Source organism: Scyliorhinus torazame, chromosome 19 (assembly GCF_047496885.1).
Source record: "Scyliorhinus torazame isolate Kashiwa2021f chromosome 19, sScyTor2.1, whole genome shotgun sequence".
NCBI classification, from domain to species: domain Eukaryota; kingdom Metazoa; phylum Chordata; class Chondrichthyes; order Carcharhiniformes; family Scyliorhinidae; genus Scyliorhinus; species Scyliorhinus torazame.
Window position 1 is genome coordinate 88,546,531 of NC_092725.1, and position 65,729 is coordinate 88,612,259.

At 48.6% G+C, this 65,729-nt stretch overlaps 1 protein-coding gene across 1 annotated transcript; it reads right to left on the reverse strand.

Moving 5' to 3' along the window:
* Nucleotides 1–12,838: 12,838 nt before the first annotated feature.
* On the reverse strand, nucleotides 12,839–51,128 carry LOC140396293 (transcription factor E2F7-like). Its single transcript, XM_072484711.1, has 12 exons — nucleotides 50,848–51,128; nucleotides 47,025–47,193; nucleotides 45,761–46,060; nucleotides 44,786–44,947; nucleotides 41,618–41,755; nucleotides 38,084–38,230; nucleotides 36,265–36,349; nucleotides 33,922–34,507; nucleotides 25,141–25,350; nucleotides 23,964–24,066; nucleotides 20,182–20,570; nucleotides 12,839–17,284 (listed from the first exon to the last, which is right to left on the reverse strand). Exons 1-12 carry the CDS (start codon nucleotides 51,118–51,120, stop codon nucleotides 17,120–17,122), a joined length of 2,727 nt encoding a protein of 908 aa, XP_072340812.1. The 5' UTR covers nucleotides 51,121–51,128; the 3' UTR covers nucleotides 12,839–17,119.
* Nucleotides 51,129–65,729: the final 14,601 nt, after the last annotated feature.

Below are 65,729 nucleotides of genomic sequence, written 5' to 3' on the forward strand. Positions count from 1 at the left end.
TACGGCGCAGAATGGAACCATCCGGTAGACAAACCAGGAACGAGTGGGGAGCAACCTGATGAAGAACCACAGCAGTTGCAGACCAGCCACCATCCGGGAGATTGATGCGGGCGTTGTCATCTGGAGACAGAGCAGGGAGATCAGCTGCACGGGAGTCATGAGCCGTCTTGTGCTGTGCACGAGACAGTTGCATTCGTTGAAGGACCGGAACGTGGTTGAGGTCTGGGACGTGAATGGACGGCACCGTCGTCCTCCGGGTGCGACCCATGAGCAGCTGGGCTGGCGACAGGCCAGTGGACAGTCGGGCCAAGTGATAGGCCAGCAGGGCGAGGTAGAAGTCGGATCCCGCATCGGCAGCCTTGCAGAGGAGCCGTTTGACTATGTGGACGACCTTCTCCGCTTTGCCATTGGATTGGGGGTACAGGGGACTGGATGTCACATGCACAAAGTTGTACCTCCTGGCAAAGTTGGACCATTCCTGGCTGACGAAGCAGGGGCCATTGTCCGACATCACAGTGAGTGGGATGCCGTGACGAGCAAAGGTGTCCTTACAGGCACGGATGACTGCAAACGATGTGATGTCGTGCAAACGTACCACCTCCGGGTAGTTTGAAAAATAGTCTACAATCAGAACATAGTCCCTGCCCAGCGCGTGGAACAGGTCGATGCCGACCTTGGACCAAGGGGACGTGACCAACTCATGGGGCTGTAGGGTCTCACGTGGTTGGGCCGGCTGGAACCGCTGACAGGTGGGGCAGTTGAGCACTGTGTTGGCGATGTCGTCATTGATGCCGGGCCAGTACACTGCCTCTCGGGCCCATCGGCGGCACTTCTCCACACCAAGATGGCCCTCGTGTAGCTGTTCCAAGACAAGCTGGCGCATGCTGTGCGGGATAACAATGCGGTCCAGCTTCAGGAGGACACCATTGACTACCGCCAGATCGTCTCAGATGTTGTAGAACTGCAGGCATTGGCCCTTGAGCCACCAGTCTGTTAGGTGGCGCATGACACTCTGTAGCAGGGGGTCAGCCGCAGGCTTGCGGCAAATTTGGACGAGGCGTTCATCCGTGGCCGGTAGATTGGAGGCCACGAAGGCCACATGGGCGGCAACCTGGCAGGCGAATCCCGCTGGGTCACACAGGGTGTCGGCTATGATCAGGTCTTTGCCCGGGGTGTATAAAAGCTGGAAGTCGTATCGCTCGAGTTGGAGCAGAATGCGCTGGAGGCGAGGCGTCATGTCGTTCAAGTCTTTTTGAATTATATTGACCAGCGGGCAATGGTCGGTCTCGACGGTAAATTGGGGAAGGACGTACACATAATCATGAAATTTGACGACACCGGTCAACAGACCCAGGCACTCCTTTTCTATCTGCGCGTAGCGCTGTTCCGTGGGGGTCATGGCGCATGGCACATATGCAACGGGGGCCCATGATGAGGCCTCATCGTGTTGCAGGAGCACTGCCCCAATGCCAGATTGGCTGGCATCGGTCGAAATTTTTGTCTCTTTCGCTGGATCAAAAAAGGCCAATACCGGGGCCGTGGTAAGTTTGGTTTTAAGTTCTCTCCATTCGCGCTCGTGGACAGGAAGCCATTGGAAGTCTGTCGTCTTCCTGACCAGGTTCCTGAGAGCTGTGGTATGAGAGGCGAGGTTAGGGATGAACTTCCCTATGAAGTTGACCATGCCCAGAAATCGGAGGACCGCCTGCTTGTCCTCTGGGATTTTCATGGCTGTGATGGCAGCACACCCAACTGGGAGATGTGGTCCCCTAGGAACTTGAGTTCCGTCTGGCCGAAGGAGCATTTGGCTCTGTTGAGGCGTAGGCCCTGCTCCCATATGCGTTTGAACACGCGCTGGAGGCAAATGATATGCTCCTGCGGGGTGGTGGACCAAATGATTATGTTGTCAACATAGACGCGAACACCTTCAATGCCTTCCATCATTTGTTCCATGATCCTGTGGCATACTTCTGACGCCGATATGATCCCAAACGGCATTCTGTTGTAACAATATCTGCCAAAAGGGGTGTTAAAGGTACAGTTTCCTGCTGGATCTGTCTAGTTGAATTTGCCAGAATCCTTTTGAGGCATCAAGTTTGGTGAAGAGCTTGGCCCGAGCCACCTCGCATGTGATCTCTTCGCGCTTGGGGATTGGGTAATGCTCCCTCATTATGTTGTGATTCAGATCCTTTGGGTCAATGCAGATTCTGAGCTCACCGGAAGGCTTCTTTACGTACACCATGGAACTGACCCAGTCGGTTGGTTCCGTAACTCTGGAGATCACTCCTTGGTCTTGGAGGTCCTGCAGCTGCTGCTTGAGGCGGTCCTTGAGGGGTGCTGGGACTCTGCGAGGTGCATGCACCACAGGCGTGGCGTTCTGTTTTTGAGTATGATCTTGTACGTATATGGGAGCGTGCCCATGCCTTCGAAGACGTCGCGGTGCTGGTCGATGATGGTGTTGAGTTGCGCCCTGAAGTCAGCATCCTGGAAGGCAGACGTGTCAACAGGAGAGAGAGTGAACTCTTTGAACGAGGTTTAGCAATTTGCACGCCTGTGCGCCAAGCAGAGAGCCCTTCGAGGAGCCCACGATCTCGAAAGGAAGGATGGCTTTTTGTGACTTGTGGGTCACTTCGAGTTGCCATGAGCCGGTAGCAGGAATGATGTTGCCATTGTAGTCCAATAGCTGGCAGGCCGATGGGAGAATGGTTGGTTTGTCACAAAGGCTTTGGAAAGCAGACCATGCCATGAGATTGGCGGAGGCACCAGTGTCCAGGCAGAATCGTATTTGGGACCGGTTGACCGTCAGGGTGGCACACCACTCAATTTAATATTAAAATATCGTAAGTTAGATTCATTCCAGCCTTTGGATATTGTAGGGCTATTGGAATTTTGTTTACAGAAAGAAGGTTCCCTGGGGAATAGATAATAGAGACATTGGGCAAGATTCTCTGGTCCCCCAGCCACATGTTTCTCAGCGGCGCACCATTCGCTGTCAGTGGGATTCTATCTTCCCGCCGCTTGGCAATGGGATTTCCCATTGTAACCACCCCACGCCACCTAGAAACCTGCTGGTGGGGCTGCATTGCCAGCAGGAAAAGTGAGTCGCAATAAACGGAGAATTCCGGCCATTGTTTAGACTTAGTCAGATGGTCATGACTGACCCAGTTTTTTGAAAAATATTTTTATTGAAAATTTTGCTTAGAACAAACATGATAGTAACATCAAACAGCTCAGAAAATGAATGTCATATAGTACAATATCATACAGTAAAGAAAACACACAACTGAACATCCCTACGCAAAGAAAGACAAAAATAACCTGCCATCAATAATAATATGAAATGAAATAAAAATCACATTGTCACAAGTAGGCTTCAAATGAAGTTACTGTGAAAGGCCCTAGTCGCCACATTCCGGCACCTGTTCGGGGAGGCTGGTACGGAAATTGAACCCACGCTGTTGGCCTGCCTTGGTCTGCTTTAAAAACCAGCTATTTAGCCCAGTGTGCTAAACCAGCCCCCACCCTGCCTATTAACAGCTGTCTGTGATTAATTCTTTAAAGTAGTAAATGAAAGGCTGCCATCTCATGTAAAACCCCTCCACTGACCTCCTAACGGAGATAAGCACGGTAGCATAGTGGTTAGCAGTTGTTTCACAGTTCCAGGGTCCCATGTTCGATTCCCGGCTTGGGTCACTGTCTGTGTGGAGTCTGCACGTTTTCCCAGTGTTTGCATGGGTTTCCTCCGGGTGCTGCGGTTTCCTCCCACAGTCCAAAGATGTGTGGGTTAGGTGGATTGGCCATGCTAAATTGCCCTTAGTGTCCAAAAAAGGTTAATTGGGGTTACTGGGTTAAGGGGATGGAGTGGAGGAAGCATGTGCTTGAGTGAGGTGCTCTTTCCAAGGGCCGGTGCAGACCCGATGGGCCGAATGGCCTCTTTCTGTACTATAAATTCTATGATTCAATGATAACAATTCCATGAGGTTACCCAACCAAGCCAACAGAACTCGCCACCGGGCTATCAATGAGGCAAAGGCAAGAATATCCACTTTCACACCTGTCTGCAGCTCCAGCAAGTCCAACACCCCAAAAATGCCACCAAGGCTCCAGATCAATGTTAAGAAATCGCTGATATGGTACAAATGAAGGAGATCCAAAAGGTTACCATTCTTGGACATGACCAGAACATGTGGGTGTGATTAGCAGGGCGATCAGAGCACCGCTTCCACCTGCCCTCCACTCCCATGAAGAACTCACTCATCCTAGAACCCGAAGCACCATTTTTGTAGCCTCTCCGACATCAACTTCCATTGCTTGTCGATGTGTTGTCAAACTGCTTTGCCAGCACACCCACTGTTATTGGGGCGGCAGTTATTGACAATGCTGCTGCCGCCATTTTCTCTGCTGGTGAACTGCACAAAGCCTCTGAGTCCGCTGAAGAATTGCCATCTGTGGGTTACTTGTTTTCATTTTTTTTAAAAGGCATGTGTTCTGTGCGGGAACCCTGTATTACCGATCCTGAATGCTGTCCCTCAAAAACTTCCCCAAAAATCGGGCAAAAAGCAGATCCTGGTTGGAGCTGCCTAGTGAACGACCTCCCCTCACATGCCGCCACCGGATGTCCTTGGTCATAACCCAGTTAGTGGAATAGAGGCGATGTGGTTAAAGGGAGAAGCCAGGGGCTAAAGCAGTCAGGTACTGAGTTTAGTTTAGATGCGTCTGTGAACAGACTAGCAACTTCTGAATAACTGAGTTAAAGATTTGACTGTGAACAGACCAGGAGCTTTTTACCAAATGGTGGGAAGTTAAACAGTGGTTTCACCCACACAAGGGTCGGCAAGCTTTTTACCAAATGGTGGGAAGTTAAACAGTGGTTTCACCCACACAAGGGTCGGCAAGCTGGTTCCTGAAGGATTTCTCACTCTCTCAAAGCAGCTTATCCAAGACATCTCTATACAGAAAGTATTCCTCGGTTGGCTAACTGTATATAAAAGTGGGTTTTGACCTGTGATGGGTTTTTGCTTGATTGGAAATAAAAAGATAGCAGTTAGGTGCTTTAGGTGTTTCATTGTATTGTAAGCAGCATTTAACCGGTAATTGTAAGCTATATGAAAAATGAAATGAAAATCGCTTGTCACGAGTAGGCTTCAATGAAGTTACTGTGAAAAGCCCCTAGTCGCCACATTCCAGCGCCTATTCGGGAGGCTGGTACGGGAATCGAACCGTGCTGCTGGCCTGCATTAAAAGCCAGCGATTTAGCCCAATGTGCTAAACCAGCCCCTAATATAATAATTGCTTGTCACAAGTAAGCTTCAATTAAGTTACTCTGAAAAGCCCCTAGTCGCCACATTCCGGCGCCTGTTCGGGGAGGCCAGTACGGGAATTGAACCCGCGCTGCTGGCATTGTTCTGCATTACAAGCCAGCTATTTAGCCCACTGTGCTAAACCAGCAAGGGAGAATTAATATTAATAACAAAGCTTCTTTAATACACCATATCCATATTTGTGTGTGGGATCACTCCTGGAGCAAAGTAGCCGTTCCTCAGTCTTACAAATTAAAAATTGGGTTTTCTGTCCAGTATCCTACCAAATGTTGGGGTCTGGTCCTGGATCGTAATAATACCTTTCATTTTCAAGGGAATATGCATCGACACTGCCCGCAACGCTGTCTCTTTGAAGGTAGCCCATTGTTCAGCTACCGTCTTTGCTCTTTGCTGCCAACATTTCATTCTAACTCACCCGACTCAGAAGCATTCTTATCCTTTCCCCCAGTTAATTATTCCTGCTCTGGATTGTTCCGTATCCTTTTCCATCAGCAACCAAAACTTTTATTATACAATGATCCATTTAGGCCAACTAATTTCCCAGAATTCCTGCCCCCTCGAAGGACTGGAAACATACTGCTGCAGAACACATTCCAGGAGCTCTTGCCCGTCAAGGCCATTTCACCACCTTACTTATTAAGAATTTATCTAGCTCTGCCTTAAAAATATTCAAAGGCTCAGATTCCTCCACCTTGTCAAGCGTTCCAGACTTAAGACCTTCTGAGAGAAGAAAATACTAATTTTTCTCTTAAATGAGCAACCACTTATTTTTAAATAAGTGACCCCCTAGTTCTAGATCTTCCCACAGGAGGAAACACCTCCGCATCCACCCCATCAAGATCCTTTGGTGACTATCTTATATTGATAGCCTCAAGCTCTGCTCTTCCCTACAAAAGGAAATATTTTCTCTGTATCCAGTCCATCAAAACTTCTCAGAATTCTAAAGACCTCGATGAGTTCACCCTAGAGATCACAGGTCTAGAGAAGAGACCAAGTCTGTTAATCCTTCCTTGATATGTAAGCCCTCACATTTGCTGGTATCATTCTTATAAATTTGTACGGGCAGCACGGTGATAAGCACTGCTGGCTCACAGTGCCAGAAACCCGGGTTCGATTGTAACCTTGGGTGTTGAGTTTGCTCTTTCTCACCTTGCTTGCGTGGGTTTCCTCCAGATGCTCTGGTTTCCCCCCACAGCCCAAAGATGTGCAGGTTAGGTGGGATTACAGGGATATGGGGTCCACCATCTACAAGGAACAAGTCAGGAGTGTGATGGAATACTCTCCACTTCCCTAGATAAGTGCAGCTCCAGCAAAGGGGAGGCGGTGGCATTGTTACTGGACTAGGAAGTAAGACCTGGAGTAATTCTCTGGAGACCCAGGTTCAAATCCCACCACTGCAGATGGTGAAATTTGAATTCAATAAAAATTCTGGAATTAAATAATGAAGGAAATCTGCCATCCTTACCTGGTCTGGCCTACATGTGACTCCAGAATCACGGCAACGTAGTTGACTCTTAACTACCCCCTCAAGGGCAATTAAGGCACTAAATGCTAGCGATGCCCATGAACAAATAAAAAAAAGCATTCAAGAACCATCCAGGACAATGCAGCCTGTTTGACTGGCACACCATCATCCACCAACTTAAAACATTCACTCACTTATAAAGGCTCCTTCAACAGCACATTCCAAACCCATGATCACAACCACCTCAAAGGACAAGGGCAGCACATGCAGAAATTCCCCCTTCAAGGCATTCACCAACCTATCTTGGAAATATATCGTCATTCCTTCACTTTCACTGGGTCAAAATCCTGGAACTCTCTCCCTAACAGCACTGCGGGTGTATCCACAGCACAGGGATTGCAGTAGTTCAAGAAGGCAGCTCATCACAGAGAGGCTGTGGTTGTTCTCCTCAGAGCAGAGAAGGCCGAGGGGGGACCTGATTGAGGTGGCTAAAATTATGAGCGACAGTTAGGAAGAAACTTTCCCCCTTAGTTGAGGGGTCAATAATGTTGACTGTAAAATTCAGACACTTCGACCAGTTTATTATTCAAATGTTTTACCCAGGTGCCCTTGTTTAAGAGATTAACAAAATGCAGACACAAGTTAATTCAACCGAAGTTGGGGAGGAGGGCGGACACCCTTGCCTTCCTGATCGCCCGCTGTAGAATCCTGCTCGGTTGGTGATCAGCAGCACCACCTAAAGCTGCAGACTGGCTGTCCGACCTATCGGAATTTCTCCAAATGGAGAAAATCAAATTCACCATCCGTGGGTCGGAAGAGGGCTTTCACAAAACATGGGAGCCATTCACCCAACTGTTCCGAGACCCGTTTGTGGCCAACACATAAATGAATAAATAGCCAGGACGAAATAGCCAGGACAAGACAGAAAGAGGAAAGCGAGGGAGGATCTGGGGGAGGGGCAAGGTGAGGTAGCAAAAAACGGGGGGGGGGGGGGGGAGGGAAGTCAGGGAAAGGGGAGGGGGAGAAGGGAGGATTGTATGCTGAGCCAGACTGTCGAGAAACCCAATAAGAAACCTGATTGTACAATAAATGAAAACGAACGGCAACAAAGATAATTTTGAAAACGCGAATAAAAAGATTTTTAAAAAAAATTCAACCGGTTTATTTTCGAACATAATAAAAAGTTCGCCCTCAAATTACCCCAACTATAGAATTCCTTAGGATCTTTAATACTACCCGTGCCGATGAACTGGATTGTGCTGCGGGTCTAATCCTGAGTCTTGGTCACTTCAGGGCCTTCATCTGCAGAGATAGGTCTCGTACGCTGCTTCCTTCTGTCCTCTGGTTCGCTGTTGAGTCCTCTCCATGGAGTCTTTGTTGGGGAGGGTCGCTGGATGCCTCTTCCTTATATCCCTCTTCGCACCTTCCAAAAGATTCTCTGGCCCTCAGCCAATGAGGTGTCAGGGCAGGGGTCGCACCACCCAATGGAGTTGCCGATTGCAATTCTGCAGGACATCAGGAACCCATCCACAGGGATCCATCCTCAGGTGCATTGTCTGCACATGACCGTAACCCATATAAGGTGATCCAGGTGCCAGAAAGTCTGGCTTCATCTGTGCAATCACCAACAATGGATCCATTTGAATGGGGCCAATTATCTTCCAATGTCAGCCCAGACTTGCCGTGGCTGTCTGTCCCTGTCCAATATATTCAAGTTTGGCTTCCCATCAGGCTTAGCAGTGGTTCTTACTGGCTTTAATTTAAAGTGTCCAATTCTGTATCGGGCCTAAGATTCAGGCAGTTTGTTATGTTACCACAATAACCAGGGGACATAGATTTACGGTAATGGCCAGGAGATTTAAAGGGGAATTGAGGAAAAGCTTCTTCAGCCAGAGTGTGGTTGGAATCTGGAACTCGCTGCCTGAAGGGGTGACTGAGGTGGGTGCCCTCACAACATTTAAGAAGCATTTAGATGAGCACTTGAAATGCGATAGCATTTCAAGTGCTGGAAAATGAGATTAGAGGAGATAGGTGTTTTCTGGTCAACACAGCCATGATGGCAGATAGTGGAGGTAGATATGTAATGGTGAGTGGTAGGCTAGAGGGAATGGAGGTCGTGTTGGTTAATGTGTATGCCCCAAATTGGGACGATGCGGGGTTCATGAGACGGATGCTGGGGCGTATTCCGGACCTGGAGGCAGGAAATTTGATTTTAGGAGGGGACTTCAATACGGTGCTGGACCCGGGGCTAGATAGATCCAGCTCAAGGACTGGAAGACCGGCAGCGGCCAAGGTACTTAAGGGGTTTATGGACCAAATGGGGGGAGTGGATCCATGGCGATTTCTTAGACCCAGGGCTAGGGAGTATTCCTTCTTCTCCCACGTCCATAAAGTGTACTCCCGGATAGATTTTTTTGTTTTAGGAAGGTCGTTGATCTCTAGGGTGGAAGAAGCTGAATACTCAGCCATAGCGGTTTCGGATCATGCCCCACATTGGGTGGACCTGGAAGTAGGAGAGGACAGGGAGCAGAGAACACTCTGACGATTAGATGTGGGACTGATGGCGGATGAGGGAGTGTGTGCAAGAGCGAGGGAGTGTATCGAGAGATACCTGGAGGTCAATGACGACGGCGAGGTCCCTGTGGGAGTGGTCTGGGAAGCACTAAAAGCGGTGGTCAGAGGAGAGCTGATTTCTATTGGGGCCCACAAAAGGAAAACAGAGGCCAAGGAAAGGGATAGATTACTGGGGGAGATTTTAAGGGTGGACAGGGAATTTGCAGAGACCCCGGAGGAGGAGCTGTACAGGGAGAGGAGACGACTCCAGACCGAGTTTGACCTTCTGACCACCAGAAAGGCGGAGGTACTGTGGAGGAAGGCACAGGGGAGGAGGTATGAATATGGGGAAAAGGCTAGTCGCCTGTTGGCGCATCAACTGCGAAAGAGGGCAGCAGCGAGGGAGATAGGAGGAATTAGGGATGAAAGGGGAGACACCGTGCGAAGGGCAGGAAAGATAAATGAGGTGTTTAAGACCTTTTATGAAGAACTGTATAGGTCTCAGCCCCCAGAGGGAGAGGAGGGGATGCGGCAGTTCCTGGACCAGTTGAGGTTCCCGAAAGTGGAGGAGCAGGCGGTGGCAGGCCTGGGGGCGCCGATTGAGGTGGACGAGGTTATTAAGGGACTGGGAAGCATGCAAGCAGGGAAGTCCCCGGGGCCAGGCGGGTTCCCGGTCGAATTCTACAGAAAATATGTGGAGTTGTTGGCCCCGTTGTTGGCGAGGACGTTCAATGAGGCCAGGGAAGGGGGGACACTACCCCCGACAATGTCGGAGGCGACGATATCGCTAATTTTGAAGAGGGACAAAGATCCGATGCAGTGTGGGTCCTATAGACCTATTTCACTATTGAACGTGGACGCCAAACTGCTAGCAAAGGTGCTGGCATCGAGGATAGAGGACTGTGTCCCAGGGGTGGTGCACGAAGACCAGATAGGGTTCGTAAAAGGGAGACAATTGAATGTTAACGTGCGACGGCTATTAGGGGTGATAATGATGCCCTCAGTGGAGGGGGAGGCAGAGATAGTGGCGGCAATGGACGCAGAGAAGGCATTTGATAGGGTGGAGTGGGAGTATTTATGGGAAGTGTTAAGGAGGTTTGGGTTTGGGAACGGATTTATTCGCTGGGTTAGACTACTTTATGGGGCACCGACGGCAAGCGTAGTTACAGGTCGACATAGATCGGAGTATTTCCGATTATATAGGGGAACAAGACAGGGATGCCCGCTGTCTCCATTGTTGTTTGCGCTGGCAATTGAACCTCTGGCCATGGCGCTGAGAGACTCTAGGAAATGGAGAGGGGTGACTAGAGGGGGAGAAGAACACCGAGTTTCGTTATACGCGGATGACCTATTGCTATACGTGTCGGACCCAGCGGGGGGGATGATAGAGGTTATGCGAATCTTGAGGAGGTTCGGGGAATTTTCGGGGTATAGGTTAAACATGGGGAAGAGTGAATTATATGTGATACATCCAGGGGACCAGAGTAGAGAGATAGAAGGCTTACCGCTAAGGAAAGTGGAAAGAAACTTCCGATACTTGGGGATTCAGATCGCTAGGAGCTGGGGAACCTTGCACAGACTTAATCTGACACGGCTGGTAGAACAAATGGAGGAGGACTTTAAGAGGTGGGACATGCAGCCTTTATCGCTGGCGGGCAGGGTGCAAGCAATTAAGATGATGGTCCTCCCGAGGTTCTTATTTGTATTTCAATGTCTCCCTATTTTAATCACCAGGACCTTTTTTAATAAAATAGATAGGAGCATTACGAGCTTTGTGTGGGCAGGGAAAGTTCCGAGAGTAAGGAGGGGGTTCCTTCAGCGCAGTAGGGACAGAGGAGGACTGGCACTACCGAACTTGGGAGATTATTATTGGGCCGCCAATGTGGCAATGATACGTAGATGGATGATGGAGGGTGAGGGAGCGGCATGGAAAAGGCTGGAGAGAAGGTCCTGTAAAGGGACGAGTCTAGAGGCGCTGTACACCGAAAAAGTACACCACGAACCCGGTGGTGGCGGCAACACTGAACATATGGGGACAGTGGAGGCGACAGAGAGGGGTGCGGGGAGCCCTGATGGGGTCCCCTATCAGGAACAACCATAGGTTCGCCCCAGGAAGAATGGATGGAGGATTTCAGAGCTGGTACCAGTTGGGAATTAGGAAGGTGGGAGATTTATTCATAGATGGGACTTTTGCGAGCTTGGGAGCACTGGAGGAAAAGTATAAGTTACCCCGGGGGAATTTCTTGAGATATATGCAGGTGAGGGCGTTTACTAGACAACAGGTGAGGGAATTTCCGCGGCTCCCGACACAGGGGATACAGGACAGGGTGCTTTCAGGGGTGTGGGTCGGAGAGGGCAAGGTGTCAGAGATTTATAGAGAGATGAGGGAAGAGGAGGAGGAGTCGGTGGGCGAACTAAAAAGAAAGTGGGAAGAAGAATTAGGGGAGGAGATAGAAGAGGGTATGTGGGCTGATGCCCTAAGCAGGGTAAATTCCTCTTCCTCATGCGCCAGGCTTAGCCTGATTCAATTTAAGGTGCGACATAGAGCACACATAACGGGGGCAAGATTGAGCAGGTTCTTTGGAGTGGAGGACAAATGTGGGAGGTGTGGCGGGAGCCCGGCAAACCACGCACATATGTTTTGGGCGTGCCCGGCACTGGAAGGGAGTGACGGGAGTGATTTTGCAGGTGGTGAAGGCCCGGGTCAAACCAGGCTGGGGGTTAGCTCTATTTGGTGTTGCGGAAGAGCCGGGAGTGCAGGAGGCGAAAGAGGCCGATGTCGTGGCCTTTGCGTCCCTCGTAGCCCGGCGCAGGATCCTACTCATGTGGAAGGAGGCGAAACCCCCCCGGACTGGAGGCCTGGGTAAACGATATGGCGGGGTTTATTAAACTGGAGCAGATAAAGTTTGCCCTGAGAGGATCGGCTCAAGGGTTCACCAGGCGGTGGCAGCCATTTCTCGACTACCTAGGGGAACGTTAGAGGGAAGACGGATGACCAGCAGCAGCAACCCAGGGGGGAGGCAGTTGAGTATAGGTCAATAGAGTACGAGGTTTTGTTACTTGTATATTATTATTATTGTTAAAAAGTTAAAAAATTTCTGTTTTGTTACTGTTATCGTTTCGCTTGTTTTGTAAGCGGGAAAAATGTTGCTCAGGGAAAAAAATTTCAATAAAATATATTTTTTTAAAAACACAGCCATGATGGACTGAAGGGCTTCTTTCTATGCTGTAAAACTCTATGACCACCACCTTTTAGGGGCAGGTAGAGAGGACCAACAAAAGCTGGCCAAGCCAGCAACGCCCACATCCCACAAGATAAAAAGTGAAGAAAGTTCAAAGTATAAAGAGCATGGCCGCCCACTAAGAAGACAAAAGTTATCTCTTGCCTCGGGTTACGAGCTGGCAGCAGGAATATACATAAATAAACCGAATGAGGAAGATAGAGGTCATTTCTTTCCTGGAATACTGGGCTTGATGACATTTGCAGCAGAGACAAAATAAATTAACCAGAAAGTAACAGGACTTTATCGCATCATCCATCACAATCCATTCTAGAAGCACAAATATCCCTCCATATACAAGCCTCATCACTACAGCACATGGAAACAGTTTAAAGAAATAAGAAATACTAATTTAACAACTTAGCAGTGCACATACATCCATTTACATACGTTGCAGTGAGCATCAAAATTAAAATAATCCAGCATTTAAATACAACAACCAGCACCATATTTGTATCTATTACAATGTAAACACATTTTTAAAACAGTCAAGTATCATAATTTGATATTTTCACTTATGAATGGATAAACTCTATGGAACCGACTTCATTCCACTCCCCCAAAATACTACATAGGACCCACTTTAACCATGAAGATAGTGACCCCCAACATTCCTGGGGTAGGGAGGGGTTTCAGTGATACACAGACGGCTGTAATCTTCAGTTTCATTGGAATTCCCAGGGATTATGGTGGGTGGGGGGGGGGGATACTAATACGGACGTACCGTTGTTAGTGTGTGCAAGGAAATGCAGTAACAGAATAATACCCCTGCCAAAAATCCCTTCCCTCCATAACCATACCAACAGGAGTAGGGGCCACAGTGAAGCTCCCATTAGAACTAGAGCCAGACCCAGATTTCTAACTGGGATTGAGTACATCAGCAGCGAGTGGGCAGAAATGTAATTCTGCTCCCTCGTCTCTACGCAAAAAAAAGCTTAAGACCTGGGAAAGTGCAGGGAAGACAAAGCTGCAATTAGTTTGCTCTCTCCTACACAAGGCCGTGGATGTTGGTGGGGGGTGGAGGGCATCTGAATTGTATGGACTTTTGTTGGATAATCCCTGTAATCGAGGGATGAAGGCGCAAAGGTGGGGAAACTAGGCTCAAGTAAGATCAGCTACACTCGGATTGGCAGAGCAGGCTCAAGGGGCTGAATGACTTCCTCTCGTCCCGTTTGTTACATCATCAAAGCTGCAGGCGTGAAGGGTTTGCCACTGCAGATCACATTTGATTGTAAAATAGCTTGAGGTTCTTTTGAACAAGGAAAAAGCAAGGGAGAGTACCTAGGGAGTCATGAGTGGCTACACTTAGACATGAACCGATAGGCCCTGTTAAAGTAAAACACGTACCGTTTTTATCCATTCACCCACTGCACCATCTCACATTCAAGGACATGGGATCGTATTCAAAAATAAAGGGGTAATCATTTAGGACGGACACAAGGAGAAATATCTTCACTCAGTATTTTGTGAATCGTTGGAATTCTCTGCCCCAGCACGGTGAGTTTATTCAAGGTGAAAATTAATAGATTTGTCAGCACAAAGGGAATGAAGCGTTCTAGGGGTTGGTGGGAAAGTAGAATTGACGAAAAGGATCAGCAATGATCATAATTAGTGGAGGGGCAAGCTTCAGAAGTTGTATGGTCTGCTCCTGCTCCCGATAATTTTAGGCTTATTCTCTCCTGACAACAAACACTAAGTGACGGTCAGTTTTCACTAATAGATGCCTAGCAGCAACTGGACCAGGGTGGGAACAAAACGTGATCCCATCCTCACCAAACATCCCCATGTTGGTGATTTCCAGTGTTGACGTCACAGGGCAAGAGTCCCCAGGTTATCCCTCACAAATCCAGAAACACAAAGCCACTGGGACTCGGAGAGCAATAGAGACTAACCTAAAGGTTCCTGGTCAATATTACTGAATCTTACTGCACAGGAAATTTTCATTTTCATTCAGCCCACAGGTTAAGTATTGCACAAGAGTGTTTGCCAAAAAGGAAGCTAGAAATCACTTCAGAAATACTTTCTTATTAAAGCATCTCAATTCTGATTGGAAGAGGAATAGGAAATGCTGTCATGTATTTGCACTGGACACTATTCCTCTCAATGTGGAGGTAATTGTGTGATAGCCTCCTTCCTTGTTACCTGCAATTGAACATTTCCAGCTGCAATATAGATTCTCGGCAGGAATAACCTATCCACTGTAACTCATTACTGACGCATTACAGTCAATCTTCACTGACAATGCTGCAATAACAAGATAAGTCAGTACAGGGACCTTTTATCAGGCCATCTTTTTGCAATATTGTTCATTTTAAAAACCCTGATGCCATCTACAGGATAATTCCAAGTTTACACAACTACTAAAATGATGTGACCATTTTAGGAGGTTCTGTCGTATGTTACTGGACTGGTAATGCAAAGATTTGGAAAAATTATTTGGAGACCTTAGTTCAAATTCCCTCACAGAAGTTGGGAATTTAAAATTCAGTTGAATAAATAAATCTGGACTAAAAATCTAGTTTCAGTAATAGTGATCATGAAACTTTGCATAGTTGTAACAACCCATCTGGTTTACAAACATTTTTTAGGGAAGGAAATCTGCCATCCTTACCTAGTCTGGCCTACTTGCCCCCAGAACCACCACAATGTGGCTGACCCTCAACTGCCCTCTAAAAAGACCTCGCAAGTCTCAGTTGTATTTAAGAAAATGGCTCGGCATCACCACCTTGTGGGGATACCAGGGTTGGGCAATAAGTGCTGGCCTTGCCAGCGACACACACCTGCTGTGAATAAAATAAAAATCTCATCTCTTCCTCCTTAACCCAGTGTGGTTTTAAGAACATGAATCAGAACTTTCAAGGCAGAGATCAAGATGATTTTTGTTGGATTTGGAGTAGGAGTCGAGGAAGAAAAATGGGAGCTGACATGCAGCCCATGATCCAATTGAATAAGCTGTTAATGATTCTTTTGCTCCTATACGAATGTGATGGGACACGAGACACCATGACACCAAGTTATTATTAGATCACTCAACTCCCATTGATCAGGCCCTCAAAGACTATCCATCCCAAGTGCCCTGTGTAGCTTATTTGCCTCATATGGAATTGTGCTCCATGGATCATTGGGGTTTCGGAAAGGGCTGTTCTTCCATTGGTGGAAAAATGGAAAGGTGAACATCAAAGATCTGTTATTAGCAGCTGGAGAACTACAAATCTAGGGACCCGAATTTCAAACTTTCAATATGGGCTCCAGAGGCTATGTCCATATTAAGAGGGGTGATTATATTAATAAATTACCAGTTAGAACAACCAAAGCAATTCTCTCCTCCAGAGGCCAAGAGATACCAAATAATGTCCTAAACCTTTAGAAGAATAAAGAGAAACCTTTGAAAATATGAGGGCATTGGTAGTGAATTGAAGACCTTTCTCAATAGCAAACTCAAACTCCTTAAAACATTTTTTTAAAAATGCAAGACATTTTGAAAGAATACAACTTTGTTGCAGTGAAGGGGAGTGTCTAGGACACTGGAACAATTTGAGGCCACAGATTGAATCAGGAATGGCTTTGAAGTTAATGTGGATGATTAGCTGCAGCGCTGTGTTTGGGAGACGGGCTGTACAAAGGATACTTTAAGAAGCAGGCGAGGTGAGATTGTGAATTATAGTTGATCAGTCGCTCAGGAGAAACAGAATATATTAATCCTTAACCACCATTAGAGATGCAATGCACTATACCGAGTGCTAATCTCAATTATACAGGTCTGATCAGCCTGTGACTGTTGTCTCATAATAATTACTAGAAATGAACACTTTGCCCCGACTGTTCGGAGGGGATTTGTTGGGACGGGGCATATTTAAATTTGACAGTCAACAAGTAAGAATTAACACACAGTACAATTATTCAAGTCATATATATTCTGCAGTCATTTCAGACTCTCACATTACTAAAGCCCACCTTTGCCAGCGATGGCATTCTCCCAAAGATTGGGCTCTACACCTAACGTAAATACAAGTGACATTAAAGTTTCTTTTTCACATAATAGAGTTATTAATCAAATTCCACCAGTTCCTGTTGTGGATGACCAGTGTTTATTTTACATTCTCCCTGACCTCTATAAGAGTTCACCAGTTATACGTTGAAAGGCATTTGCTGTTTCACGGCTTCAGACGAATCCAATCACCTGCTCGGAGTTTTTCTGGCAACTTTAATATATTAAAATGTAAATTGTAACATCATTATAAAACCTCGCCCATAAACTGCAGGAAAAAAAGAAATTGATTGAAATTTCTTAGAGCTTCGGGATGTCTCGTACATACACCCATTTACCTCATAGCAACGTGCTCTCAATTCCTCAATGTGGATGGGCTTGTAAACAAATTAGTGAGTTACATTCTCACTGGAGTGAATGTCAGCGATCACAACACCCTTCACCAGGTGAAAATATTGCCAGCTGCTGTTAATCTTCCACTCATAACAATCAATAAGATGCTGTGTATAATCCATTATTTGGTCATGTTATTCTCAATTTCCAGCCTGCGTTGGGCGGGAGATGATGCCTTGATCTGAAGTCCCTCCAGCTTCTTGCCCTGCACTGTGGGAACAGGTGTATGGAAGTAACTTTCCACAAACGACTGCTCACCATCCTTGGGCGTAATCGAAATTAACGCCTGGAAAATAAAGAATAGAAACCATGTGTAGAATTCTATTCCCAAATTAATCCCTTGCATCATAAGAAATAGGCGGAGAAGACCATTCGGCCCCTCGAGCCTACTCCAGCATTCTATATGATTATGGTTTGATCTTCCACCACAAGTCCACATTCCCTCTCTATCCCCATTATCTCCTATGTCCTTAACGTCCAAAAGTTTAAGGATCTCAGGCTTGAAAACATCCAACAGCTGAAGATTTTGCCAGGATGATATGAAACCAGAGACTGGCAGATAAACTGTAACCTAACAGTGGGTGATCTTTAAGGAAGAGATGCTTCAAGTACAGGCTAGGTACATTCCAACAAGAGCAAAATATCAAGGAGTCAAAAACAAGGCTCCTTGGATGATGTGGAGATGGGGATCATTTAAAAATATATAAATTTAGAGTACCCATTCTTTTTTTCAATTAGGGGGCAATTTAGCGCGGCCAATCCATCTACCCTGCACATCTTTGGGTTGTGGGGCTGAGACCCACACAGACACGTGCAAACTGCAACGGACAGTGACCCGGGGCCGGGATCAAATCCGTGAGGTAGCAGTGCTAATCACTTTGTCACCGTGCCAACCTGTGGAGATAGAGATCATGATGTATGATCCATACCCTGGACGTTCTTGAAGTCAGAACCAGGTTAAATACGATAGTTTGGGAGGGGAAAATGAAGACGAGAATAAGACTGGCAAAGAGAAAATGACAATAAAAGAGCAGTTAACATAAAAGGAAACCCAAAAATCTTCTACGAGCATGTAAATAGTAGTTGGGTAGTAGCTCTCCATCCCAACGGGATCCGCCTTCGGGCGATCAACGAGGCGAAGGCTACGATATTTGCATCCGCACCCATTTCCAACCCTGGCTGGTCCGACCCCGAATATGGCCCCCCGGGGACCCGGGTCCAGTTTCACATGCACCACCTTGGAAATTACCCTAAAAACCTCCTTCCAGTAATCCTCTAGCTTTGGACAGGACCAAAACATATGAACGTGATTAGCACCCCTCCTCTATAACCTCTCCCAACTCTTCCTCCCACTTTGCTTTGATGTTTATTGTGTGTTTATAAAATGTTAACTGGATTCATAGAATAAACATTGTTTTGTTTAAAAATATTTTAGATCTGTTGCATCACACCTGTAAAGCGGGCCCTTGTGATCCCCATAACCAAAATTTATTAAAAGTTGTGCGTCAGGTGAACTCCATGATATACTTTGGTGTTCTCTAAACCCTGGCCCATAATATGAGTACTTTACATCAGTCTTTCTAAGAGGAAGCTGACAAAATATTGGTAGAAGCAGAAATGGGAGATATAACAGATTACGTGTAAATTGGTGGTCAGGACGCAAGAAGAGGTTGGTACTTAAAATGGAGAATTAACCTGGTCTTGCTGGCCTGTAGTCCATGTTGCGAAGGGAAGTGGGAGCAAAGATAATGGAAAGGCTTTGCATAATTTTCCAATCTTCTTTAAATATGGAGAGGCTCCAGAGGATTGGGGAGTGGCAAATGTTACATCCTTATTCAAGAAAGGGGGTAGGTTCAGTCCAGGCAACTACAGGCCAGTTAGTTTAACATCAGGGGTAATGTTTTAGAAATAATAATTAAGGAAAAGAGTAACAAGCACTTGGTGAGGTTTGAGTTAATTAAGGAGAGCCAGCATCGATTTTTAAAAGGCAGATCGTGTTTGACTAATCTAATTGAGTTTCTTTGTGAAGTAACAGAGAAGGTCGATGCAGGGAATGTGGTGGATGTTGTCTATCTGGATTTTAAGAAAGCATTTGACAAGGTATCACATAAAGGTTGGTTAACAAAATTGAGACCCATGGAATAGGAGGGTCAGTGTCAGCTTGTATAAAAAATGGATTTAAGGATAGAAACCACGTGTAGATTGCTGTGATAGATTGGATAGTAAAGAGTGGTGCTCATCAACAGTGAGTGCCAGGATCACTGCCCCGATACCATCTAGATCTAGATAGGTTGGCAGAGCAGGCAGATAGAATTTAATACAGAGAAGTGTGGGGTGTTGCAGTTTTGCAGAAAAGACAGGGAGAAACAATATAGACATAGAATATACAGTGCAGGAGGCCATTCGGCCCAGTCTGCACCAATCCTTGGAAAAAGCACCCCACTTTAGCCCACACCTCCGCCCCATACCCATGACTCAGCAACCCCACCCAATCCCTTTGGACACTAAGGGCAATTTAGCATGGCCAATCCACCTAACCTGCACAGCTTTGGACTGTGGGAGGAAACCGGAGCACCCGGAGGAAACCCACACAGACTCCGCACAGACAGTGACCCAAGCCGGGAATCGAACCTGGGACCCTGGAGCTGTGAAGCGACAGTGCTAACCACCGTGACACCCGTATGTCGCACTTGTAAAGAATGTACAGGGACGAAATAGCCTAGGAGTTCATGTGCATCGATCTTTCAAGGTAGCAGGACATATGGTGAGCAAAGCATATTGGATCTTGAGCTTCATAAGTAGAGGATTTGTTTTCAAAGCTTATGCTAAATCTTTATAAAGATGTGGTTAGGCCTCAACTAGGACATTGCGTCCAGTTCCAACGGTCACATTTTCGGAAAGATGTGAGAGTCGAGGGGGCTTGGAGATTTACCAGAATGGTCCCGGGAATGGGGTTTTTATGCAAACATGTCTCCCAAAAAATTGTATCCCCAAAAAACTGAAATAAGGAGATTTGACTTCACCAAATGAACAGGGAACTGGAGTTTCTGTACTGGCTGCAACTCAATGTGATGAAGAATGTATGGGTTTGATAATAGTCAGGATCTTGTCAGCCACTTACTGCCCAAGTGACAACACTAAACATTGCGGTCTCTGCCACTTATTTATCCCACAAACTCGTACCTGTTCCTGGAGTTTGATAGTGACGGATTGCAGAGTGGGAGGCTCCGTTTTGGTAGGAAGATCTTTGCGGGAAGCCTGAGCGAGCATTGGAGAATTGATTTGTTGTTCTGGTGAGGAGGCTCTCAAACTGGCTCCGGTTGGCGTTGGCACTGAACCACCACCCATTAAAAGCTGGGCACTCGGTGCCAGGTTCAGGTTTTGTAGGTTGTAATGCACTCGGCCACTATTGTGAATGGAGCTGCCAGCAGATTGGTTTGGAGGAACCGGCTGGCAAATCACTGGCACCATCAGCTGATAGGGGAGACTCACCGATGCCACCTGACCTGGGGATATGGCAATTCCACCAAGGTTCTGATTGCTGGAAATTAATAAATTCAATTCTCTCATACCTGTGAAATAGGGAGAGGACAGAAAACAAAAATCATTGTTTAAGCAACATTGAGGTATCTCCGGCTGTTGGTTTACAAAACACGAGAAAGGGAAAAGGGAGCAAGCGAGAGAGTGTGGCCTTGGAGACAAAGGGGGCACAGCTGACAAGAGTGACTGGCATTTTGATTACAGGTTTCACTAACACAGGACATTCAAAGCACTTTACAGTCAATGACGTATTTTTGAAGCATAGTCGCTATTTGTCAAGTGGCTCAAGGCTAAAAGGACTGAGCATTCTTGGCGACAAGGAATCCTGTAATTACAGGACTTTTTATGATCTGTAGTGAAATGCATTTCGTTCCAGCCACTTCAAATGAGCGGAATGATTTGAATTCAAACGGTGAGAAACCTATTATCATTACGATTAAACTAGTGCATTTGTAACAAATCACCAGAGTGTCCTTGGCATTTCAGTAGTTAGTGTGTGCGATACAGGATGAAGTTCGAACAACAGAATGTGACCGTGCTGCATTCTAGGAAAGCAGAGGACCACGGCAGCGCTTCCCAAACTATTCTCCAATCGGACCCCATTTTAATTCTCCATCACCACCTTCTCAAAGGCAGTTAGGGATGGGCAGCAAATGCTGACCATGTCAGTGACACCCACTTCCCACTTCAAACATCTCTTAAAAATTAACTCCAGACGTCATAAACAAAACAGCAATAAAGTATTTATTAAAGTTCATACATATATTTATAGATCAACATATATTGTATCATATAAATATGAAAACCTGTGTTTTAAAGCAGTGAAAATATTATTTTTATGTAGTCATGTAGGTTTCTGCCAATTGTCATGTTCCCCAATGACAGAAGGTTCACTGAAGCTCCTCCCCACCCCAGCCGTACAAACCCACCTCTTCCGAACCTACCTCCACCCACACTCATTCACTAGCCACTCTTCCCAAACCCCTTCCTCACACTCAGCCTTTCCTTCCAACCCAAGCCACTCATCCCCTCCTCCTGCTCCACTCTCCCTCCCACCTTTAACGGCTCCACTTTGCCCGGACCCAGCTCCTCATCACTGCCCACGTCGGCTGGCAGTTCTGCGCTTCCTCCTTTGCTGGTGCCATGTGGATTGACACTGCCAGGGGAGGGCGAACTGCCTCCCTGGGTTATAGAAGGTTGGGCCCTGAGAGCACAGACACCAGTGGACCGGGGAACACCACCTCTTCCATCACTGGGCACTTGCATAGTGTCGGAGTCCCGAGTGGCTAAGCCAGATGGAGTACAAAGCGGCAACTGTTGCCAAGGTTGGGATATAGCCAAGACCTTGGCAGATTGGAATCTCCCTCCAGGTCTTGAGCTGCAGTGACCAACTATGGCTTGGTTGTGGTGGAGTCGTTCCATTGGTAACGGGGGCCACAGATGGCGGTGAGTTAAAAGGTGCGGCCAAGTGACGGCTCCCCTGGGCCAGGTGGAGGTGGAAATAAAACTAAAAGGACAGAATTCCACGTTGGATCCAAAAGTTGGAATTCCACCAAATGGAAGTGTCTCATTCCTGCTGTCGTAACATGGAAAACGTTACGGCCAATTTGCACTGATAAATGGTCAGATGGTGTTTGTTTAATGTGATGTTGATTGATCAGACTCTCCTGCTTTTAGTTAAATAGTGCCACGGGATCTTTTACATCCATTGGAAGGGGCTTCAATTTAATGCCTCATCCAAGAAACAGCACCTCCAACAATTCAGCACTCGACTAATGGATTCATGCTAAAAAGGTGGGCACATCATTAAAGGCAAGGGTTTCATACCAAACAAGATGCAGAAAATTGTTCCCCTCAAATGCATAGGGATATCGGTGAGAAAACCGTGTGGCAACAGCTTCAGGTTTCTAAACATTCAGTTAATTGGATGGAAAATTGAGAGGCTTTGGTTCTGGTGATACCATCGCCTGCCTTTGACCGAGAGGGTGAGTTAATGCTGATACGTAAAAGAGGGAACTGTGTGCTAACGTGTTCCAGTCGAGATCAGAATTGTTGGGTCCTGGTGGCTCCACAACAGATCTGTTAACAGTAACACAAGTTTTTATTTTTCAATATTTTTCTTCCCAGTTTGACCCGCTGAACAATTCATTGATTGGAAAGGAATGGCTTTTCCATTGCATAAATAAACATTAAGAATGACCTGCGATCCGTGCAAATCCCCAGCACCATCGCTCATGGTAAATCATGATGATTTGTTGATTTATAAAGGATAGAACTGAGAGATCAAAGTACAATATCCTATTTTATTGCTAAGTTAAAACATTGGCCCAGAGGTCACAAGTTTAAATCTGACAATGACGAATTGTAAAGCTGAATTTAAATGGGATAGCGTTCGATTTTGATAGGATTGGCTTGTGCCCATCTAAAATGGCCCCAAATTGGCCAGAATTGATTAGGGTGATCAAAACCATATCAATCCATTGGATCCCGAGTTGGGACCGCCCAAAAGAGCGCAAAAGCTCGGGGGATAAGAAGAACTCCGCAACCAGTAGTCGGCCTCTTTTGGGACCGGCCTCTGCCTCACCAATCGCAGCACATCGACCAGCCAAGTTCAAGGACCCGCGATCGCTACCTGAAGGACAAGCCGCAGCAGAGACGAACCTGACGACTTCCAGCCGTCACACGCGAGGATCCAGATAAAGGCCTTATCTAACCTGCACAGAGCCGGTCACTTGGAAGTTAAGTAAAGGTCATTTCAGTTGTTTAGGTACAGTTTAATGTGTAGCCGCGTGTAGATAATTATGCATAGAACCAAGCCTGTGTTTAATAATAAACTATAATGGGCAGCATGGTGGTGCAGTGGTTAGCATTACTGTCTTACAGGGCCGAGGTACCAGGTTCGATCCCGGCACTGGGTCACTGTCAGTGTGGAGTTTGCACATCCTCCCAGTGTTTGCGTGGGTTTCGCCCCAACAACCCATAGATGTGCAGGTTAGGTGGATTGGCCACGTCAAATTACCCCTTAATTTGAAAAAATGAATTGGGTACGCTAAATTTTAAATAAATAAGTAATAAACTATAATTGAACTAATATACTGGTTGTGTGGTCATTTGTCCAATACAAGGAACGTACGCGCGTCTTGTGGTTCAGATAAAGAGCAACAGGCTGAAGAAGAAAGAAACATTTCCAGCCGTGGTCACCATTGCTCTGTTTATTTTTATTGAACTTAAAATGGCGGAAGCGATGAACAGGGCTGTCACACTGCACTCCCAACCTACCTGGAAATAGCACCGGTAATCTATGGGCTGGCATCAGAGAGAAGCCTCCAGTTTTCTAGAGATCAAATGAGTTTGCCAATATCCTGCAAAGAACAATAGAGCTTGCCACAAGGCGAGGTGTCTGAACAGAATAGGAAATCACTCACCAGGGGCACCTGCCAAACAGTAGCTCTGGCTATTTTCAGCTAACCCACACGGCACATGGACAACAAATGGAGCCGGGACGAGATTTCCAGAGGACATCAGGGTCTAGGAGAAACAGCACCAGTTATCCAGAGTAACATTAGACATGTTATATTCCTTCACCCACTTCCCCTCAACATAAAATATAAAGACAAATTTGATTTAAAAAAGGGAAACTATAAATTTGTGTCACACAGGAGTTTGTTTTTCAAATAATGGATCTGAAATGGAGCGTCTCTGGCCATCCATTACCCCTCCCCCCCAGCCCTACTACCCTCGGGATCTCTGCTGTCTGGAGTATCCCCAATTTCAATCACTCAACCAACAACAGTGCTGGAGCTCTGGAATTTCTTCCCAAAACCTCTTCAGTTTAAGCTTTTGGTCAGGTGTCCTAATATCTCCATAAACAACTGTTAAATGTGGTTTGATATTTGGAATGATTTACCACGTTAAAGGCACTATATAAATGCAAGTTGTTGACAGCCAGGTAGATCCCAGAAGCGGGCCCTCCTGGGAGTCTTTGGGAGTGGAGTTTGGAAATGTTCACGTGACAATCACCTGGGGGGATTCTGAGGAGAAAGCCACAGTCACTAACTTGGGTTCAGAGCGGAGTGCGTGAATTTGACCACAGTCACCTTGTGTATTTAAAAGGGACTGTGTGTTAATAAGACCACTGTAGATTAAGATGTACTTAGTAATCTATGTTAGTCATAAAACCTGGGTGTAATTGTTAAACTAAGGGGGAAATAAAGGCGTATTGTATCATAATCCAATTTTTAAATATTTAATAAATGTTTTTTCCTTGTTGTTAAAAACTAATTAGCTGCCCTGTGACTCTGTTCCTCACGTTTTATAGAAGAAAAAGTAAAAGATAGTCTTTCAAGCCAGGATTTCATTCTGGGATCTTCCCATCCACTTATATCAACTGGGATTGTAACACCTTTTACTCTGCTCCAGCTTCTCCACCCCTTCTTACAGTATATAATCTAACACATTTCTCCCTCTCTCAACTCTGAAGAGTCGAAACATTAACTCGGTGTCTCTTTCCACAGATACTGCCAGACTTGCTGACTTTTCCCAGTATTTTCTGTTTTTATACCCTCTTTCACTAAAGGGTTAGTGGGTGAAGGATAAACCTACAGGCTCCTTCTCGACTGTTCCACTGTGATTCCACTCTTCAGTGTTCCTTGGGTGCGTGTGACAGTCGTCAGTCTGGGTTTCTGTAGAGGGGCAATTATTCTCTAGATTCACATTGGTGGTTTGAGTTGGAGGACAGACAGCAACCTCAGGAACAGGGTCAAGACACTTGGTATGGTTTCTCAGAACCGCTGCATGATGGGTAGATGATTTCTGAAAGAAAGATAAATATTGTTTCAAGTTACAGATTAAGAGCCAACATTTTAAAGCAAATAGCTTTATCTTCATTCTTCCCCCTCATTCCCTTGCCATGTGAAAAAAGAAACAAAGATGAATACGAATATAGTGCCGTAACACATCCCAGAAACGTTCCAAACCTCAGCGCGCACAACAAATATCTCCGAAATTCTGAACTGACTCTCCTGCGAATCAATGGCAATTTCGAGATTGAAGCATTTCCATTGGGAATGGGCTATCAAGGGATATGGAGTTTAGGTGGGTAGATTGATGTGAGATACAGACCAGGCATGTGTAGCATAACAGACTTGAGGGGCTGAATGGCCTCCTATGTTCCAATGACGTGCACTTGTGGGTGAACACAATCAGCATTTTGCACATAGTAAGGTCACAGTAACACGAGACAGCCGAACAATCTATCTGTTCGTTTAATCCTAGTACTCAATGGTGGAATGTTGGTCAGGATACCCTTTTCCTTACATGAAGCCATAATTGTCCACATCAGTTGAACAGGCCGCAATTTCAACTTTTCACCTGACACCTCAAACAGTGCGGCACTCCCTCAGCACAGCAGGGAAGCCATGTCGGTTTAGTTTAGATTGAACCCACTACCTTCCAACTCGGAGACGAGAATGTGACTAACAAAGTCAAACTGACAATCATGGCACAAACTTCTGTGGTTGCCAATTAAACTCTCCCTAATTTCTTGGGAAATACGGATTGGAAGCCCATGCTGAATGACAGTCAGCCTGTGTGGCTTTTATTGCGAGGGAAAAGCCTCCACGGTAACCTGCAATCAATTTTCACATGGCTCTCCAAATATCATTTTAGCTGAAAGGCTGGCATCTGCTGGCAGTCAAACTGCAGAAGCACAAAGAGAAATGGGACAATTACCAGATAATCTGATTACAGGAGAAATATTGAGCAGGACATCAGGGTGCTTCCCTGCTCTTCCTCAAAATGAAATGAAATGAAAATGAAATGAAAATCGCTTATTGTCACAAGTAGGCTTCAAATGAAGTTACTGTGAAAAGCCCCTAGTCGCCAAATTCCGGCACCTGTTCGGGGAGGCTGGTACGGGAATTGAACCGTGCTGCTGGCCTGCCTTGGTCTGCTTTCAAAGCCAGCGATTTAGCCCTGTGCTAAAACAGCCCCCTTCTTTCTTCTCAAATGTTCTGCGGGATTTTTTTTTCCAGTTAGGCAGACAGGGCCCCAATGTAACATTTAATCTGCAAAACAGTACTCCCTCAGCACTGAGCTCCCAACAGGGCGGCAATCCCTCATTGCAGCTTCCCCAACAGGGATTGGACTGGATTGTCACATGTACCGAGGTACAGTGAAAAGCATTGTTCTGCCTGCAGCTCAGACAGATCATTCCATACATGAAAAGAAAATACATAATAGGGCAAACATAAAATACACGATACACACGACTCGGGTGAAGATGTGTGAACAGATCAGATCAGTCCATAAGAGGGTCGTTTAGGAGTTTGGTAACAGCAGGGAGTTTGTTTTTGAATCGGTTTGAGACTTTTGTATCTCCTGCCCAATGGAAGAAGTTGGAAGAGTGAGCAAGCCAGGTGGGAGGGGTCTTTGATTATGCTGCCCGCTTTCCCAAGGCAGCGGGAGGTGAAGACAGAGTCAATGGATGGGAGGTGGGTTCGTGTGATGGGCTGGGCGGTGTTCACGACTCTCTGTAGTTTCTTCCGGTCGTGAGCCGAGCAGTTGTCATACCAGGCTGTGATGCAGCCAGATAGGGTGCTTTCTATGGTACAGCTGTAAATGTTGGAGAGAGCCAGTGTGGATATGCCAAATTTCCTTAGTTTCCTGAGATAGTATAGGCGCTGTTGTGCTTTCTTGGTCGTAGCGTCGACTTGGGTAGGCCAGGGCAGATTTTTGGAGATGTGCACTCCTAGGAATTTGAAACTGCTAACCATCTCCACCTCGGCCCCGTTGATGCAGATAGGGGTATGTACAGTACTTTGCTTCCTGAAGTCAATGACCAGCTCTTTAGTTTTGCTGACATTGAGGGAAAGATTTTTGTCGTTACACCACTTCTGGGAGGTAAGTGTATCCTTTAAAAACATTTACCTTCACAGGAGCAGGCCAGTCGATTTCAGCGGGAGCGGTGCGCAAGTGATTTCAGGGAGGAAAGTGTATCCTTTAAAAACACTTACCTTCACAGGAGCAGGCCAGTCGATTTCAGTGGGAGCGGTGCACAAGTGATTTCTGGGAGATAAGTGTATCCTTTAAAAACACTTACCTTCACAGGAGCAGGCTAGTCGATTTCAGCGGGAGCGGTGCGCAAGTGATTTCTGGGAGGTAAGTGTATCCTTTAAAAACACTTACCTTCACAGGAGCAGGCCAGTCGATTTCAGCGGGAGCGGTGCGCAAGTGATTTCTGGGAGGTAAGTGTATCCTTTAAAAACACTTACCTTCACAGGAGCAGGCCCGTCGATTTCAGCGGGAGCGGTGCGCAAGTGATTTCAGGGAGGTAAGTTTATCCTTTTAAAAAAAACACTTCTTTTCGGTTTTATTTTTTTCGACCCGCGGACTTCTGGGAAGACCCCCCCCCAACCAATAAATTCTGGTGGAGAGGAAACCCGAGACACTACACGTTTAGTGTCTCCCACCCGCCCTCCTCCTCTAACCTAATAATAAGACCCATTGGTGTGAGGTAAGTGACATATTATATTATTATTATATTATATTATTAGCATTGTGCAGGTCAAGGTTCGGAGGTGGAGGAGCAGTCTCTGTCAGGAAGAGAACCTGAGAACATCTAAGACACTCAGAAGGTAAGTAAGTGATTTTTACTCATTTTTACTTTTATACCTTTTTCAAATTGTGTGTGTCGGGGGAAACTGAAGTGACATCACAGAAAAGCTGTGACCTGAGTGGCTGGTTGGGAATCTACACTAAATTAAAAAATTAAGCATTGGTAACTAATTAAACATAATTACTTAATTATAATTTAGAGGGGTATCTAAGCCAGAGATCGGCGAGTACTATATTTAGCTTTCGCATTTCTATTAGAAATCTAGTGCTAGGAAACAGATAGTTAACAGTAACGTTGAATTTAAAAAATATATATATTTTAAAAAATATATTTAAAATTTTTTTAAAATTTTAATTAATTGACGCAATGTCAGTTAGAGGGGTGCAGTGCTCTGACTGTGAGATGTGGCAGGTCCCGGATGGCTTCATCTGCAGAAAGTGCACCCAACTGGAGCTCCTCACAGACCGCATGGTTCGTTTGGAGCAGCAATTGGATGCACTTAGGAGCATGCAGGTGGCGGAAAGCGTCATAGATCGCAGTTATGTAAATGTGGTCACACCCAAGGTGCAGGCAGAGAAATGGGTGACCACCAGAAAGGGCAGGCAGTCAGTGCAGGAATCCCCTGTGGTTGTCCACCTCTCGAACAGGTATAACCCTTTGGATACTGTCGGGGGGGGGGGGGGGGGGGGGGATAGCCTATCAGGGGAAAACAGCAGCAGCCAGAGCAGTGGCACCACGGCTGGCCCGGATGTTCAGAAGGGAGGGTCAAAGCGCAGAAGAGCAATAGTAATAGGGGACTCTATAGTCAGGGGCACAGAGATGCGCTTCTGTGGACGGGAAAGAGACTCCAGGATGGTATGTTGCCTCCCTGGTGCTAGGGTCCAGGATGTCTCCGAACGGGTAGAGGGCATCCTGAAGGGGGAGGGCAAACAGGCAGAGGTCGTTGTACATATTGGTACTAACGACATAGGCAGGAAGGGGCATGAGGTCCTGCAGCAGGAGTTCAGGGAGCTAGGCAGAAAGTTAAAAGACAGGACCTCGAGGGTTGTAATCTCGGGATTACTCCCTGTGCCACGTGCCAGTGAGGCTAGAAATAGGAAGACAGAGCAGCGACACACGTGGCTAAACAGCTGGTGTAGGAGGGAGGGTTTCCGTTATCTGGACCACTGGGAGCTCTTCCGGGGCAGGTGTGACCTATATAAGAAGGACGGGTTGCATCTAAACCGGAGAGGCATAAATATCCTGGCCGCGTGGTTTGCTAGTGTCACACGGGAGGGTTTAAACTAGTATGGCAGGGGGGTGGGCACGGGAGCAATAGGTCAGAAGGTGAGAGCATTGAGGGAGAACTAGGGAATAGGGACAGTGGGGCTCTGAGGCAGAGCAGACAGGGAGAGGTTGCTGAACACAGCGGGTCTGGTGGCCTGAAGTGTTTTAATGCAAGAAGTATTACGGGTAAGGCAGATGAACTTAGAGCTTGGATTAGTACTTGGAACTATGATGCTGTTGCCATTACAGAGACCTGGTTGAGGGAAGGGCAGGATTGGCAGCTAAACGTTCCAGGATTTAGATGTTTCAGGCGGGATAGAGGGGGATGTAAAAGGGGAGGCGGAGTTGCGCTACTGGTTAGGGAGAATATCACAGCTGTACTGCGGGAGGACACCTCAGAGGGCAGTGAGGCTATATGGGTAGAGATCAGGAATAAGAAGGGTGCAGTCACAATGTTGGGGGTTTACTACAGGCCTCCCAACAGCCAGCGGGAGATAGAGGAGCAGATAGGTAGACAGATTTTGGAAAAGAGTATAAACAACAGGGTTGTGGTGATGGGAGACTTCAACTTCCCCAATATTGACTGGGACTCACTTAGTGCCAGGGGCTTAGACGGGGCAGAGTTTGTAAGGAGCATCCAGGAGGGCTTCTTAAAACAATATGTAGACAGTCCAACTAGGGAAGGGGCGGTACTGGACCTGGTATTGGGGAATGAGCCCAGCCAGGTGGTAGATGTTTCAGTAGGGGAGCATTTCGGTAACAGTGACCACAATTCAGTAAGTTTTAAAGTACTGGTGGACAAGGATAAGAGTGGTCCTAGGATGAATGTGCTAAATTGGGGGAAGGCTAATTATAACACGATTAGGCGGGAACTGAAGAACATAGATTGGGGGCGGATGTTTGAGGGCAAATCAACATCTGACATGTGGGAGGCTTTCAAGTGTCAGTTGAAAGGAATTCAGGACCGGCATGTTCCTGTGAGGAAGAAGGATAAATACGGCAATTTTCAGGAACCTTGGATAACGAGAGATATTGTAGGCCTCGTCAAAAAGAAAAAGGAGGCATTTGTCAGGGCTAAAAGGCTGGGAACAGACGAAGCCTGCGTGGAATATAAGGAAATTAGGAAGGAACTTAAGCAAGGAGTCAGGAGGGCTAGAAGGGGTCACGAAAAGTCATTGGCAAATAGGGTTAAGGAAAATCCCAAGGCTTTTTACACGTACATAAAAAGCAAGAGGGTAGCCAGGGAAAGGGTTGGCCCACTGAAGGATAGGCAAGGGAATCTATGTGTGGAGCCAGAGGAAATGGGCGAGGTACTAAATGAATACTTTGCATCAGTATTCACCAAAGAGAAGAAATTGGTAGATGTTGAGTCTGGAGAAGGGTGTGTAGATAGCCTGGGTCACATTGAGATCCAAAAAGACGAGGTGTTGGGTGTCTTAAAAAATATTAAGGTAGATAAGTCCCCAGGGCCTGATGGGATCTACCCCAGAATACTGAAGGAGGCTGGAGAGGAAATTGCTGAGGCCTTGACAGAAATCTTTGGATCCTCACTGTCTTCAGGGGATGTCCCGGAGGACTGGAGAATTGCCAATGTTGTTCCTCTGTTTAAGAAGGGTAGCAAGGATAATCCAGGGAACTACAGGCCGGTGAGCCTTACTTCAGTGGTAGGGAAATTACTGGAGAGAATTCTTCGAGACAGGATCTACTCCCATTTGGAAGCAAATGGACGTATTAGTGATAGGCAGCATGGTTTTGTGAAGGGGAGATCGTGTCTCACTAACTTGATAGAGTTTTTCGAGGAGGTCACTAAGATGATTGATGCAGGTGGGGCAGTGGATGTTGTCTATATGGACTTCAGTAAGGCCTTTGACAAGGTCCCTCATGGTAGACGAGTACAAAAGGTGAAGTCACACGGGATCAGGGGTGAGCTGGCAAGGTGGATACAGAACTGGTTAGGTCATAGAAGGCAGAGACTTGGGCGGAGAGATGGCAGATGGAGTTTAATCCAGACAAATGTGAGGTAATGCATTTTGGAAGGTCTAATGCAGGTAGGGAATATACAGTGAATGGTAGAACCCTCAAGAGTATTGAAAGTCAAAGAGATCTCGGAGTACAGGTCCACAGGTCATTGAAAGGGGCAACACAGGTGGAGAAGGTAGTCAAGAAGGCATACGGCATGCTTGCCTTCATTGGCCAGGGCATTGAGTATAAGAATTGGCAAGTCATGTTGCAGCTGTATAGAACCTTAGTTAGGCCACACTTGGATTATAGTGTTCAATTCTGGTCACCACACTACCAGAAGGATGTGGAGGCTTTAGAGAGGGTGCAGAAGAGATTTACCAGAATGTTGCCTGGTATGGAGGGCATTAGCTATGAGGAGCGGTTGAATAAACTCGGTTTGTTCTCACTGGAACGAAGGAGGTTGAGGGGAGACCTGATAGAGGTATACAAAATTATGAGGGGCATAGACAGAGTGGATAGTCAGAGGCTTTTCCCCAGGGTAGAGGGGTCAATTACTAGGGGGCATAGGTTTAAGGTGAGAGGGGCAAGGTTTAGAGTAGATGTACGAGGCAAGTTTTTTACGCAGAGGGTAGTGGGTGCCTGGAACTCGCTACCGGAGGAGGTAGTGGAAGCAGGGACGATTGTGACATTTAAGGGGCATCTTGACAAATACATGAATAGGATGGGAATAGAGGGATACGGACCCAGGAAGTGTAGAAGATTGTAGTTTAGTCGGGCAGCATGGTCGGCACGGGCTTGGAGGGCCGAACGGCCTGTTCCTGTGCTGTACATTTCTTTGTTCTTGTTCACTAGGTTCTCCATTTCCCTCCTGTATTCTGACTCATCGTTGTTCGAGATCTGACCCACTGCGGTCGTGTCATCAGCAAACTTGTCGATGGAGTTGGAGCTAAATTTTGCCACGCAGTCGTGTGTGTTCGGGAGTATAGTAGGGGGCTACGTATGCAGCCTTGCGGAACCCTGGCATTGAGTACTATCGTGGAGGAGGTGTTGTTGTTTACTCTTACTGATTGTGGTCTGTGGGTCAGGAAGTCGAGGATCTAGTTGCAGAATGAGGAGCCAAGTCCTAGGTTTTGGAACGTTGATATGAGCTTGGCTGGGATTATGGTGTTGAAGGCGGAGCTGTAGTCAATAAATAGAAGTCTTACATAAGAGTCCTTGTTGTCGAGATGCTCCAGGGATGAGTGCAGGGCCAGGGAGATGGTGTCCGCTGTGGACCGGTTGTGGCGGAATGCGAATTGCAGTGGATCGAGGCATTCTGGGAGTATGGAGGTGATGTGCCTCATGACCAACCTCTCAAAGCATTTCATTACGATTTAAGTCAGGGCCACCGGACGATAGTCATTGAGGCACAGTGCCTGGTTCTTCTTTGGCACCAGTATGGTGGTGGTCTTCTTGAAGCAGTTGGGGACCTCAGAATGGAGAAGGGAGAGGTTGAAGATGTCCGGAACACATCTGCCAGCTGGTCCTCGCAGAATTTGAGTGCACGACCAGGGACCCCGTCCGGGCCCATCGCCTTCCTAGGGTTCACTTTCAAGAAGCCTGATCTGACTTCGGAAGCTGTGGTGGTGGGTGTGGGGGTGTCCAGGACTGTTGGGGCAGCGGCTTGATAGTTTCCTGCTCGAACAGAACATAGAATGCATGGAGTTCATCAGGGAGAGCTGCCCTGCTGCCGGAGGTTCTGCTCGAGTCCTCGACAGGGCGGCGATCCTTCATTACCAAGCCCCTGACAAGGCAGCGATCCCTCAGTACAGAATCCCCGACAGGGCAGCACCCCCTCATTAATGACCCCTCCCTCCCCCCGTAGCCTACAGGGTAGTGCTCCTTCAGCACTCCCCCAATACCTACCCCCTGACAGGGTAGTGCTCTCTCAGTACTGACGGCCCAACAGGGCAGTGCTAACTCAATTAACAACGCGCAACCACCCCCCCTACTGCCGACAGGGTGGTGCTCCCTCAGTAACGACCCATCACCAACCCCTAAACAGGGCAGCATTGCCTCAGTACCAACACCCGATAGGGCATCGCTCCTTCAGTACCTCCCCCACCCCATAAACAGGGCAACACACCCTCAGTACCGACCCCCCACTCCAGCCCCTGTTGGATGGCACTCCCTCAGTACTGACAGGGTGGTGCGAACTCGGTTAACAATGCGACCCCTCCCCCACTGCCGACACCCGATAGGGCAGCGCCCTTCAGTACCTCCCCCACCCGCCAAACAGCGCAGCGCTCCCTCAGTCCCAACCCCTCCCCTCCCCACAGCCACCATTGGGTGGCGCTCCCTCAGTACCGCTTATCATATTCTGTGGTGAGAGCAGTTGCCCCACTGAGTCACTCTTAGCAACTTTCCTATTGCTTGGAAGAACCTGGTTTGCCCGACTATGTGGCTGAATTTTAACCTGCTACGTGGGGAAGAACATAACAATCCCCAAAATCTCTTTTTAGGAGATTGTCTTCACTCAATAGTGTCATTCAAACACATACCTGGTTCATTGATGACAAAGAAAACACAGAAGGAAGACTTCCAGATGTATGTTCAAGACAACAAAAAAATTTCCCCCGTTTAACCTCTGGTTTGTTGTCTTGCCAACGCCCATCAGGCAGTGTACATTGTTCCGTATGACTGCGCTTCTGTGAGTTTCTAGTGGGCACAGCAGCCTCGATATCTCTGGGTACGAGTGATGAAGCGTCTTCATGTGGAGAAGGTTGAGCCTCACTGGATCCAGGAGAAGGTTCAGTGCTGGACTCCGTGTTTTTGTACAGCAGGAGGACAGGGGCTGTCGGTAAACTCTGCAAGAACACAAATGGCTGCCTCTTCAGGGGGCAAGAGTAGCCTTCCTCTGTGTTGGGTGCAGCAGGTGGGGGCATGGGTGTTGGCTGCCCAGGGGCAGCATTACGAAGGCAGAATGGTGGCGATAGTTCAGACTGAGAAACAGAGAAGCCATCCAGTGCCAGAGGTATCACAGGAGATTCAACAGTACTGGCCTTGCTAGTAATTAACAGGGGACAAGAAGCCAAGCGAATGGACTTGGATTGATGGTCTTCCTGATTGCAGGGAGATTCCGAGCTCCTAAAGAAGAGAAAAAAAAACGATTTTTCAGCAAAATGAAATGTTCATGTCCGTAATAGCACCCGACTCCAGCCCTGCCTCAGTCATTCCACTGCTGAAACCCAGACCCATGCTTTTATAACTTCAACATTCCCACATTCCTCTGACTGATCTCCCATCTTCCATTCCAAGCCCTGCTGCACATGTCCTCCCTCACACCAAGTCCTGTTTGCCCAACACTCTCTGTGCTCACTGATCTATATTGGCTTGTGGTCAAGCAATGTCTCAATTTTAAAATTCTCAACCTTGTTTTGAATCCCTCCAGGGTTTCATCCCTCCCTATCTCCGCCATCTCCACAACCCTCAAGATATCAGAGCTCTTCTGATTCTGGTCTCTGCATCCCTGATTTAATCACTCCACCATTGGTGGGCCTTAGAACCAATCTCTGGAATTCTCTCTCTTCATCTTGTTACCTCTCGCTGCTTCTTTAAACCTACCTCTGTGACTAAGCATTTGCTCACCTGCCCTAAAATCTCCCAATGTGGTTCATTGTCAAATTATTGGCGAATAACTAACCATGCCAAAAGCAAGGCAGCACGGTGGTGCAGTGGTTAGCACTGCTGCCTACAGTGCCGAGGACCCGGATTCGATCCCGGCCCCGGGTCACTGTCCGTGTGTAGATTGCACATTCTCCCAGTGTCTGCGTGGGTCTCACCCCCACAAACCAGAGAAGTGCAGGGTAGGTGGAATGGCCACGCTAAATTCCCCCTTAATTGGGAAAAACATAATTGGGTACTCTAAAGTTTAAAGAAAAAAAAAACAGTGTGAAAAGTACTAAATAAATGTAAACTATTAACTACTATTGTACGTCAATCTTATACCTCCAAAAAATATTGCTCAAAGGCAGAATTTCATCATCAAAATTATACATCTAATTTGTTACGTGAGTGAGCACTGGATAGAGGTTTTTGAATGAGTGAACACAACACTGGATGCAGAGGTTTGTGAGTGAATGAGCACTGCGCTGTCATACAGAGGTTTGTGAGTGAGTGAATACTGCACTGTCATACAGAGATTTGTGAGTGAGTGAACACCACTGGATACCGAGGTTTGTGAGTGAGCACTGCGCTGGATGCAGAGGTTTGTGAGTGAGTGAGCACTGCGCTGTCATACAGAGGTTTGTGAGTGAGTGAATACTGCGCTGTCATACAGAGGTTTGTGAGTGAGTGAACACCACTGGATACCGAGGTTTGCGAGTCAGCGAATACTGCATAGATTTGAGAGTCAGTGAATTCTGTACTGGAAACAGGTTTGAGTCAACGAATACTGTACTGGATACAGAGGTTTGTGAGTGAATACTGCACTGTCATACAGAGGTTTGTGAGTGAGTGAACACTACACTGGATACAGAGGTTTCTGAGTGAGTGAGCACCGCTGGATACAGAGGTTTGAGAGTCAGTGAATACTGCATAGATTTGAGTCAGTGAATACTGTACTGGAAACAGATTTGAGAGTTACTGAATAGTGCACTGGATTCAGAGATTTGTGAGGTGAGCGAACACTGGACTGGATACAGAGGTTTGAGTCAATGAATACTGTACTGGATCTCGAGGTCTGTGAGTGAATACTGCACTGGATACAGAGATTTGTGAGTGAATACTGTGCTGGATACAGAGACTTGAGTCAGTGAATACTGCACTGGATATAGAGGCTTGAGTCAGTGAACACTGCACTGGGTGCAGAGTTTGTGCTTCTTCTGCTGCAAAAAAATACTTACTTCATGTCTTCTTCAAACTGCAGTCTGCAAGCAGCAGCCAGATGCACCATTTTACTGGAACAATCTTGTGCTTCAATGGTTCTCACTGCAAGAAGAATAATGGCACAAACTTAACATGGTTTCAGACACAAAATAAAAAGGCGAGGTTATAAAAGAGAAACCTTTTAGTCCTGGGAACGAAATCCATATTTTAACAGCCCTCTGCAGAGTCCAAAATTACTCACAAAAGGGAACTAAACAGTTGTTTGATTTAAGGGCTTCAGGAGAGTAGGAGATTAGATTAGATTAATTCATTCATAAGCAAAACACATCTTTTTATTTTCTCATTATCATTTAATCTTCACTCACAATATCATCCCTTTTGTTTCTGTAATTCATCCTGCTCTCCCCTTAATCATATACACTGTATTTCCTCCTTCCCAGACTCCAGACCTACATCAAAACTATCAAATCACAAGTTCCTTCCAGTTCAGGTGAATGGCCTTCACAAAGCTGCCAGACCTGCTGAGTATTTCCAGCACTTGTGGCTTTTACTTCAGATTTCCAGCATCCAGTTATTTTGCTTTTTGTGCCAGTGTTGACCTGATGGGAATTCCAAGACATTGAACAATACATCCCTGTATCTGCTTAATGATCAATTAAAGGCCATTTGACAAGCCCTGCCCTATAAAACCCTAATGTCCCCCCCACCAACTATCCTGCCCAAGTCCCACTGAACCCCCACAATCCTGCCCAAGTCCAACTGCCTCCTCCCCCCACAAAAAACACCTTCAATAGCTGCATTCTGCTTCTGTAGGTCGGTGTCTGATCGCACTCATTCACTCTTCTAATTCTGGTCTAATACGAACCTCCTCTTTATTCTATCTTTAGTGACTGACCCACCAGCCAACCTTGTCCCTTCAGAAGCAGCCTTGAAATATATCCTTTGAACTCCAATTTGCGTTCTTTCCTGGGTCAGAGTAACTCCTCCCTCAATCCCACCATCTCCAACAGCGAGTCGCTTTCGAACATCGGCGCCATGATAAACCCATGGTTATAATTGGAACACGATCCAGACTCCTCTCAAAAGGCTGCTGAGGTTGTTGGAGGGGCAATTGAAGTTTAAAAATTGAGATTGCAGGGGCAGCACGGTAGCACAAGTGGATAGCACTGTGGCTTCACAGCGCCAGGGTCCCAGGTTCGATTCCCCACTGGGTCACGGTCTGTGCGGAGTCTGCACGTTCTCCCCGTGTCTGCGTGGGTTTACTCCGAGTGCTCCGGTTTCCTCCCACTGTCCAAAGACGTGTAGGCTAGGTGGTTTGGCCATTCTAATTTGCAGTTAGTGACCAAAACGGTTAGGAGGGGTTATTGGGTTACGGGGATAGGGTGGAAGGGAGGGCTTAAGTGGGTCGGTGCAGACTCGATGGGCCGAATGGCCTCCTTCTGCACTGTATGTTCTATGCTAAAAATAAATAAATAAAGAAATAATTGAGATTGCTCTATTTTTGTTAGGTAAGGGCATTAAGGACGACAGAACCAAAGCAGGTGGATGGAGTTAAAGACGCAACTCAACCGCGTTGTGGCTAAATGATGGAGCAGGTTTGGTGGGAGCCGGGTGGTGAATGACTTCCTCCTGTTCCTGTCACAATGCTGCATCTCAGCACACGGCTCTGTCCAAGGATCTTGAGGAAACACAGATTAACTGACCACGAGCAACAGCACAGGCAACATTACCAGTGGTAGTTTAAACCCACTCGAGTTTTAGATGGGGGGGGGATTTTGGGGGCTAGGGCAATGCAGGTTACCACCGATGAACTGCAAGCCTTATACAAAAACAAACCTTTTCGAAAACTGGCAGGGCTGCGCTGGTTGGCATGGGAACTCTGGATTGAGGCCGGACACTCCAACCTCTCCTTAGTGTTCACTGGGAACCCGGCCTCTGCAGAACTTGCCGATGCTAATAATGCAATAGAATGATCCAGAAAACCTGCACAGAAACCAAGAGAAAATGTAATTCCAACATCTGACTGCAAAAAAAAAAAAGAGGACTGCATTAGAAAATTACATTAATATGGCGCCAATAATATAATAAAACACCCCAATGTGCTTGACAGGAGCAATGATTAAACACTGATCCGCAGGAGATGAGAGTCAGGTGACTAATAGCTTGGTTAAAGAGGTGGGTTTTAAGGATAATTTTTTAAAAAAAAATTTAGAGTACCCAATTATTATAATTTTTTTTCTAATTTAGCGTGGCAAATCCACCTAACCAGCACATCTTTGGGTTGTGGGGGTGAAACCCTTGCAGACACGGGGAGAATGTGCAAACCCCACACGGACAGTGACACAGGGCTGGGATTCGAAGACGGGTCCTCAGTGCCATAGTCCCAGTGATAACCAGGGGCGTCATTCTCCGACCCCCCGCCGGGTTGGAGAATCGCCGGGGGCTGGCATGAATCCCGCCCCTGCCGGTTGCCGAAGTCTCCAGCACCGGATATTCGGCGGGGGTGGGAATCGGGCCGCGCCGGTTGGCGGGCCCCCCCCTGCTCGATTCTCCGGCCCGGATGGGCCGAAGTCCCGCCGATAAATTGCATGTCCCTCCGGCGTGGATTAAACCACCTTTTGAATGGCGGGACAAGGCGGCGTAGGCAGGCTCCGGGGTCCTGGGGGGGCGCGGGGCGATCTGGCCCCGGGGGGGGGGGGGGGTGCCCCCACAGTGGCCTGGCCTGCGATCGGGGCCCACCGATCCACGGGCGGGCCTGTGCCGTGGGGGCACTCTTTCCCTTCCGCCTCCGCCACGGTCTCCATCATGGCGGAGGCGGAAGAGACTCCCTTCACTGCGCATGCGTGGGAAACTGTCAGCGGCCGCTGACGCTCCTGCGCATGCGCCGCCCTGGGATGTCATTTCCGCGCCAGCTGGCAGGGCAACAAAGGCCGTTTCCGCCAGCTGGCGGGGCGGAAATTCCTCCGGCGTCGGCCTAGCCCCTCAATGGTGGGGCTCGGCCCCCAAAGATGCGGAGCATTCCGCACCTTTGGGGCGGCGCAATGCCCGTCTGATTGGCGCCGTTTTGGGCGCCAGTCGGCGGACATCGCGCCGTTTCCGGAGAATTTCGCCCCAGGTGTTTAAGGCCAAGGCAGGTAAAGGCAGGGAGTGATTTAAGTCAGGGGGTGCTCAACAGAACTCGGAGAGTATTAAAGCAGGAGGAGATAATTAAATATTCACATTGGCTGTAATGTGCTTCTATTTTGAGGGACTGTCAGTTTAACTGGGTTACGACTAGACTAAGTACACAAAAGTTGATTTCAAAATCACCAGAGCCTTGGACATTGAAGTGTATCCAAACCCAGGTCCCCTGAACGCGCTGACCTTTCAAGTTGCTGATAATCATGGATGTTTCCATTAACCAATGAGGTCCCCACTGAAAGTTTCAAAACGGAGGTCAGTGGAAGTTTTGTTAGGTTTGATTTCAGTGAGGAATGGTGGAGTTAATATACACATCAATCATCTACCTGATTGCACGACAGATAGGCAGCAGGGGTTGAATGGCTCCAGATGTCCCTATGAAGTGGCCGAACAAACCACCCAATTATACCGAGGTATGATCTTGCCAATGACACCCTCCAACACATTAAACTATCGAGGCAGCTACAATGAAGAGTGCAGGAGAGCATGACCAGAGCAGGACCAGGCATAGCTAAAAATGAGGTGTCAACCTAGTGAAGATACAACAGGGCTACTTGTGTGCCAAACAGCATAAGCAGCGATTGACAGAGCAAAGTGATTCCACAACCAATGGATCAGACCCAAGCTCGCTCTGCAGTCCTGCCACATCCAGCCATGAATGGTGGTGGACAATTAAACAACTCACTGGAGGAGGAGGCCCCACAAATATCCCCATCCTCAATGATGGGGGAGCCCAACACAACAAAGCAAAAGATAAGGCTGAAGCATTCACAACAATCTTCAGCCAAAGTGTCAAGTAGATGATCATAAGACCATAAGACATAGGAGCAGAAGTGGGCCATTTGGCCCATCGAGTCTGCTCTGCCATTCAATGTGATCATGACTGATATGATAATCTTCAACTCCACTTTCCCGCCTTATTCCCATAAACCTTGATTCTCTCAGTTTGAGTTCCAAGGTCACTCAGTTCCTGTCCTCTTTACAGCATTGGTTGAAACATGGACAAAAGAGCAGAACTCCAGAGGTGAAGGGAGAGTGACCACCCTCGAAACTAAGGCAGCATTTGACCGAGTGTGGCTTCAAAACTGGAGTCAATGGGGATCAGGGGGGAAACTCTCTGCTGGTTGGAGTCATACCTGGCACAAAGGAAGATGGTTGTGGTGGTTGGAGGTCAGACATCTCAGCTCCAGAACATCACTGCAGGAGTTCCTCAGGGTCGTGTCCTCGGCCCAACCATCTTCAGCTGCTTCATCATGACCTTCCTTCCATCATGTCAGAAGTGGGGATGTTTGCAGATGATTGCGCAGTGTGCAACGCCATTCAGATGTGAAACAATCTATGTCCAAATGCAGCAAGACCTGGGCAATATCCAGGCTGACAAGTGGCAAGTAACATTTGTGCCACACAAGTGCCAGGATATGACCATCTCCAATAAGGGATAATCTAACCATCGTCTCATGTCATTCAATGGCATTACCATCGTTGAATCTCCCATTATCAACATTCTAGGGGTTACTACAGACCAGAAACTGAACTAGTCATATAAATACTGTAGTTACAAAAGCAGGTCAGAGGCTAGGAATCCTGCAGTGGGTATTTCACTTTCTGACTCCTCAAAGTTTGTCCATAACCTACAAGGCACAAGCCAGGAATGTGAGGGAATAATCTCCAGTTGTCTGGATGAGTGTAGCTTCAACAATACTCAAGAAGCTCGACACCATCCAGGACAAAGAAGCTCACTTGATTGGGACCCCATCCAAACATTCACTCTCTCCACCACCAAAGAACATGGCAGCCGTGTGTACCATCTACAAGATGCACTGCAGGAACTCACCAAGATTCCTTAGACACCACCTTCCAAACCCACAACCGCTACCATCTAGGACGACAAGAGCAGCAGATACCTGGGAAGTCCACCACCTGGAAGTTCCCCTGCAAGTCACTCACCATCATGACTTGGAAATATATTGCCGTTCCTCGACTATTGCTAGGTCAAAATCCTGGAACTCCCTCCGTAACAACTCTGTGGGTGTACCTACACCACAGGGGCTGCAGCGGTTCAAGAAGGCCGTTCACCAGCACTGTCTGAGGGCAATTAGTGATGGGCACTAACTTCTGGCCCAGCCAGCAACATCCCACATAAGAATAAAAACACAATTTCACCAATAAACAGTATTGAGCAAACCTCACCTTCAGGCCTGTTCTGATGGATAGGCCCAACCCATTGGAATGCTGGTTTCCGACCCCTTTCTTCAGTCACGTGAACTTTCCTAATGAGTCCCAAACTGGTCAACACGTTGGCAATGTCGTAGAGTCTGCGGATTTTAGCTGAAAAGGAAAACAAAGGTGAATGTTTGGCAAAGTTTTCACTGTCACTATTCGCTGATTAGCAGCCAGGAAATAACAGAGTATTCTGTAGAGTAGAGGGAAGAGGTGATTCACACAGGTCTGTTTGTGTTGGAAGACTCACACAGCAGTTACTGTGTTCTGGGCTGGGATTCTCCGAGCCCCCCGCACCGCAATCGCGCCCGGCGCGGAGAATGGGGTGCCGGACCCGTAACGCCTTCACGCGATTCTCCGGCAACCGCAAAATTGCCTGCAACCACGCACGCGGTCGACACACCGCCGGTCGGTGCCGGTGAAAGTGGCCCCCGCGGCGAATCTCCGCGGTCGACCGGGGAGTTCCTGCCGGTGTGGTTCTCGTATGGTCCCACCTGGCGGGAGCTCAGCGTCGTGGCTATGGTGGCCGTCCTGGCGTTAGGGGGTGGCACCTCTACGATGGCCAGGCCTGCAAACTGGGGCCATCGATCGGCGGGCGCGCGTGATCTGGGGAGTGGCCTACCTTCTTCCGCGCCGGCCTCCTGTGTGGTCCACCATGTCACACGGGGCCAGTGCCACAGGCGGCCGCTACACGCATGCGCAGACCCACGGCCGAAGTGCAGGGCCCCCGTTTCGGCACCAGGAGCTGCATGGAGCACTCTGGGGCCCTGCAAGCCTCCTCAAAGTCGGAGAATCACTCCGGACTTTTAAAGAAAAAAGTCCGGAGTGACATGCGCCCGTTTTCTGGCGTGCGTGGGAACCTAGCCCCATTATTATTAATAATAACCGTTTATTGTCACAAGTATGAAGTTACTGGAGAATCCCAGCCTCTATTGGATGTGATAGTGCAGTGGCTCTGGTTTTGGAATTTGGAATGGCTGAGATTCAAACTGAGGAATTTCTGTTCACGTTTTAGTTTTTTAACCGTCTTATTCACAAAGGTGGACACCACTCTGCAGAACTGCAACAGATCGTTGATGTATTCAATGAAGCCTGAGAGCAAGAACCTTGGGCGGAATTCTCCGGAAACGGCGCGATGTCCGCCGACTGGCGCCCAAAACGGCGCCAATCAGACGGGCATCGTGCCGCCCCAAAGGTGCGGAATGCTCCGCATCTTTGGAGGACGAGCCCCAACATTGAGGGGCTAGGCCGACGGCGGACGAATTTCCGCCCCGCCAGCTGGCGGAAACGGCCTTTGTTGCCCCGCCAGCTGGCGCGGAAATGACATCTCCGGGCGGCGCTGACAGTTTCCCGTGCATGTGCATTGGAGGGAGTCTCTTCCACCTCCGCCATGGTGGAGACCGTGGCGGAGGCGGAAGGGAAAGAGTGCCCCCACGGCACAGGACCGCCAGCGGATTGGTGGGCCCCGATCGCGGGCCAGGCCACCGTGGGGGCACCCCCCGGGGTCAGATCGCCCAGCGCCCCCCCCAGGACCCCGGAGCCCGCCCATGCCGCCTTGTCCCGCCGGTAAGGTAGGTGGTTTAATCTACGCTGGCAGGACAGGCAATTTATCGGCGGGACTTCGGCCCATTTGGGCCGGAGAATCGTGGGGGGGGGGCCTGCCAACCGGCGCGATTCCCGCCCAATATCCGGTGCCGGAGACTTCGGCAACCGGCGGGGGCGGGATTCACACCAGCCCCCGGCGATTCTCCGACCCGGCGGGGGGGTTGGAGAATGTCGCCCCTTGTCCCAAACACCAGTAAGACCAAAGTCCCCCACCAACACACACCAGATGAATAAAATTCAACACCTTCAATTGAGATTCATGGTGAATTGTTGGGAAACCTTCCCACATCTATCCCAAGATAAATGATACTGATGAAGAGATACATCACCCAATTGAATGTGCTAGCTCAGCCTATGGTAACTTATATACGCGAGTTTGAAAATCTGGATATCAGGCTGGACTTTAAACCCAGTCTTTGGGCAGTGGTAATCCCCACACTTCCCTGGTGAAGTTTAGACAACTTAAAGACACAACATCAAGGACAGAAAATATCAATTCTGGTGTATTGGAACTCGTAAATCAAGTGGGAGATTGCGGCACGGAAGCACAGTGGGTAGCACTGTTGCTTCACAGCGCCAGGGTCCTGGGTTCGATTCCTGGCTTGGGTTACTGTCTGTGCAGAGTCTCCACGTTCTCCCTGTGTCTGCGTGGGTTTGCACCGGGTGCTCCGGTTCTTCCCACAAATCCCGAAAGACATGCTTGTTAGGTAAATTGGGCATTCTGAATTCTCCCTCAATGTACCCGAACAGGCGCCGCAGTATGGCAACTAGGGGATTTTCACAGTAGCTTCATTGCAGTGTTAATGTAAGCCTACTTGTGACACTACTAAAGGTTATATTATTATTATAAAAGAACCAACATGAGCATCCAAGACACAGAATTGCCAAGTATAAAGCCAGTGATAATCTCACTTCAGATGAGATGGACGCACTGTCACCTATCCCTGCAATCCCACCTTAGGGAATCATGTGGGGAGGTGACGTTGAGGTAAAAGATCGTAGCCATGATACTCAGCATTGCCTTGGGAGAATCAGCTGGAATCTGTGCCGGGATTTGAACCCATGATCTTCCCTCTCAGAGGCAAGTGTACCACTCTTTGTTACATCAGACGATGGGAGCCGGGGGGGGGGGGGGGAATAATTTTGTTTAACCTCGGTCCATACTTTTCAACGACCAGCCGCCAATCCTCGATTTGAGATTGCTCACTTTGAATGAAATGCAGACGTTGAACAACAATTCCCGCAGTCCAACCTACAAACTAAAACTGAACTTACTTTTAATATAAAATTAAACACAAAATTGAGAAAGAGGAAAAGAGTGGGAGTTTGAAGACAGAGGATACAAAAATTGTAGGGCAAGGGTCAGCCAAACCTTGAGATCTGAAATAAAAGCAGAAAATGTGAGAAATCCCTAGCAGCATCTCGAGAGGGAGAAACGTATAGTTAATGTTTCAGAGCGACGACATTTACTCTCTCTCCTCAGATGCTGCTGAATACTCTCCAACATCTAGTATTGAATTTTGCTTCACTTACTTTTAAACTTGCTGTTATCAGCAGAATCCTGATGACTTTCTTCAATTAGGATTTTAGCAGCAATATCGAGAGCAACCGTTTTGGGTTCAGACACAAGGAAAAGCATCACAAACTTCTCACTCATAATGCGCAGAGACTTGTCCTTCCTGCTGTTCATAGATGCTGAGAGATTTTAAAAAACACAGCACTATTAGGGGGTAAAGACCAACAGCTTCTCTCTGCTTAGGTTCTGCATATTTATTATCTCCATCAAAATAATGAAAATGTTTAAATTCCATTGGAGAGGACACGGTGGAATTATTTAAATCTCCTACAGTTGTTCACCCATCAACCAGAAGGGAGCAGCAGAGCACAGCACAAGACAGAGAGCCATCGTCAATCTGCTCGCTAGGGATTATGCTCTATTTAACACTGTACAGTATAAACTGGGACGAAAGGCACCTTAAACACCAGCAGCAGATAAATCTGGGACTCAAAAGCTGCTTGGCCGGCTAGCCACCCATTACTATTAATGTAAAAAAAAAAGACCTGCATTTCTACAGTGCTTGTCACCACTTTCGAGCCTGCCAAAGCCTTTCAAGGCTAATGAAGCACTTTTGTTTCAAAGTGTGGTCAATGTAGGATACACAGCATCTATTTGCAGATAGAAAATTCCCACAAACAGCAATAACAAGCCAGACGATTTGTTATAGTAGCAAACCATAAGCAAATACTGTGTTGCGCTGGAGTGGGAAGGCGGGGTGGGTATGTTGCACACAAAGCAAATCAGCGGATATGGACATGGCATTGGAGAGTGGATCTGGTGTCGAAGATTAAGCAGGAACTTATTGGATGGTGAAGCAGATTCAATGTCTGATTCCTGTTCCTCTTTCAATTCTTAGGGATTATGCTCAGAACGAATGCAGCAATGCTGCTATTTAAACGGTGAGCGTTTGGAAATAATACCGGATTACACCACCGTACAATAAGTCTTACCCGATTTACTCTCGACCTCCACAGACTTGGTTTCACTGCTCAGCTCCGGGCAGCTGGCCCATGTTTTCCGGGCTGCCGCGCTCTTCTCCATTCCCTGCCCACTGAGGTCGAGCACTTTGTGGCGGATGCAAGACAGCTGCTCCGCATACCTTTGCTGCTCTCCTCTCTCCTTCAATGTGGCTAACGTCTGCCTGAGTCCGAGCAGCCCGTGCCAGGAATACTGGTTCTTTGCCAGCCGGCTGACCAGTTGCAGAGACTCCAAGATGTTCACAATGTCGTAAATACGTCTGCGTTCCACTCCTGCAAGCACAAGATTCAGGATCACTCTATGCCACTAAACAACAGCTCAAACCATAAACCAACACAGAGACTGCAGAATTGACTATCACAGTAACAATACCCACTGGTCATTTCCCTGCAAATGGTGCAAGCAACATCAGGTGTGAAGCAGATACGGTGTTAAACATCAAAAGGCAAAAGCAGCTTCAGATAATCTGCACCGCCAACCTTACCGTTGACAAGCATCGAGTGGTCGGAAGTTGCTGTATTTATGCTATGGACACAATCGAAACACTAGTCCTTTAATAGTGTGATAATATTTAACTATGGCCAATCAACAACCAGGGCATTAAAAATTAACCATTTACAAGCGTGGAGTCTCAGCCCTTCAGGTTTTGAAGAATTAAAGTGAAGTTTCAAATTTGATTTTCTTATTGTTCCTTTCTTATTTAGTATTAAATTCCCCCATTCTAGTTGAAAATAACGATAGATTTGAATTTCAATGGAATTTTTCATGACTACAGGGTATTCTAATGAGCTTTACCACCATTGAAATATCTGAGTTACGGGCCACTGTTGTATTATAGGAAATGCACCAGCAATCTTGTACACACCCAACTCCCAAAACAATGCGATAATGACACAGGTATTCACTTTCTAGTGCTGTCGATTGAGTGATAAAGATTGAATGAGATGCCACTTTATTTTCAGTCCTTGCACTGTTAACTTCCCAATATTTCAATTCCAGAGTCCCTCCTTGTTCACTTAAATCTCAGGATTCCCAGTTTCTCCTTTTGCTCTCAACCGCTCAAACTTCCGGTAACCGGGCAAAAACTGGTTCGAGGCCAAAGGTGCGGAGAAAGTCTAAAGAATGGTACACACCATTAGATATTCAACTCCTACAGCAAAACTCTGACCCATCACATTCCCCCACCCAACTATCTTCATTGCTGGGCTCCCCGGCCTCCCTGTAACACAAGCTCACCAAGTTCAGCTGCCACTTCGTCCAGGGAGATTTCGGTTTTCTCGGTTGAAATGGGATAATTCGGATATCGAGCAAGAAACTTCTGGCACAGGAGCCCAAGACTTTTTTGTTTCCTACTTGGCCGTTGCTGTTCAAATTCATCTGTGGCACTGTCATCAATAGCAGCGAGCTGAAGGTAAAATAAAGAACCTGTTTTTACTTTACTGAGCTACCACCATCACTCTTTCCACAATTGTTTATAGTATGGAACTGCTTGGACTTTGTGTTATGCTGCTTCGGGTAACACAGCCTGCTACTTGATGCAGGCTTATCGAAAGGCTGCACCAGACTCTGAAATGAGCTCAACGTGTTTATTGAACTATTAACATAGTTTTCAAATGAGTTTGACTCTCTGCTAATCTAACTGTAGTAACTCAGTCTAACTGTACCAGCTTGCTCTAAACCACGTGCTGGGGAGTGATGCTGCTGATCAACCCTGTCTAACTCTCTAGATGTCTGTCTGTGGAAAGAGGCAGGGTGTGAGTGACTCATCCCTTTTATAGTGTTTATGTCAAGCCCCCTTGTGGTGATGCCTCCTCTGAGTGTCCTGACTGCCCATTGGTTGTGTCATATTCTGAGTGTTCATTGGTTGCATGTTTGCATATCATGACACGACTTCTCACAAACTCTCATTCCAGCAACAAAAATGTGTCTTTAGTCGGAAACTAAGAAGGAAATGGCGATGAGGCAGAGTCCCTCTATTCTACAAAAGAGCAAGGGAAGAGGCCGTGAAAACGCTTCCGCTTCTGAGGCGACCAAAAATAGGGATCATGCTCATGGAGCCATCCCTCACCGACATGGGACCGATCCTCACCCACACGGGACCGATCCTCACAGAGACGGGACCGGTCCTCACCCACACGGGGGCGGTCCTCACCCACACGTGACCGATCCTCACCCACACGGGGGCGGTCCTCACCCACACGGGGCCGATCCTCACCCACACGGGGGCGGTCCTCACCCACACGGGTCCGAACCACATCGACACGGGACCGATCCTCACAGAGACGGGGCCGATCCTCACCCACACGGGGCCGATCCTCACCCACACGGGACCGATCCTCACCCACACGGGACCGATCCTCACCCACACGGGACCGATCCTCACCCACACGGGACCGATCCTCACCCACACGGGACCGATCCTCACCCACACGGGACCGATCCTCACCCACACGGGACCGATCCTCACCCACACGGGACCGATCCTCACCCACACGGGACCGATCCTCACAGACACGGGGCCGATCCTCACCCACACGGGACCGATCCTCACCCACACGGGACCGATCCTCACAGACACGGGGCCGATCCTCACCCACACGGGGCCGATCCTCACCCACACGGGAGCGATCCTCACCCACCCGGGAGCGATCCTCACCCACCCGGGAGCGATCCTCACCCACACGGGAGCGATCCTCACCCACACGGGAGCGATCCTCACCCACACGGGACCGAACTTCACCCACACGGGACCGATCCTCACCCACACGGGACCGATCCTCACCCACACGGGGCCGATCCTCACCCACACGGGACCGATCCTCACCCACACGGGACCGATCCTCATCCACACGGGACCGATCCTCACCCACACGGGACCGATCCTCACCCACACGGGACCGATCCTCACCCACACGGGACCGATCCTCACCCACACGGGACCGATCCTCACCCACACGGGACCGATCCTCACCCACACGGGACCGATCCTCACCCACACGGGACCGATCCTCACCCACACGGGACCGATCCTCACCCACACGGGACCGATCCTCTCCGACACGGGACCGATCCTCACCGACACGGGACCGATCCTCACCGACACGGGACCGATCCTCTCCGACACGGGACCGATCCTCTCCGACACGGGACCGATCCTCTCCGACACGGGACCGATCCTCTCCGACACGGGACCGATCCTCACCGACACGGGACCGATCCTCTCCGACACGGGACCGATCCTCACCCACACGGGACCGATCCTCACCCACACGGGACCGATCCTCTCCGACACGGGACCGATCCTCTCCGACACGGGACCGATCCTCACCGACACGGGACCGATCCTCACCGACACGGGACCGATCCTCACCGACACGGGACCGATCCTCACCGACACGGGACCGATCCTCACCGACACGGGACCGATCCTCACCGACACGGGACCGATCCTCACCGACACGGGACCGATCCTCACCGACACGGGACCGATCCTCACCGACACGGGACCGATCCTCACCGACACGGGACCGTCCCTCACAGACACGGGACCGATCCTCACAGACACGGGACCGTCCCTCACAGACACGGGACCGTCCCTCACAGACACGGGACCGTCCCTCAGACACGGGACCGTCCCTCACAGACACGGGACCGTCCCTCACAGACACGGGACCGTCCCTCACAGACACGGGACCGTCCCTCACAGACACGGGACCGTCCCTCACAGACACGGGACCGTCCCTCACAGACACGGGACCGTCCCTCACAGACACGGGACCGTCCCTCACAGACACGGGACCGTCCCTCACAGACACGGGACCGTCCCTCACAGACACGGGACCGTCCCTCACAGACACGGGACCGTCCCTCAGACACGGGACCGTCCCTCACAGACACGGGACCGTCCCTCACAGACACGGGACCGTCCCTCACAGACACGGGACCGTCCCTCACAGACACGGGACCGTCCCTCACAGACACGGGACCGTCCCTCACAGACACGGGACCGTCCCTCACAGACACGGGACCGTCCCTCACAGACACGGGACCGTCCCTCACAGAGACGGGACCGATCCTCACAGAGGCGGGACCGATCCTCACAGAGACGGGACCGATCCTCACAGAGACGGGACCGATCCTCACAGAGACGGGACCGATCCTCACAGAGACGGGACCGATCCTCACAGAGACGGGACCGATCCTCACAGAGACGGGACCGATCCTCACAGAGACGGGACCGATCCTCACAGAGACGGGACCGATCCTCACAGAGACGGGACCGATCCTCACAGAGACGGGACCGATCCTCACAGAGACGGGACCGATCCTCACAGAGACGGGACCGATCCTCACAGACACGGGACCGATCCTCACAGACACGGGACCGATCCTCACAGACATGGGACCGATCCTCACAGACATGGGACCGATCCTCAGACACAGGACCGATCCTCACCGACACGGGACCGATCCGGTAGTTCCTTCCCTTCTGGGAGTGTCTAGGACCAGAGGGCTTAATCTTAGAGCAACGGGTCACCCATTTAAGACGGAGATGAGGAGAAATTTCTTCTCTCAGAGGGAGGTGAATCTGTGGAATTCGTTACCACAGACGCTGTAGAGGCTGGGTCATTAAGTCTGTTCACAGCTGAGATAGACAAATTGTTAATCAGTAAGGGTATAAGGCGGAAAAATGGAGTTGAGATTTATCAGATTAGTCGTGATCTCATTGGATGGTGGAGCAGACTCGATGGGCCGAATGGTCTTCTAGTGCTCCTGCATCTTATTACTTAGAGCAGCTTTTAACTCGAGATTTTAATAATTAACTGAACAATTTCCCAGCTGCCATGGCATTTGAACTGAGGACACCGAGGCCATTAGTCCAGGCTTGGTAGAAACCTGTGGACAGGTAGTCAGGGATAGAATGAGGAAGAGGGAGGCAGGGCAGGGCAAGAGCCAGAGACAGAGGGACCTCAGCCGGGTTGCAAGGTTGGAGGAGGAGGTGAGGCCACGGTGGGAATTTGAATAGGAGGCGGGACCAGTAAATCGAGTAGCCCGTTACCTGAATAATGTTATTGATGCTTCCGATATTCTCATTTTCAATCTGACGGAACAGTTCCTTTTTCTTCTCCCGGTCTCTGATGTCAGGACTCGCGGCGCTAATCAACATCTTTAGGTTTGCTGTGGGCGACCAGGCCTCGGGGGATGATTTGTGGGTGAGTTTAACTGGAGTGATCTGTACTCGATCTGGGGTGCAGCACTTCCGCCACGAGACCATGCTGGGTGTCAACTGGGTTTTCACTGGGGTTTTGGGTGACGTCCTCTTTGGTTCCATAAAGAGATTTTCCTAAAGCAGAAATAAAATCCCGCATGACTGGAAACCAGAAGTTCACAAATTAGCCGCCAAAGCGGAGATACGACTCTGTTTGTTGCATTATTAGACAAGGACAAAACCATTCCACCATTGGTGGGTGTGCCTTCAACTCCTTGGCCCTTAGCTCCGGAATTCAATTTCAGAACTTTCCCCTCCACCACCTCTTCTTTAAAATGCTTTAAAAATCCATCACTTTGACCGAATTTCTGGTCATCTGAACTAATGGCGGAATCTTGTGGAGGTGACGCTGTGGGAGTGGGGGGGTGGTACATTCACCCCCAGATGTTCTCGCCACAGACTCAATTGGGATAAAGGCGGTGTCCCCACTGACCTAATTAAATGACTCACCTCCACAAGACTCACCATGGGGGGAGGGTACAGGATTCTGCCCAATATCTAATCATGTTTCTCCCTGTCTACTCTGTCCAGCACCCTCATGATTTTGAGCATCTCTTTCAAATCTCCTCTTAACCTTCTTCTCTCCTGGGAATAATGTCCCAACATCTCCGATCTCTCCTCATAACTGAAGTTTCTCATCCCTGGAGCCATTCTTGTAAGCCTCTTCAGCACTATGTGTTCAAACCTTCCTATAGTGTGGCGCCCAGAACTGTACTCAGTATTCCAGCTGAGGTCTAACTAGTGTCTTCAATAAGTTCAGCGTAATCTCCGTACTCTATGCCCCTATTAATAAAGCCCAGAATACTATCTGCTTTAACTGCTCTCTCCACCTGTCCTGCCACCTTCAATGATCTGTGCACATATACACCCTGGTCCTCTGCTCGTTAAGAATTTTACCTTTTATTATATATTGTTTCTCCATGTTTTTCCCACCGAAACGCATCTCACACTTCTCCACATAGAACTTCATCTGCCACCTATCTGTCCACTCTCCCAACTTGTCTATGCACTTCTGAAATTCTACGCTGGCCTTTTCACAGTTTATAGTACTTCCAAGTTTTGTAGCATTGAGACTTCCGGGTGCGGCGATGCGGAGCTAAGCCGCACATTTCGGCAGCTCCCGCTAGAACGGACTTTTGAGCTCTCCGGAGGAGCCCCAACGGAAATTTTTTGACCAAATCCCGTGTGGGAAGGTGAAGCAAGGTCCCCCTTCCGTCTTGTATGGAGGGGGCTAGAAGTGGAGCGACGGAAAAAGAGGCTTTGGAGCAGCGGCAGAAACGAGGGGGAAAAAACAAGATGGCGGAGGGCGGAGATCGAGCAGCATGGGGGCCGGACCAGCAGGGGTTTCTCAGGCGCTGCGTGGAGGAGCTTAAAAAGAAGGTGCTGGCGCCAATGCTGTTGCCGATCGAGGGGCTGAAGGAGACCCAGAAGGCCTAGGCGGTAGAGCTCCGAGAGGTGAAGGACAAAACTAACGAGAACAAGATCTTGGGCCTGGCGGTGAAGATGGAGGCGCACGAGGCGCTGCACAAGAGGTGGGCTGAGAGATTCGAGGTCCTGGAGAACAGGTCGAGGAGGAAGAATCTCCGGATTCTGGGTCTCCCCGAAGGAGTGGAGGGGGCTGATGCCTGGGCGTATGTGAGCACGATGCTGAGGCCTCTCCGACCCCCCTGGAGCTAGAAGGGGCTCACCGGGTCCTGGCGAGGAGACCCAAGGCTGGTGAGCCGCCAAGGACGATAGTGGCGAGATTCCATCGTTTCGCGGACAGAGAGAGTGTCCTGAGTTGGGCCAAGAAGTAGCGGAGCAATAGATGGGAGGATGCGGTGATCCACCAGGACTGGAGCGCGGAGGTGGCAAAGAGGAGAGCTGGCTTCAACCGGGCCAAGGCGGTGCTGCATAAAAAAAAGAGTGAGATTCGGAATGCTGCAGCCAGCGCGACTGTGGGTCACGTATCAGGACCGACACCACTATTTTGAAACGCCAGAAGAGGCTTGGACCTTTATTCAAACGGAAAAATTGGACTCGAACTGAGGGGATGCGGTTATGGGGCAGATGTTGACTGTATACAGGGCTGTAAATATGGGTAAAGAACGTTTCACGGGTGGGACGATGGATGGGGATGGGGGAAGAGTTTTTGATGGGGGGACAGTGAGAAATGTGGACGTCGGTGCTGGAGGGAGGTAAGACTCGGGGATGGGAGAACTGGGATAAGGCCGCAACAGGAGCTGCGCCACAGGGGGCGGGGCTGGCTCAGGAAAGCGCGGGCTTTTTCCCGCGTTGGGGGGGGGGGGGGGAGATGGAGGAGCGCAAGGAGGAGGAGGGATTTCCACACCGGGGGGGGTCAACGGGAAGGCGGAGGGAAGCCGGGGTCAGCTGACTTACGGAAGTATTATGGGGGGAGCAAAAGAGGTAGATTTGGATCTAGTGGGGAGGGGGGACAAGAGGGTTGCTGCTGCAATGGCCGAGGGGGAACTGAAAATGGAAGAGGTGGTCGGGGCGGGGGTTCCCCGTCTGGGCGACTGGAGGGTGCGGGAGACGCGGGCACGGGACTGGCCTAAAATAGGAGACGGCTAGTCGGCGGGGTAGTCCCCCAATCCGGCTGATCACGTGGAATGTGAGGGGCCTAAATGGGCCGGTTAAGAGAGCCCGAGTGTTCGCGCACTTGAAGGGACTGAAGGCAGACGTGGTCATGCTTCAGGAGACACATCTGAAGGTGGCAGATCAGGTCAGGTTAAGGAAGGGATGGGTAGGACAGGTGTTCCATTCGGGGCTGGATGCGAAGAATAGAGGGGTGGCAATACTGGTGGGGAAGCGGGTATCGTTTGAGGCCAAGAACATCGTAGCGGACAATGGAGGCCGATATGTGATGGTGAGCGGTAGGTTGCAGGGGACGGAGGTGGTACTGGTGAATGTATATGCCCCGAACTGGGACGATGCTGGATTCATGAAACGGATGTTGGGGCGTATTCCGGACTTGGAGGTAGGAAGCTTGATAATGGGGGGGGGGATTTTAACACGGTGTTGGACCCAGCACTGGATCGCTCCAGGTCTAGGACCGGAAAGAGGCCGGCTGCGGCCAAGGTGCTCAGGGGGTTTATGGATCAGATGGGGGGAGTAGATCCGTGGAGATTTGCCAGGCCTTTGGCCAGAGAATTATTTTTTTTCTCCCATGTACACAAGGCCTACTCCCGGATAGATTTATTTGTTTTGGGCAGGGCATTGATCCCGAAAGTGGAGGGAACGGAGTATTCGGCCATAGCCATTTCAGACCACGCCCCGCACTGGGTGGAACTAGAGCTGGGGGAGGAGAGGGACCAACGCCCGCTGTGGCGGTTGGATGTGGGACTGCTGGCAGATGAGGAAGTGTGCGGGAGTGTATCGAAAGGTATCTGGAGGCCAACGACAACGGGGAGGTGCAGGTGGGAGTAGTATGGGAGGCGCTGAAGGCGGTGGTCAGGGGAGGGTTAATCTCCATCAGAGCTCATAGGGAGAAGAGAGAGGGCAGGGAAAGGGAGAGGTTAGTGGGGGAGATTTTAAGGGTGGACAGGAGCTATGCAGAGGCCCCTGATGAGGGACTACTCAGGGAGAGGCGAAGTCTCCAGACGGAGTTCGACCTGTTGACCACAGAAAAGGCAGAGGCACAGTGGAGGAAGGCACAGGGGGCGATGTATGAGTATGGGGAGAGGGCGAGCCGGATGCTGGCACATCAGCTCCGTAAAAGGATGGCAGCGAGGGAAATAGGTGGAGTCAAGGATGGAAGGGGAACTACGGTGCGGTGAAAGCGAATGAGCCATTCAAGGCCTTCTACGAGGAACTGAACAGGGGGAAAAGAGGGGATGCGGCGATTCTTGGACCAACTGAGGTTCCCGAGGGTGGAGGAGCAGGAGGGGGCTGGTTTAGGGGCGCCAATTGGGGTGGAGAAGATGGTTAAAGGACTGGGGAGCATGCAGGCAGGGAAGGCCCCGGGACCGGATGGGTTCCCGGTGGAATTCTATAGGAAGTATGTAGACCTGTTAGCCCTGTTGCTGGTAAGGACTTTCAATGAGGCAAGGGAGGGGGACCCTGCCCCCGACAATGTCGGAGGCGACGATCTCTGTGATCCTGAAGCGGGATAAGGACCCACTGCAATGTGGGTCGTATAGGCCGATCTCGCTCCTCAACGTAGATGCTAAGTTGCTGGCAAAAGTGTTGGCTACGAGGATTGAGGACTGTGTCCCGGGGGTGATTCACGAGGACCAGACGGGATTTGTAAAGGGCAGGCAGCTAAATACCAATGTGCGGAGGCTCCTAAATGTGATTATGATGCTGTCGGTGGTGGGAGAGGCGGAGATAGTGGCAGCTATGGACGCAGAGAAGGCCTTTGACCGAGTAGAGTGGGAGTATCTCTGGGAAGTGTTGCGGAGGTTTGGGTTCGGGGGAGGGTTTATTAGCTGGGTTAAGCTCCTATATAGAGCCCCGGTGGCGAATGTGGTTACGAATCAGCGGAGCTCGTAGTATTTCCGGCTGTATCGAGGGACGAGGCAGGGGTGCCCCCTGTCCCCCCTGTTGTTTGCATTAGCAATTGAACCTTTGGCCATGGCATTAAGGGAGTCCAGGAAATGGAGGGGGGTGGTTAGAGGAGCATCGAGCTGTTGCTGTATGTGGCGGACCCAGTGGAGGGGATGGTGGAGGTCATGCAGATCCTAAGGGAGTTTGGGGACTTCTCGGGCTACAAGCTCAATGTAGGGAAGAGTGAGCTCTTTCTGGTGCATCCGGGGGATCAGGGAAGAGGGATAGACGACCTACCGTTGAGGAGGGCGGAAAGGAGCTTTTGATACTTGGGGATCCAGGTAGCTAGGAGGCCCTTCACAAACTTAATTTGACGCGGCTGGTGGAGCAGATGGAGGAGGACTTTAAACGGTGGGACATGTTGCCACTCTCGCTAGTGGGCAGAGTACAGTCGATTAAAATGATGGTCCTCCCGAGGTTTCTTTTTGTATTCCAATGCCTTCCAATTGTGATCACCAAGGCCTTTTTTAAGAGGGTAGGCAGGAGCATTATGGGTTTTGTGTGGGCGAGTAAGACCCTGAGGGTAAGGAGGGGGTTCCTGGAGCGTAGTAGAGATAGAGGAGGGCTGGTGTTGCCGAATCTGGGTGGCTACTATTGGGCAGCCAACGTGGCGATGATCCGTAAGTGGGTGATGGAGGGAGAGGGGGCGGCGTGGAAGAGGTTGAAGATGGCATCCTGCAAAGGAACGAGCCTGGGGGAGCTGGTGACAGCACCGCTGCCACTCTCGCCGACAAGGTATACGACGAGTCCGGTGGTGGCAGCAACGCTAAAGATCTAGGGGCAGTGGAGACGGCACAGGGGTGCGATGGGAGCCTCGGTGTGGTCCCCGATCAGAGATAACCATCGGTTTGTCCCAGGAAGGATGGCGGGGGGCTTCAGAGCTGGTATCGGGCAGGGATTAGAAGAATGGGGGACCTGTTCATCGATGGGATGTTTGCGAGCTTAGGGGCGCTGGAGGAGAAGTTTGGACTACCCCCGGGAAACGCTTTCAGGTACATGCAAGTGAGGGCGTTTGTGAGGCGGCAGGTGAGGGAATTCCTGCTGCTCCCGGCACAGGGGATTCAAGACAGGGTGATTTTGGGCGTATGGGTCAGAGAGGGCAAGGTGTCGGCGATATACCAGGAGATGAAAGAAGAGGGGGAGGCTCTGGTAGAGGAGCTGAAGGGTAAATGGGAAGAGGAGCTGGGGGAGGAGATTGAGGAGGGTCTGTGGGCTGATGCCCCAAGTAGGATTAATTCCTCTTCTTCGTGTGCCAGACTTAGCCTGATACAATTTAAGGTTGTTCACAGAGCGCATATGATGGGGGCGAGGCTGAGTAGGTTCTTTGGGGTGGAGGACAGATGTGGGAGATGCTCAGGAAGCCCGGCGATCCACACCCATATGTTTTGGTCATGCCTGGCACTGGATGGGTTCTGGAGGGGAGTTGCGAGAACTATATCTAAGGTGGTGAAAGTCCAGGTCAAGCCAAGTTGGGGGCTAGCATTATTTGGAGTAGCGGACGAGCCGGGAGTGCAGGAGGCGAAAGAGGCCGGCATTCTGGCCTTTGCGTCCCTGGTAGCCCGGCGAAGGTTCTTGTTAGTGTGGAAAGATGCGAAGCCCCCCAGTGTGGAAGCCTGGATAAATGACATGGCAGGGTTTATCAGTTTGGAGAGGATAAAGTTTGCCCTCAGAGGGTCTGTGCAGGGGTTCTCCAGGCGGTGGCAACCGTTCCTAGACTATCTCGCGGAACGTTAGATGAAGTTCGGTCGACAGCAGCAGCAACCGGGGGGGGCGGGGGGAGAGATGGGGGGGACATTTCTTTGGGGGGGGGGGGGGGGGGGGGGAAAGAGGGAGGGACGGGGAAGGTTTTTTTTTCTGGTGGGCAACTGAGCAAGAAAATACATAAATGATCCGGAAAACTGATATGTACGGGAGGAATCCAATGTACAAAGTTCTGTCTCATATTGATTTGCCATGTTTATGTCTTGCTATGCGAGTTTTCTTTTCTCTTTGTTACGGGGGGGGGGGGGGGGGGGGGGGGGGGGGGGGGGGGGGGGGGTGTTTGTATGGTTGAAAATGTTGTTTAAAAATTCTTAACAAACATATTTAAAAAAAAAAAAAAAGTTTTGTAGCATTGACAAACTTTGAAACTATCCCCTGCACACCGATATCTAGATCATTAAAATATCAGGACAAGCAAGGTTCCAATACCACCCCACTAGGGAACACCACTTACAAACCTTCCTCCCGAAGAATCAGTCAAGTTTGTATCCATGTTTTACTGTCCCTTTTATTTCATGAATTATGACTTATCTTACACGTCTGTTGTGTGGCACTGTATTGAATGTCTTTTGAAAGCCTAAGTACACCACATCAACAGTATTGCCCTCATCAACCCTTTCTGTTACCTCCTCAAAAAACTCCAGAGGGTTAATTAAACACGATTTCCCCTTTAGAGATCCATGCTGGCTCTCCCTAATCAACTTACATTTTTCCATGTGACTATTAATTCTATCCTAAGTAATTGTTTCTCGAAGCTTGTCCACTTCTGGTATTAAACTGACTGGTCTGTAATTGCTGGGGCTAACCGTGCAACCTTTTTTGAACAAGGGAGTAACATTTGCAATTCTCCAGTGCTCTGGCACCTCCCGTAACTCTAGAGAAGACTGGAAGATTATGGCCGGCACTCTGCAATTTCATTCTCACTTCCTTCAATATCCTTGGATGCATCTCATCCGTACCTGGTCACCCTGAAGTTCCCATCTTTCTCCTTATCAATTTTGAAACCATCTAGGGACAGAGTTTCCAAGTCTGTCACCATGTCCTGGATAGCATCTACATCCTTGGTAACGACAGATGCATAGTATTCATTTAATTCTCCTTTTATCATCTTTTTACTATTTATATGCTTTTAGAAGACTTTGGGATTTCCCTGTATGTTGGCTGCCAGTCTTTTCTCATAATCCCTCTTTGCTTCTCAAATATACTTCTTCACTTCCCCTCTAAACCTTCTGAATTCCTCGACGTTCCGAACTGTATTTTCTACCCGACGCCTGTCAGAAGCACGCCATTTCTTCCTTATCTTAATTTCTATTTCCTTTCTCATCCAGGGAGCTCTGGGTTGTTTACCCTACCGTTCTCTTTTAAGGGAATATACCTTAACTGTGCCCGAACCATTTCTGTTTTGAAGGTTGTCAATTGTTCAGCTATTGGTTTTCCTGCCAACCTTCCGATCCAGTCTAACCGGCCTAGCTCCGTTCTTGCTCCGTTGATTTCGGCTCTCCCCCAGTTAATTATTTTTACCCTGGGTTGCCTATTATCCTTTACTATCATCATCCTAAATCTTACAGTACAATAATCACGGTTTCCTAAACATCCCCCCACTATCACTTACATAGAACATACAGTGCAGAAGGAGGTCATTCGGCCCATCGAGTCTGCACCAACCCACTTAATCCCTCATTTGCACCCTATCCCCATAATCCAAATAACCCCTCCTCACCCTTATGGACACTAAGGGCAATTTATCATGGCCAATCCACCCAACCTGCACGTCTTTGGACTGTGGGAGGAAACCGGAGCACCCGGAGGAAACCCACGCACACACAGGAAGAATGTGCAGACTCCACACAGACAGTGACCCAGCGGGGAATCGAACCTGGGACCCTGGCGCTGTGAAGCCACAGTGCTATCCACTTGTGCTACCGTGCTGCCCTACTTGATCAGTTTATAAAGGAGTAGTTCCTTGAATTTCAGTAAGGAACTCTAACAATAGGAAAGGAAAGTTAAATCAAGTCAAAGGGAAATAAGGGACGGGATTCTCCCCTAACCGGCAAGGCGGGCCGTACCGGCGCTGAGGAGTTGCGTGAACCACTCCGGCGTCGGGCCGCCCGGAAGGTCCAGAATCCTCCACACCTTCAGGGGCTAGGCCGGCGCTGGCGGGGTTGACGCCGTGCCAGCCGGCAACGAAGGGCTTGGCGCTGCGCCAACCAGCAGCGCAGGGCCTCCGCCGGCCGGAGTTGCCGCACGAGCGGGAGCGCCAGCGTGTGCTGGCATCATCACAGCGCTTGCACGGGGGGGGGGGTTCTTCTTCGCACCTGCCATGGCGGACCGTTACACCGGCCGGCGCGGAGGGAAAGAGTGCCCCCACGGCACAGGCAGGCTGACGGATCGGTGGTCTAGAATTGCGGGCCAGGCCACCGTGCCCCCCCCCCCCCCCCCCGCCCCGGAGAGCCAGGTCTCGCCAGTATGGACCTGGTGTATTTCACGCCGGCGGGACCCGCTGAAAACGGGCGGCCCCTCGCGGGCCAAAGATTCACCGGGGGGGGGGGGGGGCGCTTCCAATGGCACCCGACCGGCGTGCCGCAATTCCCGCCCCCGATTCTCCGGCCCGGCGGGGGTGTCGGAGAATCCCGCCCAAGGTAATTTATTAAACAAAGTAAGATAAGTTCAGAGAACAGTCAGAACGAAAAATAGAACGAGACCTGATAGTAGAACCAGGAGGATAAAGGAGCGAAAGAAAGAGCGAGACTGAGAGCGGAGCCGGGAGGATAAACGAGCATGAGAAAGAGCGTGACTGAGAGCGGAGTCAGAAAGATAAAGAGCGCAGGAAGGGAATGGTTAACCAAGAGACAGAGCAAGAGGACTAAGCAGGCAGTGCAGGAAATTCCTGTGGCCATTTCCCTGCAAAACTGGATATTGTCGGGAACGGAATATCCTCTGGACGGAAAGCAGCAGCAGACAAATTCACTGCACCGCGGTTTGCTCTGCTACACAGGAGAGAAGTAAAATGTATGGGAATGCAATTGTATGGGGAATAAATAGGCGTTTCTGTGTCCGCAAACAAGTCAGCAGGGTGGTATGTTGCCTCCCTGGTTCGAGAGTCAAGGATATCACAGAGCGGCTACTGGAAATTCTGAAGGGGGAGGATGAACAGCCAGTAGTCAGAGTACACATTGGTACAAACAACAGAGGCAAAAAAAGGGATGAGGCCCTAAAAGCAGATTATAGGGAGTTAGGAAGATAGGGTGGCACAGTGGTTAGCACTGCTGTCGCACAGCGCCAGGGATCTGGGTTCGAATCCAGCCTTGGGTTACTGTCTATGTGGAATTTGCACATTCTCAATGTCTGCGTGGGTTTCCTCAGGGGGCTCTGGTTTCATCCCATAATGCAAAAATGTGCAGGTTACGTGGATTAGCCATGTTTAATTGCCCTTTAGTGTCCAAAGATATGTGGGTTAGGTGGGGCTACGGGGATAGGGTGGGGGAGTGGCCATGTTAGTGGTGTTCATTCAGAGGGTTAGTATGGACTCGATGCGTCAAATGGCCTCCTTCTGTACTGTAGGGATTCAATGTTCTATGTTGAAAAGTAGGACCTCAAAGGTAGTGCCATGTGCTAGGCAGAGCAGAAATAGCAGGATATGTCAGATGAATACATGGCTGATGAGATGGCGTGGGGGGGGGGGGGGAATCCAAACTGGACAGGTTACACCTGGGCTGCACTGGGACTGATGTCCTCAGGGGAGTATTTGGTAGTGGTTGGGGAGGGTTTAAACTAAAATGGCAGAAGGATGGGAACCTAGGCAAGGAGTCAGAGGAATGAGAAACATAGACAAGAACAAAGGACAGAAAGGGGAATAAGAAAATGTATAGGCAGAGAAATCAAGGGCCAGAATCAAACAGGGACACAGTGAGAAATAATGGGAACAGGACAAGGAATGTTAAAAGACAAGCCTCAAGGCTTTGTGCCTAAATGTGCAGAACATTCGCAATAAAGTGGATGAATTAAGCATGCAAATAGGTGTAAAGAGCTATGATATAGTCGGGATTACAGAGACATGGCTGCAGAGTGGACACGGATGGGAACTGAACATCCAGGGATATTCAGTATTTCGGAAGGACAGACAGAAAGGAAAAGGTGGAGGGTTTGCATTGTTGGTTAAAGAGGAAATTAACGCAATAGCGAGGAAAGATATTAGCTCAGACACAACAATGTGGAATCCGTATGGATAGAGCTGAGAAACACCAAGAAGCAAAAAATGTTAGTGGAGGTTGTATATAGATCATCAAACTGTAGTGATGTGGGGAATGGCATTAAACAGGAAATTAGAAAGACATGCGATAAAGGAACATCGATAATTATCGGAGATTTTAATCTGCATATAGATTATGCAACAATACCATAGGGGAACTCCTGGAGTGTACAGGGGATGGTTTCCTGGACCAATATGTTGAGGAACCAACTCAAGAAAAGGCCATCCTAGACTGGGTATTGCGTAATGAGAAAGGAATAATTGGCAATCTAGTTGTGCGAGACCCCTGGGGGATGAGCAACCGCAATATGGTAGAATTCTTCATTAAGATGGAGAGTGACGGAATTGATTCTGAGACCAGGGTCCTGAGTCTAAATAAAGGAAACTACAATGGTATGAGGCGCAAGTTGGCTATGATGGATTGGTGAACGTTACTTCAAGGAATGATGGTGGATAGGCAATGGCAAACATTCAAAGTGTGTATGGGTGAATTGCAACAATTGTTTATGCCTGTCTGCTTCAAAAATGAAACGGGAAAGATGGCCAAACCACTGTTTACAAGGGAAATTAGAGATAGTATTAGATCTAAGGAGGGGGACATACAAACTGGTCAGAAAAAACAGCAGACCTGCAGATTGGGAGCAGTTTAGAATTCAGCAAAGGAGGACGAAGGGATTGATTAAGAAGGGGAAAATAGAGAATAAGACTAAGTTTCGGGGGGGAGGGCATAAAAACTGTTGTAAAAGCTTTGATGGGTAAATGAAGAGAAAAGGATTGGTGAAGATAAATGTAGGCTCCTTAGTCAGAAACAGAGGAGTTTATAATGGGACAAAGAAATGGCTGAGCAACTAAACATATACTTCTTCACAAAGGAGGACACAAAAGAAATACCAGAAATGTTGGGGAACTTAGGGCTTAGGAAGAGGGAGGAACTAAAGGAAATCAGTATTAGTAGAGAAATTGTGTTGGGGATATTGATGGGATTGAAGGTTGATAAATCCCCAGGGCCTGATAAGCTACACCCCAGAGTATTTAAGGAAGTGGTCCCAGAAATAGTGGATGCATTGGTGGTCATCTTCCAAGACTCTAGACTCTGCAACGGTTCGTACTGATCGGTGGATAGTTATGATCCAGTGGAAGTCACAAATAACATGCCAAAAATTGATGGCAAGGAGGCTATGGCAGGTGAGGATCTAAAACGATCATTACCACTAAGGAGGTAGTGTTAGTCAAGCAAATGGGGCTAAACGTACACAAGTCTCCTGGCCCTGATAGAATGCACCCCAGGGTCTTAAAAGAGATGGTGGGGAAAATAGCAAATGCGCTGGTGGTAATTTACCAATGGGTGTTTTTCTGGTTGGTGATTAGTGGCTAGTGGTGTGCCTCAGGAATCAGTTTATAATTTACATAGACGATTTGACGTTGGGGACCAAGTGTAATGTTCAAAGTTTGTGGATGGCACTAAATGAGTGGTAGTATAAAGTGTGCAGAGGACACTGAAAGTCTGCAGAGGGATATAGATAGTTTAAGTGAGTGGGCAAGGGTCTGGCAGATGGAGTACAATGTTCGTAAATGTGAGATCATCCATTTTGGTAGGAATAACAGCAAAATGGACTATTATTTAGATGGTAACAAATTGCAGCAGAGGGACTTGGGTGCCCTTGTGCATGAATTGCAAAAGGTTGGTTTGCAGGTAATTAAGAAGGCAAATGGAATTTGTCCTTCATTGCTAGAGGGATGGAGTTTAAAAACAGGGAGGTTATGTTGCAGCTGTATAAGGTGCTGATGAGGCCACACCTGGAGCACTGTGCACAGTTTTTGGTCTCCTTACTTGAGAAAGGATATACTGGCACTGGAGTGGGTGCAGAGGAGATTCACCATGTTGATTCTGGATTTGAGAGGATTGGCTTATGAGGAAAGACTGAGTGAACTGGAACTATATTCATTGGGATTTAGAAGAATGTGGGGGGATCTTATAGAAACATATAAAATGATGAAGGGAATAAATAAGATAGAAGCAGGGAGGTTGTTTCCACTGGTGGGTGAAATTAGAACTAGGGGGCATAGCCTCAAAATAAAGGGGAGCAGATTTAGGACTGAGTTGAGGAGGAACTTCTTCACCCAAAGGGTCGTGAATCTGTGGAATTCCTTGCCCAGTGAAGCAGTTGAGGCTACCTCGTTGCATGTTTTTAAGGCAAAGATAAATAGATTTCTGAACAGTAAAGGAATTAAGGGTTATGGCGAACGGGCGGGTAAGTGGAGCTGAGTCCACAAAAAGATCAGCCATGGTCTTATTGAATGGCGGAGCAGGCTCGAGGGGCCAGATGGCCTACTCCTGCTCCCAGTTCTTATGTTCTTAAAGTAACCCCACTATCTAAAAAGAGAGGTAGAGAGAAAACAGGGAATTATAGATCTGACGTCGGTTAGTGGGGAAATGCTCGAGTCCGGTATAAAAGATTTAATAGCAGAGACTTGGAAAACAGTTGCAGGATCGGACAGAATCAGTGTGATTGGCAAAAGGGAAATCATACTCGGCAAATCTACTGAAATTCTTTGAGGATGTAACTAGTAGAGTTGACGAGGGGGAGCCAGTGGATGTGGCTTATTTGGCCTTTCAAATGGCTTTGGACAAGGTCCCACTTAAGAGATTCGTGTGTAAAACTAAAACACATGAGATTGGGGGCAGAGTGTCGAGAAGGGCAGAAAATTGGTTGGCTGACAGGAAACAAAGGGTAGGAACAAACGGTCATTTTCCGAATGGCAGCTAGTGACTAATTGGGTACCGGAGGGATCAGTGCTAGGACCTTAGCTTTTCACAATATATATTAATTATTTAGGTGAGGGAACAAAATGTAATATCTCCAAATTTGCAGAAATGTAAAGCGGGTGGAGGGTGAGCTGTGAGGAGGATGCAGAGATGCTGCAGTGTGATTTGATCAAGTTGAGTGTGTAGGCAAATGAATGGCAGATGCAGTGTAATGTTGGAAAATATGAGGTTATCCACTTTGGTAGCAAAACCAGGAAAGCAGATTATCTGAATGGCTATAGATTGAGGGAGGGGAATGTGCAACGAGTCCTGGGTATCCTTGTACACCAGTCGCTGAAAGTAAGCGTGCAGGTACAGTCGGTGGCAAAGAAAGCAAATGGTATGTTGGCCTTCAGAGTGAGGGGGTTCAAATACAGGAGCAGGAATGTCTTGCTGCAATTATAAAGGGCCTTGGTGAGACCACACCTGGAATATTGTGTGCAGTTTTTGTCTCCTTATCTGAGGAGGGATGTTCTTGCAATAGAGGGACTGCAGTGAAAGTTTACTGGACTGATTCCTGGGATAGCGGGACTGATATACGAGGAGAGGTTGAGGCGGTTAAATTATATTCGCTGGAGTTTAGAAGAATGAGGGGAGGAATCTCACAGAAACCTATAAACTTCTAAAAGGTTGAGACAGGGTAGATGCAGGAAGGATGTTCCTGATGGCGGGGAGTCCAGAACCAGGAGCCACAAACTGAAGATACAGGGTAAACCATTTAGGACTGAGATTAGGAGAAATTTATTCATGCAGAGTGGTGAGCCCGTGGAATTTGCTACCACATAAAGCAGCTGAGTCAAAAACATTGCATGTTTTCAAGAAGCAGTTAGATATAGCTCTTGGAGCGAAAAGGATCAAAGGATATGGGGGAAAGTGGGGACAGGTTATTGAGTTGGATGATCAGCCGTGATCATAATGAATGGTGGAACAGGTTCCAAGGGCCGAATGGCCTCCTCCTGCTCCTATTTTCTATATTTACTTGACCCACCTAATTTCCAAGAACCAGGTGCAACCGTGTATCCTGTGTAATGGGCTGGAGAGGGGCTGAATTTCCTCGTCCTGTTCCTATGTTATAGGCTGGAGAGGGGCTCCTTCTGATTCTGAAAACAGACCGAATCCCGGATTCCAAAATGAAATATAACCCTGGCAAAGTTTGGGTTCTCGATTAATCTAGTGATCTGATATGTATCCTCCAATTTAATTTCATAGAACATACAGTGCAGAAGGAGGCCATTCAGCCCATCGAGTCTGCACCGACCCACTTAAGTCCTCACTTCCACCCTAACCCAATAACCCTTCCTAACATATTTG

Excerpts from the sequence above, each read along its gene's own strand:
- LOC140396293 (XM_072484711.1), bottom strand. The coding sequence starts at position 51,120 with ATGGAACCAAAGAGGACGTCACCCAAAACCCCAGTGAAAACCCAGTTG. Across the intron at positions 24,067-25,140 it reads GAACAGTCGAGAAGGAGCCT|ACCCTGATGTCCTCTGGAAA; the intron begins GTAGGTTTATCC and ends TGTTTCTCCTAG. Across the intron at positions 17,285-20,181 it reads CTATCAAACTCCAGGAACAG|GCGTTAATTTCGATTACGCC; the intron begins GTACGAGTTTGT and ends TTTATTTTCCAG.